General features: G+C 34.3%; 1 protein-coding gene across 1 annotated transcript; it reads right to left on the bottom strand.

Moving 5' to 3' along the window:
* Positions 1-13,031: 13,031 nt before the first annotated feature.
* On the bottom strand, positions 13,032-41,493 carry LOC124363118 (protein yellow-like). The gene is made up of 4 exons (XM_046818250.1): positions 41,343-41,493; positions 30,839-31,348; positions 18,476-18,661; positions 13,032-15,089 (listed from the first exon to the last, which is right to left on the bottom strand). Exons 1-4 carry the CDS (start codon positions 41,392-41,394, stop codon positions 14,245-14,247), a joined length of 1,593 nt encoding a protein of 530 aa, XP_046674206.1. The 5' UTR covers positions 41,395-41,493; the 3' UTR covers positions 13,032-14,244.
* Positions 41,494-69,996: the final 28,503 nt, after the last annotated feature.

The raw sequence follows: 69,996 nt of genomic DNA, 5'->3' as shown, positions 1-69,996 counted from the left end.
AAGATATTGGACATTATAAAAAACTTATATGCTGTTGTTTTATATTGCTCGTAGTTGTCTTATTCTCTTGAATGAATTTTTTAGTTCTATAGATTTGTATTGTATAAGCACACTACCTAGTTCAATTTTCTCTAAGAAAGAAGGTCATCAGGCCTAAAAGTTTTTTGTTAGTTTGAAATTACAGATAAGTTTAAAAATTTCAAACAATAATTTTCTCAAAAAAATTGTGTTTAGGTTGAGACACTTAAAACCAATTATGTAGCTATGGAGGGAAGGGTTGATTCAATATGAATATTGAGGTTAGCTCCAGCTCACCTTCTTTAGTGCAGCATCTGGAATCTGGCACTGTCACAGACTTGACTCCTGGAATCTGGAGTCATGTTCGTCTGGTGATAAAAAAATTAAAAAAAGTTTGTGATGAAGAAGATCAAAATGAGCTCTTTACATAGTTTTGACATCAGAGACACCTGGACTACAAAATATAGTGTAAACTAAGTGAAGAGGTATTTTTATTGTCTCATATGATCATCTGATAGGGGAATGCTTTTATCTATGATCTCACTGAGTGTAGAGTCATAATAAATGTATTAACTATATGTATTAAAGTTGCACAACTATTGCACTTAACATATTGACTGTGGCAGATGAGTAATGGCACAGAGGTATAGTGACTCAGTCTCATTCATTTTACATTCACAGTGAATGTGTTAATTGATAATTTCCAAATTTAGATACTATGATTATTAACTCTAGAGTAGACGGGCAAAAAAAATTACGTATCAGGACGGGCTGGGTCGGACAGACCCAAATAAAAACAATGAAAAAAATATGTTTTAACCAGTTTATTAATACAAATTTATATTTACATTAAAATACAGACATGACTGTATTAGTATTGGCTAGTTTTAATGTCGTAATTTAATGAAGAGCTTTTATAAAAAAAAATTGCTAAGTAGATCTTACAAATTTACTTAAAATATTAAATGTTTTCAAAAACACGTTATCCTTACCACGATGTGTACATAAAAATTAAACTATACATATTTTTGAAATAAGAAAAATCTAAATAATAAAATAAAAATGTAAAATCTTTCTGAAATAAAATGGATTTCTTATTATATAGGCATAAAAATTCTACTTTTGCAAATGTACATTCCCGTATGCAGAAAAGAAAAATGAAGACAAGTACTGTTCCTTACTCTACAAATAGATATTTACACAATAAAACTTATCATTTTATCACTATAACTAACTTAAGAAGGGGGAAAAAATACTAAATTACTTCCACACTCATAGATACAAGCTGTAGGTATCGGTTGTGTCCTTGTGTAAGATCTACTCAGCGCAATCCCGGCACAGCAGTTTTGCATCAGACAAGCACAGCCACGCTTTACACTGCTTACAAAAATACTTGGTTTTGCTGTCTTTGCACAAAGAGCACCTGCCTCATTTTCCTGGTTCAGGGTTTTCTTTTGCAGGCATAGTAGTTTCCAAATATTTTGCAGTTAAGGCTCGAATTTCCCTAGGTAAGTTGCCTTGTTGTGCCCGAAGTGACATGTAAGGTTGTAAGAGTGACCGTCCTAAGTCCTTGATAAAGTAAAGTTATGTCTCACAATGTTGTTTTGATTCCCTTTTAGGACCACATAAGCGTTCAATGCTGCTATGTTCATAAAGAAATAAAATAAACATAGTAGAGTATACCAACGTCGTGTACCTCTTGCAACTGTATACTCAGCACACATAGCATCTACAACATCTATACCACTTTTGGTGGAATTGTAGTATGTTATTATCAAAGGTTTTTTCTGGTCACCAGTTGATGGATCTATTTCATTGCTGTGTTGCATCGTTGACAAGATCATGACACATTTGTTACGTTTTGGTATGTAAGAGACCAAGGTCATATGGTCTTGAAATCCGAAAATGCTGGAGTATTGTTCTCTTCCCCTTTTTTCCACAAAGCATGGGGGTATCTGGGGTTTGTTTTTTTTTTTTTAAAGTCCCAACAATTGTTAGTTTTTGGTTTTTTAAAGCTCATTGGCAGACTCATACGAGGTGGACCAGTTGTCTAAGGTAACGTTCCGATTACTTCCCTTGATAGGTCCAACCATCCTATCAATAACATCCTTGACTTTGTTACTTACTGCATAGAGGCCATCCGGTTGTTTTGCACAATAAACCTTCAGGTGTTTTACGTAGTAAGTTATCGAGCATGCCAGCGTAAATACCTTTACACCATATTTTTTTGGCTTACTTGGAATTTACATCCTAAATTTACAGCATCCCCTGAAAGGAACAAGAGACTCGTCTAGTGTTGCACATTCCGAAATTGAATAATATTTTCTGCAGTTCAAAACAAACATATCACACAATTCTCTGAGTGGCGCTAAATTGTCTTGGCTTTTTCTGAGCCCCCTTGTTTCAATATCGTCAAAGCGAATACATCTAGTCAGGAACCTAAATCCTCTCAAGGACATTCCCGCCCTGAATATTTCCACTCCGGTTCCATCAGTACTCCAAAACTGTTCAATGCCCATTTTACTTCAATGTGAAACCCCACTAATGTACAAAATCCCAAAGTAAGCTTTTATTTCTTCAGTTGTAGTAAGTCTTGCTACATTTGGATCATGAACATAATTTTCTTTTACAGTATTTATAAATATATTTGTTAACCCCACAACCAAATCAATTAGTGGTTCGTTGAAAAACAAAGACCATGCTTCGATGGGATTTTGTAGGTACTGTAATTGCCTCTAGTATGCTTCCCGGTAAATGAAGAGTAGCAATATTGTGAGCTCTTGTTCTCACATTTTGATTGGGTGGATTTTTTAGCCATTTTGTTTTTTATCTTTCTCCATAAATTTTGGTTCCCTTCGTCGTCGTACTGGATCAGAATTACGCGCTGTAGAAGGACCTGGTAAATTTATATTGACATCTCTACTTTCTTCACTTACCTGATCGTCAGTATTGTCTTCTCTTTGCTGTCCAGCTTCGTTGTCACTTTCCTCTTCATGTTGTCCTGCTTCACAAACTTCATCTAAATCGAATTCACTTTCTGTATCATGGTCACTGTATATTTCAAAATTTGGATCAGCGTCATCAGATTCACTCTCACTGTCTCGTAACAATAGCCTGTCAATTTCACTGCTTCAATCAATATGTCTATGAGCCATATTTATTTAAATGGTCTAAAACTTCATTACAATAAAAAACAATCGTATATAAACACTTCAACGATGTAAAATAGGCGATGAAATAAAATAAGAACAATTCGAAATATCTGTAAAAACGTGATGCCAATGGACGGGCTGGGCCTACCAGACCCAAAACGTAATCAATCACTTACTACGCAAAGACTGAGACGTAGGAAACAAAAACAATGACGGCAGAGCACCCTGTGGAGTGTTTTGGAAAGCTACACGGAGTCTCGCCACCGTGAGTCACTTTGACCTTGAAGCTCTGAACAAAACAAAACCAAAACCTACCATTCACAACTAAATTGAATTTCAAAAAGAAGACAAACAAAATCTAAATAATTTAATATAATAATATTTAAATATTAACTCTACAGGTGGCATGCAAAGAATTTTTGTTGCCAAAAGTCTATCTGATTGGGTAACGACGAATATTCATCGCCAGAGTAGACATTATACAGTTATTTAAATTTTAGACATTTATGATCATATAAATGATGTAGTTTCATTTATTCTGGCAGTGTATTATCTATATTACCAATTTATTGTTCTTCGATTATCATCTTCCTTGTTTACTGTTAAAAAAAATCGTTATCTGTGGACAGCTGACGTGAATGTAAAACGCATCAGCCATGTTATTGTGAAACTTTAAAAACAAGTGCTTTGTTTTGTGTTTGGAGTTACGAATCCAATTGTATTTGTGGAAAAATGTATTTTGTAATGTTTTAGTGCTTTTGTTAATGTTGTTTAGCTTTCTAGGTTATAGTTTTAGTTGTTCATTATGGGTAAAAACTTTAGAGACTAATCAAGTGATTTTAGAGAACACTTTTTGTATACATTGTTCATATGTAAATTTAGTAGGATTTAATTGTGGTATTTTATTTTATTTTTGTTTTAACCTTTTAACTGCTGCATTCTTGGATTTGCAGCAATATCTGAGTGCTGGGTTTAGTTACATACTATGACCACCCAGCACAGACTATTTTTCCTATTTTTAGGAGTTCTTGACATAATATGTTATTTTAAGTTTAATAAATATAGCAAACCGTTAACAATGTTTACAAACTTTTCAAAAAATGTCAATCTGTCAAATAATTACAACATATTACTACTATAACACAATTATCTTCCAATAAATGTCGGAAAACTCCTCGTAAAATACGTAACCATTCCCAAACTCATGCACGATACAAAGCACGTGGCGTCCAAGTAGCTTGAGTAATGTCCACAAGATTGCACCACTAACTGGGCAGCTATCTTCTAGACATTCATAACATAATAGAGCACAAAGTAACACAATATAACAGCTGATACAACAAAAATAAAACAGCTGGTAATATGAAAGCAAGCATACATGGCAGTTGTTAAAAAAATTAGAGGTGCATGATATTGTTGCGGTGGTTAAAGGGTTAATTGTCATACTTATATAAGTATAAATGGAGTCATAAGATTATGTTTACCCAAGAAACATATTTCTTTTGAGATCAACCTATTATCAAAAAAGTAACTGCGCTTTTTCATACAGAGCCATGTAAAAAATTAATTTTTGATGCAAAAGTTAGGATAACTATATATTTTTGGAATCAGCACAAAATTCAGAATAAGTAATACATTTACAGTTTTGATGTAAAACTTATTGCTAACTAGTTGCACAATGAAATATTTACAAAAATAATTTTTGAAAAATATTTCTATAAATTTTGTTAAAAAAATATTTATATGGAAGAAATAGGTTATTGTTATAATGCTCTCCAAATACTTGTGAATAAATTGACATATAATTGTTTACATTTGGACAAACAGTTATGAAATGGGATACATTCAAAAACATGACGTGTGGTTGGTGAAATAGACGTGCCAGTAAAGTGTGATACCATTTCCAGTTCTAGGGTTAAGGCCCTACAGGGCGTTGTTAAAATCATGTTGCTGTTTGTGTGTCTATGCAATAACTCTTGATAGAAAGATCATAGACTTGAAACTTGATCCAAGGAAGAACGCTATTGCTTTTAAAGTTAAAAGAACAATAAAATTCTTGAAGAAAAGAAAAAGAGGACGGTTACTAAATCAAGGACCAATTTAAATCAAATATAACTCGGAGCCAAGAGAATCAGTGACATATTTTACACTTTATCATTTAAATAACCAGAAAAATGAAAAATTGATATTGGTTTCATTTAAAGAAAGAATTTTTGGGGCAATCATACTTGAAATTTAGCAAAAGAATTACTTTTACTGCAATAAAAACTGATAATATGAATGTAAATATACAAACTTTTTTATAGACATCACCTATATGGATAACCAAATCCCAAATAAGGAAAGTTATTATTTTTAACTCTTTGAACAAATTTAAATTGTGGGAAAAATTTTGAGTATAAACTTTTTGTGTAGCGTTAGTTAAAAATGGATTATGGCCAAACTAGAGGTTGTAGCTAAAGTCTAATTGAAAATTTCATGTAGATATGATATAATATACAATCAAGTTAAAAGAAAATTGCGCAATATCTGTTGAATTTTTTCTTTTCTGCGTTTTACAAAACTGTTTGTATTTATTTTGCGACAAAAAACACTTTATTTTATGCATTTCTTAACAGTTTAGCATCAAGTTGGTCTTACCGAAATTCAGTAATAGATTTTATTGTACGTCATATTACAAATCTGTTGATATCAATTAGCCGATTGTAGGTAGACTAGCTAAAACTTGACATGCAACAAAATCTTGTCATTCCATGAAATTTGGCGTTGGTGAACACTCTTTTGCATTGGTCTTATGGGTAACCATAATAACAACGATAAAAATCAGAATAAACAAATTTGGAAACACACTAAATACAATTATATGGGATTTTTAATATGACATTAACACATTTGATTAATACCGAAACAAAAATAACGGTGTGGAAAACGAATATTAAGAGTCTGTGATAAGATTTGATTTCAGCACAATCCTCCATTGCAGTACCCTCCCTATCTCATCAAAACTTGTATTATTGAAACACTGCAATGAAACCTAACCTAATGAACAGAAATGTGAATTTATCTTGTTGCAAGATATCTTGAAAAAGATTTCATCTATTCACTTTAAATGTTGCATGAATCTTCATTTCTACATAGACAATGATGAGTTTTATGTTGATACATGTACAACTATGGAATTAGGTTGAGCGTCATCACTAAGTACGCCAAAAAATTGGTCTTTGTTCGCAGAATATCTTAAAAATGAGATGAGCTATAGACTGGAAATATTGCATGCAATTCCAGCAATGTCTGTTATGTAACACGGGATACTCAAACTTTGTATGCTATGAGTATTATTGCTAATTTCACTAGGCTGGCAAGTTTTATCAACTGTTTGGTGGATGTAAAATTTCTTTTCTGTCTGACTGTCTGCCTATTCACAGGACATTTTGAGAATGAAAAGAGCTACATACTTAAAATTGTGCATTCAACTTCAGCGAAGCTTGTTATGTGATTTTTGGTGTGGATTATTCATACCTTGTGTACAGACACCAATTGGAAATATTGATCTTTGCTGCATAATGCAGTACAATCATGTAAATGTACATACAGGATCACATGAAATGGAAGGTAGTTAATTTCACTATGAATATGACACTCACATTGATTGACAATACTATTATTGTAATCCTTTATAACAAGTGATTACCATTAACAGTTAATGTCATGCAATTACAGTAATTGTACTTATAATTGCACATTTTGTGTGTGAATGGGTGCTTGTTAATGATGTGGCACGCACAGGCAGTTGAGCAGACATTCTTGTGTTATTTATGTTCCTTGTTAACCGTTACCCTGTAACAGCTGTATGCACTTCAATAATTTAGCTAATCTGTGTTAGGATATCAAGAGGGATTTGAAGTTACTAACTTCTGTTATTATATTATAGACTGTGGCAATTTGAGAGTTTTATATCACATACCAAGTGGTAAAATGTTCAAATTAAATCATTCTTCTTTAATATTTTTCTTGACGTAGTTCTTTCTGAGCTAATAACTACTTGAATGCTAACACTAAATATTTTAAAAGTAAAACGATCAAAAACCATTTGTAAGGTTTATAGGTCACCTTTCCAGGAGAATTTCTAAAAGGATGTTTAAATATTAACTGGAATTTTCTATGCAAGACACCATAGATGAAGTGAGTGGTGCAACGTCTTTATCTATGTTGGGTTGAAAAATCTAGAGAAGGGGTCAATGTGGCTCCAAAAGATTCTTTGAAAATCGGACATTCCTTCTATACAATTATGTGGTAGAATTTTGGTAGTGGAGTAGTAGATTGAAGTTTTATCATCATTGTGTTAGTGCTAAATATTTGGAAGTATATTTTTTGGGTAAACATGTTCAAATAAAATCTCCTGTTTGTGGATTCTTAAGTCCTCAGATATATAGTTTTAGTGCGGTAATAGAAGAGAAAACCAATTATAGGAAGTCTGCTGGTACTCTAAGTACTGACCAATTCTAATTCCTCCAAATGCTACATATTGGAATAAATGAACAGAATGGATGATAGGGCATCTGAATTTATCGAAAGAAGAGATAACAGCAGTGCAAAAACTGATGGTACTCACAGTACTGACAACGTATAATTCATCCAATTGCAACATGTTGGGATGAGTGGACAGAATAGATGAAAGGGTGGCTCCCACAGCTCTGGTGACCATGTTATTCTAAGATTGTGATGAGAAAATAAATAAAAAAATACTGTATTGGTTCTTAAATCTTTGGGACAATATTCAAAGGTCACAAGTTTGATATTTTTTATAAATTTGATTTCATCTTCTGTTTCAATTCTTATACTTACGAGGGAAACTCAATAAAAATCACGAAATATTTCAGCCTTGTTGCAACACTATTTCAGAGAGCCATGTTCTTGACAGCGAAGTTGAAATATTTTAAGATGTGAATTCTGTTCGCAATTTTTCTACACAGCTCGAACTGGGAAACCTTCATGATAGTTATTAAGAAACTACTGTGGCAGGAGGTGGTGGTTAAATTGCTATTTGATTAAGCGATTTATAAGTTTTTTTTGTAATTTGTTTTAGTTGGAGTGAAAGATATTTCATCTTCATTTCTGCTTCCACGAAATAAGGCAGTATGTAAATCTTTGGGTGCTATTAAAAGAATGGCCTGAAAAATAAATGAACTCAGGTTCTAGATCTGTAATTTTGGTAGTTATTAGGGAAACCACTTTAAGAATCGGATTCAAACCAACAAACTTTTACATTTGGTCTACAATAATTGTGATGGATTATGAATGAACAAAATTTTCAGATGAAATTATAGAAAGATAACAGAAGTGATGGTTCACTGACCTGATTGCTTGGTAAGGCAAAGCAGGGAACACCATTTTGAAAGCTGATCAATAATAAACTACAATGTAGTAGGTCAGCTTAGTTACTTAGCTTTGTAGGTCACCTGACATATCTACTCGTACAAACTTGTAACTCATTCTGGAACCTTTGCTTGAACTCTTATGATTGGTTCATGACTTGAATGACATTACCAACTGGAAGTTTGTGAAGAATTGAAGTCTGGCCACACTGAGTAATTCAAGAGTTTCAGGGGTCACCAAAATACTGGGTTAAATTGAAGTTCCATTTAGTACTTAGTAGTAAAATATTAAGTTAATTTATTCATAAATTACCTATATTTTGCGGAACTTATATAAGAACTTAGATACCTATAATTACTTAGATTAAGAACAATCGTATTGGCTTGGTGTTTCAGTGTGTTACATATAAAATATTTAGATTTTATCATTGTGCAGCATTAAAAGAACGGTAAATTGTATATTAACGAGGCTTGATATATGTTTATTAAGTATCGTTGCATCCTAATACTAATAATATTTAAATGCAGCAGTGCCTTTCATTTTGTCTTCATGTATAAACTAATCAACCGACTACTGTAATCTTACATGGATATTCTTAACGTCCCTGGGATGAATGTAGGATTATTCTTTTTCGAAAAAATCCCTCCGGGCTATGCCCCACTGGTCTCTAAAGCAGCAAAAAATCACATCTTGGTCTCTGCAGTCATGAAATATTAATTGAAAGAGTCTGTCAAAAGTATCAACTGTTCTGTGTAAACATTGTTTTATGACAGTACAACCATATATTTAATTGATGTAACCAATAATTTCAATTTGTTTATGTTTATAACGTGTAAATTCTACTCATCTACCTTAAAGAATGTCTTTAAACATGGTGGTCAGAATTTGACTCCGACAAAGTAGTCGGCAAGAACTATGCTAGATGAAAGTTCGCTGGATTGTGCTTTTGAACTAATGTACCACTTCCAGCTCTAAATATTATTAAGTTTATAAAAAAACAAATGTTTAAATAGTGTCATTGTTAATGTACTATTAACTGTAATTTAGTTTACACATATTAAGTCTTATATATAAAAGACAAAGTTACTATCTAACTTTTACTATAAATTTAAAGTTCCAAATAAAACGCATCCTAGTTGTCTTTTGGCAGAAGATCGCTGTCTGATCTGTGACATGTATTGTCTTGATCGGAAAACAAGGCAAAATAAACTACGGAACAAATAATACTAAGACCGAAGTAATTACAATGGCCATAAATATACACATTTTTACAGATATTTTTGATCGTAGCAACAGAGCAAATTCAACATTGATGTCATAAATATAGTTCACTAGTACCAGCAGTGGTCATGCACGTGCAATATCCACTAAATTGCGTGCAAAGCAGTGTGTAAATGCTAGCAGTGCAAATATCCATATTAGTTGTCTTTCCATAGAAGTAGGCCTCATAAAGCTGTGTATATATGTATATATTTTTTTTCTTTAATCGTTAAAAGGGCAAAATCAACTATAGAACAAAAAATACTAAGACTGGAGTAAATTATATTGGACATAAATATACACTTTTTTAATGCATTTTCTTGATTGTGGCAAGAAGGTAAACTCAACATTAGCGTCAGAACTATAGTTCACTCGAACCAGCCAGACATGCTCATACAGGTGCAAAACCTATGAAACTGCGTGCAAAGCCATGGGCAACTGCTAATATAATATATAAAAAGACTGTTAAAATGTTTGTAATAATTAAAATTTTGTTATGAAAACCCACACTTATTCATATTTTTCTACATAATTGCCGTCAATATTTAGACACTTATTGCATATAACATCCTTTTGTATACCGTTGTATGTTTGTTTGCCTTGTGATTTAACAGCGACTGCAACATATTGTTTTGACGCTATTGTCGTCATCTTGAAACTCACCTTAAAGATGGATCTTCAGTTGCAAAATCACATGGCGGCAAGGACGTAGCCATCGAGGGTTCCAAGGGGTCTGGATCCCCCCAAAATTTTAAAACTTTCAATTACTTTTTTGCTAAATGCTTATTATTTAAAGAATTCAGTATTACTGACATGTACTGCTGATAGATCATTCTCAATAAAGAAACGGGTCAAGGAGGACTTTCTGTCCACTAAGGGAAAATATCAGTTGTCTTGACCTCCCCTTTATATTCCTGGCTACGTTCCTTCATGGTGGTTACTGGTCACAAAATTGTGGCTGTATGGTGGTTTATCAAATTGTTCCACCATTATTTACATCAAAATTATTAGACAGGTATATTCTATTTGGGCTGATCCAGTGCGGCGTGTCAGGGTCGATCCAGTTCTGAGTAGTGATGCGCAGATCATGAGCGAACCGGCTCTGATCCAGGTCATGAAATGATCTGTGATTCGTCAGATCATGTGATGAAATGAGCCGGATCATTTGGTGAATCGATTCCTGATTGAACGAACCAACCCGTGAGCTGAGAGTCGCCAGCAAGATTAACATTCTTCAGTTCTCGTAGTTCTTTATGATATGAATGATCTGCTAGACATAGAAGAAAACGTTTAAAATCTGAATTTATTATGGACGAACAGTTACACCTTGTTGAAAACTATTTTATTTCACGTAGAAAGCCTTTGAACCATTAAAATTTATTTTACTGTACAAATAATATTAACAATGATTTTTTAGTTACATTTCATAGTACACAGAACGAAACACAATGAAATTAATTTTCTACATTATATTTGTAATAATAAAAAAATGGTTATTTTAAATTAAATGATATAATTGATTTCATCAAGATAAAATAATTTACTAAATTAATTATTTATTTTAAATTGGTTTATTCCATGATCCAATCGAGGAGACGGAGTGAGTGAAGTCAGTGATGAGACGGTTTATTTCAGTGATCTGATCCAAATGAGCCGGATCATTCCAAAAACCCGTTCTTTCCATCACTAGTTCTGAGCAAGTACAAGACGGACCAAACGGTCTGTGCGCGCGGCGAAGTTGTAGTAGCCATTCACAAAACATTCACCTCACTTACACGTTTTCATTCAGTGATAGATTTAAAGGTAGTGAACTACCAGAATACCTTTTATTTTAATTTAACTTTACTTGTGACAAAAACAGACTATTATTATTGATATTGTTCTTGGAATTTTATTCTTGAATGTTCTTGTAAAAGACGGACCCTCCCCTTCCACCAATCAGGTGGCCGGCCACCAGGTACTTGATTTTGCTTGGCGCATCTGTACGACATTTCAGAAAACATATAAATGTTATGTTTTAAGCAAAAAACATTTTGAGTATAAACAAAAAGCTTGCTCTTCTTGAAGTAAACGCAAGCAGGACTTGGTAATGTGACTCTGAAATAAGATTCTCAAAATAGGAGTGAAGTTCTAATTTAATGTAAATTAATTTTAATAATTACAGTATGAATAATTTCGCTGTAGTAAAAATAGTAATATTTATGTTTAGCTATAATGGTTACTCCATTGGTTTCTAACTTTTATTTTAATACATAGATGGCAGTTATACAAATTGTGGGACATCATATCAGTTTTCACATCGCATTTATTTGCCGGGAGAAAACCGGTGCTTGTTTGGAATAAATTAACAAAGTTACAGATGAGTTTTAGTTCAAGTCAGAATAAGCAAACAAACTTTCAGATGATACAATTACGAGAAGTTCTCACAGATAAGGACATTAAAACGCCTTATTTGCTTTCATCCAATCTCAACTTTCATTTTGTATTACAGTTTATGGCGCCGCTTTAAAAACTATTACAATCTCGTATTTGTACTTTTGATCGGTTTAATAAGACAGACTCAGCTTTGAGGTAGGAAATGTAATTAATTTGAACAAATAATACTTCTACTCGAGCGAAACATGTTATCGAGTCAGGTTAAACTGAGGCAGTAAAACATTTGTTAAATGATATACGTCGAAAAGCAGCTATCGTGGGAAAAGATGGTTCAATGTGAATGTTGAGTTTAGCTCCTCTCACCTTCCACCAATATTGTGCTCTAGACGAGACGATAAGAATATCTCTTCATCTAGATTACACTTGACTTTGTAATCTAGGTGTCTCTGCAGAGTTCGTTTTGAGCTTCTTCGTTGCCATCTTCTTTTATCTCCAGATGGACGTCGACTCCAGATTCCAGGAATCAAGTCTGCGACAGCGTCTTATTTTAGATGCTGCACTAAGCACAGTATATACTCGTATAATCGTCATTCCACAATAACATGGTTAATAAAGCATGGACAACGATGCTATAGTATATACTTACTGAGAGGTTTTTTATCGTTGAAGTTTATGCATTTTCGTAGTATGTAAATACAAACAATTGAAGTTGTAACTGAACGATTATTAAGTTACTAATTCTGAATCTAGTGAAATTTAGGGGAATAAATTGAATTTAAAATGCACTTGTCCATACTACCAATTTGGAGCTTATACTTTACTGCAAGGTAAATTAAAAATATACACAGATACTATAAAAAAATCATTTATTTTTCTCACATTTCTCATATAAAATTTGCTACAAGAATTTTTACAAAATTAAGCTAGTGGTAACTTAACAGGTAACAATTTTCACATGACTGGAATACACTAAAACTACTACTTTAACTTAGTTCACAGCAATTTAAAAATTATATGTTAATTTGGTATTTTACTAATCCAAAGCGTTTTCTTATTGTAAAGGTTTCATAAACTAAATCTTCAACTTTGATAGTAACATATAGCTTAAACAAGGAACAAATTTAATACAAATTAAATTATATTATCCGATTAATATATCACAAATTTGCTCCATTTTCCAGATTCAGGTAAGACCTTTGATTGTTTTCGTTACACAGGAGATAAATCATTCATATAAACGAGTTGTGCTGAGGTCCCGGGGTAGTTCAGTTGGTTCTGAGGTCCGGCGCTAGGCTGCGCCACGACCACTGCGTGCACACATTTGGTCTCCTTCCATGATATTGACAAGGTTTCAAGAAAAACGACCGCCCTCTCTGTTAATAATTAATGCGAGGTCCTGCAGAGAGACTGCGCTAGAGTCGCGAGCGCTCCTTTCATCCTTTTCCATCGTCAGCAGCGCTTCACTTGGAAAGCGACTAGAGTTGCGATCCTAGTGATTAGATCCGACAGAGTCATCAACACTAATCACTTGCTACGTCATCATCGGAGCGAGTGAGAGAGACGATAAGTTCACTTCAGGGCCGCCTGAGCGCACCACAGTACCGCCTCTCACACAACATAAAGTATTCCAGTGTCTGAGCGCTCACTTTTGCCTTAGCATTGGAAGGGTTATCTCTTATGTAACTGCTACAATCAAAGGCCATAGCAAAGAGAAATGGATGAAAAACACTTATTCAATATAAATCTTTAGAGCGTCGATAGAAGTCACAATGGAAAAGTAACACAGTTGTGGTAAGTAGTGGATTGGTAAGTAATGGTAAAGTGGATATATGAGTGTGATCAGTTACTATGATGTAAGAAAGTAACGAATAAAATGAAGTTATAAATCTAAGAAGGTGAAAGTGGAGAAAGGAGAGTGCGATGAGTATGAAAACATTGTGATTGACAATTGCTTTGGTAAAAATGCGTAACTTCTACAATATAGTACATTTGCGTCATCTAGGTTGACACGGTTATATCATCAGGGTGGCACTTTTTACAAATATTACTTACACACTGTGGCTTATTTGTAGTAAAGGTATTGTGAAATATCCTTGACTTCGTTGACCGCAGGTACTGAGTCACAAACGGTTCCGGCTATCAGGTCTCGGACAGGCGAAAAGAATATTCTGAAGTTGACATCCCTGAAGTCCAGTGAAGCCTCCAAATGGATGGGCATCCTGTCCGAGATGACCCACAGGGTGCTGGTGCGGTCGACACGCACATCGCTCGGGAAGATCAGTCCTACATCATCCCTCGCGACTACCTGCAGATTCTCCTTCGAGTAGGGCTTTTTGGAGTCCCAGCATCCGACTGCGTTCTGGTCAACCAAGTTATAGAAAAGAACCCCGTTGGAATCAAAGGTCTGTGAAGTAACGTGACCCCCAGGGCCTCTGGAGGGCAAGACAACAAAATCGTGGTAGTTGTCATCTTTCTTCGCCTTGTTTCTCAGAATCTCTGTTGATACTGAGAACTCTCTGTTGCTCGCAAGAGCGTGGAAGAATAAGGTCTTGAAGCCGTTGCCGAGAGGTGCGGACAAGCTCATTCCGAAAATTCCTTCCTCGCTCCACTGGAAGTTGATTCCGCCAACGTTGAAATCTCCAGCCAGAGGGTCCGGCTGGAAGAATCCGTGCTCCAGACGCCACGAGTCGTTCTCCAGCCAGTTGTAGACGATGAGTCCGTAGCCCAGTTCGTCCGAAGCGTACACGAACGTGTCATCACAGGTCTTGCCCACATCTACAGCGATGTTGGCGATGAAAGTGTCTGCGTTGATGTCATCATCCTTCAACTGGTACTTGCGGATTCTCTTGTTGGTGCGCAAGTCAAATACGTGGTACGCATACGGACACACTTGCTGAGTAGTGTTGCCTGGAACAGAGAATTAATCCGCCTTTACAAACACTTCAAGTAAAGTTTGTAAAGAACCGTAAAATATTTTGTAACAAGCAAAATAGTTCTTTTAATTTAGAATTATGACAACATCTGTAAAAATATGAAAAGATAAAAAATGTTAGTTTGTGTAAAATAAATCTTTTTACATTGGACTTTCTATGGGACAATTAAGTTAATACGAGTATTTGTTGTACAGCCAGAAAACTCCTTAAAACATACAAATTATTTTGACAAACAGATAGTAAAATTTTGGCGAAAAATAGTGGAACAGTTTTCTGTGTAAATGTTGGAAAATAGTGGAAATATTTTCTACCGATGCATCGCGATACCTGTAGAAAATATAATTATTTTAGGATCATGGATACGGTGACAGAAAACAATATATTATATTGTCAATAAGCAGGGCAATATATAACGCGCTGCACAATATGTTAAAAGTCATCTGTCCATTGTTATAAAAGAGCAATCCATCATCTTGTAAAACTCGAGCGAACATCATGCATTAAACATTACACATCAGGATCTGTACGTCTGTGTTTACAACTACTGCATTTTAATTTCCTGTAAAGCTTTCGAACAATGAAATGAATCTATGTAAAAGAATATTTTTTAAATGAAAGAATTTAAGATAGCAATAATATTAAACTTTGAATTTGTGTTGTATTGTAATAACAATTCTAATGGTATAGCATAAACAGTTTTGAAAAATTTCTGTTTAAACATAAATATTGCTTTAAAAGATTACAATTAAATTAAATTTGTATTTCTGGGACCTCTTACACATATTTTTTGACGTGACAACGTCTTAAATTAGGTTGCGGCTCGGAGTCACTCATGAAAAAGTGTAACGCCCGGTAACGTTACGATGCCCGTCCAGTGGGTCCGCCGCACGGGATAAAGCAGATAACTATGTTTATTCATGAAAATGTGGAGTGCTTAGATTCGTCATTTACAACAACTACAACAATAAAGGTAAATAATTGTACACTGATATTTCATTATCGTAAACTATGATTGATTGATTTGTTAGATTGACACAAAAGTTGAGAAACTGAGTTTATAGGTTATGTCATACTATTGACAAATGTTGATAGTGTTAAGTAAATTATTAGTTTAAATCACTCTGCAATCAATCGTAATTCAGTCGATTGAGAAGAAACAGCGCGTATTGCTAGTCAAACATTTAAAATAACAAATTATAACCTCTAACCTGTCATAACAGTGCGACCAAACAAACGAACTAAACCGACCAATCACCACGCGCGGAGTTAGAATTTAACTGTGTTTAGCAAGAATTTCAAATTCCAATTTTAGTAAATGTTTTATTCAACTTTACCATTTACAATAACAAATTTTAATTAATTTCAAATTATGTACAATGTTTTCAATCAATCAAATCAAAATCAAAATCCTTTATTGCTCAAAATAACATTTTCATGCATTAGCAACGTCATTAAAGTATACACACAGGGCTAGCTTAACTAACTTATACAGTGTTACATGTTATGCTAAGTATACATCAAAGAAAAAAAACAAAACTATATTTAGTCTACTATTTACAATTTATGCAAAAAATCCTGGACACTGTAAAAGGAACCGTCGATGAGGAACTGTTTTAAGTTATTTTTGAACAAGGTTAAAGAACAATCCACCTTTAAAGCATCTGGAAGTGAGTTGAAAAGTTTAATGCAGTTGTAAGTTACGTGTTTTTGAAAAAAAGAAGTAGAATGTTTTGGAACTGGAATGTTAAGCCGGGTTCTAAGTGAATAATCTGAATTTGTGTTAGCTAGTGTCATAAAGTATTCATTCTTTTTAAAAAAAACCAAAGATTCATAAATAAATATGCATGGGAAAGTAAGAATGTTGTTGTTTTTAAATACATTTCTACAAGATTGATGCCTACTTAGCCCAAAAATAATCCGCAAAGCTTGCTTCTGCAATTTAAAAATGAAATTGGTTCTGCAGTTCCTTCCCCAAATGGGAACTGCGTAAACAAGATGAGAATAAAAACAGCCATAGTACAAAGTTAGTAGTAGTTGTGAATTAGCGAAAGAAGCCAATTTTCTCAATGCAAACAAACACGAACTTAGTTTTTTTACTATTTTATTGATATGCAATTCAAATGTCAGGTTGCAGTCAAGTTGAAGACCTAAGAAGCTCACTGAGTCCACACAGTAAACAAAATATATTTCTATAGTTAAAATTTGTGCAATTCTTATTTTCATTCAATTCCTTGTTCCTATTGTGCAATTTAATAATATTCATATCAATAAATATTCTACCGAGAAAAAGACGTTGTCACGTAAAATCTTCGCCCGTAAAACCGACTTTACAGGCAACCATAATTTTTTTATTAAACATAGGTTCTTATTATCGTTATTAGCACTAAATATCTACTCAGCTCTTGGTAGCCAGTATTTATTATATTATATTTGTTTATTTTAGTTACGTCTCTTTTTGAATTTTAATATTATATTATAATTATCTCTGTTTGTTGTACCTATTTGTGTACGTTTGCTTTGATGTTTAATTGTAAGAGTAATTAGCTGGTACATTATCGTGATTTGGTTTTTAACGTATTATGGTTGTCCGTTGATAAATAAATAAATTCTACACAATAAATGCTGTATGCCATGGGTTTAAAATGAGCATCAGTTCTATAATTTTATAAAGTTCTACATATAGTTTAAGTGTTTCTTTCAGAATAAATAGAGAAGGAAACGGCACAATTTATAACTAAAACTCAACACGTATAATCTAATAATCTTAATATCCTTGGAGAGTTTTTAATTGTAACACAATGCAGGTTGAAATTAGAAACTTAAAACAAGGATGTTTAAAACAGGTTGAGCACATGAAATGATCTGCAGATCAACATAAACAACGCAATTTAAAAGAATTGAGAGTGAACATAATATGAAAAAACGTTATTGTAATATAAAGCAAAAGAATTTTAAAATTTTAAAAAACGAGATAGTTTACAAATATTGGGTATAGTTTATTATTATGGCTCTCAGATTATGTGAACACGTTCTTAATAGGCTGTGTTCTAGTTTTCTGATTGAAATGCTTTTTTTTTCTCTAGTATATGACGATAAATAATTTTACAAAACCAAAAATACTGTATTTTATTGTTTTTAAAGCAGATTTTTTCAAAATGCCACTATTTTTTTCAACATTGCTAGAGAGCTGAAATTTTCACAGAATATTTTAAACCCCTATTTAATGAACTGTGTAGAGTTTGAAATTTTTCGGTGCGTAAATGGATAAGTAATATAAAATCAAAAGTTTAAACCTCTTCGTGGGACACTCTGTATATTTGTATTCTAAAACCTTCAAGGCACAGAAGATTATGGACTGACCTATGCCCACGGTTCCAGAGTCCAACACCCAGAGACGGTCGCACTCGTCCACGCGGATACGGTAAGTGGTGGTGAGGGCGTCACAGTCGTCTATACGGTTGGAGGCCCAGTCTGGGTATGGGATCAACTTGGGTTCTTCAACGGGGGCTTCGTCCAGGGGCAGATAGTTCAGTGTGGCGGGAACACCTGCGGGCAAAACTCAGTGTTAAACAGATAAAGTTTGGGAGACAACAGCATTTTACACACCAAAGGGCAAAATCCGGGTAAGGAAAAGGGACTAGGGAAGAAGTTAAGGATAGTGTTTAATAATTTTAGCTTGCGCTTATTGAAACAAAATCTCAACCATAAACTAACCATGATGTTGACCGTTTCCCTGAATTTAAATAAATTACACGAACCTAACCTAACCTAACATAACCTAACCTAACCTAACATAATCTAACCTAACTTAACCTAACACAACCTAACCTAAACTAACCTAACCTAACCTTTGCATGAAGTGTTAAATATGATCTAATCCCCAATATTGACTGTACATCTTTGCATAATCAGTTTAAGATATTGTTATTTTGTACTAATGGCAGACATAGCCTATGTTCTACGGTTATACTTTAAAAAATAAAAGTTGTAATGATCAATAAATGGTAGCGACCAACTTCTTTAATGGCAAGTAAAGTAGTGTAAAAAAACCAAAAAGTCATATTAAATAAGAAAATATATTTTTGTGTAAAACGATTAATAACCAAATATTTAAAGTAGCCGACGCCTTTGTCTAAAATATTAAACAAGAGAAGAACGTCACATGACATCGTGACAATTTTATTTATTTATCAAATTAAATACAGGCGCTGTTCAAAAGTTTTTAATTGGTGGATCATAACACAGTATTTTACAATAGATAATTAAACAATCAAGCTCAGATCACGTGAGCGCTCTGTGTGCGTAGGATTGCTTAATTCTAAGAATATATGAGCTGGATTCCTTTCGCCTAAACGGGTTAATTGTGCGGTTTCTTTGCAGTAACCTTTTTTCGCGACACCTGTTAACTGATGAAGTTTAGGTGACAAGAGGAGCATTTTAAACACTATAGGAAAATATCCGGAAAGGGAAAGGGAGCATCCAGGAAGTTAAGAAGTATGTAATACATCCCAAGATAACGAGAAATTCATAATTTTTAGGCTGGCAACAACCTTTCCAGTAGAATTTACCTGGGAGGTAATGCATTTAAATTAGCAAAATATGATCAGTTGATGAATTTGTATGAATAGCCGATTTCTAATTTTCAAAGAGATTTGTAAACATGAATTTTGAGAATTATCTCCTCTTATTGGTAAAAGTCATAACATTAATTGTGTATATTGAAATAGTATTATTATTGTCCGTATAAGAATGTAATGTTTATTTTAAATAACCGTTATGTTGATTTTGAACAGTTTGGATTAATGCACTAAAATTTAATCGCCGTAAATTGTAATTTAAAGTTAATAACGTGTTTGTATTATGCTGAAAACCAATGTATGAATACTGATGTAAGTACCATTGAAATTCAAAAATACAGTTTAAAATTTGTTTGATTTGCAAAAACAAAGATAAATAATATGTACATACATTCTGCAACACCGTTAAGGAATCGTAACCAATTTGTTCAACAGTTTACGATTTTGTAATAGAGTTCATAAGTCAGCCTGGATATCTACTGTAATTAAAATAAAATATATGGCTGGATACTCTTTAAACCTCTTTATTTCATAAAAATATTTCATTAAATACTACATTAGTAAGGAGAGCTTAGAGAATAATAACAGTAACTACTAATATACAGCAAACATAACACAGATATACAACACAAGATGGGATGAAGATTAATTAACGTTTTAACAAAAGAGCATTTTGAAGCGGTTGCTGTTAGCGCCTGCAATGAGGCGATGCAATTCTCATACACATACGTTGGAGACATTGCAGTATCTATCTGCAGGCTCTTCCTTAATCACATCTTATTATGGAATGTTTACCGAGACTATAGTTTCTCATACTAAAAAAATCAAAACAGAACTAATGAATTATCATTAAAAAATAGGGTGGCGGTTCAACTTAAATTTACATAAAAAAGATTATAACCACAAAGGAAAAATATAAAAATAAAGAAAAGAATGGGAGACTTTATTCGAACATGCGACGATATGTTCAGAAATAGTAATACTTATGTACAATTCGTACATTACCTCTTGCAATAAATACTTATAGATTTTGGTCTTTTCCAATTCTGTTTACTTTATTATAGATTATATTTACGACTCATGCCCAAACACAGGCTGCGCTTGATGAAAACTCAAATGACAGGATTGACACTTGAAAACAACTGAATTGTGCGTGCACATGCTTCTCGAAACGGCCTAACATCACATCCAAGATCGTTCAACGTGATCTGACGTCGGAAAAATGGACGATCTTGGACGTGATCTGAGGTCGGAAAAATGAACGATCTTGGACGTGATCCGAGGTCGGAAAAATGGACGATGTTGGACGTGATCTGAGGTCGGAAAAATGAACGATCTTGGACGTGATCTGAGGTCGGAAAAATGGACGATCTTGGACGTGATCTGAGGTCGGAAAAATGAACGATCTTGGACGTGATCTGAGGTCGGAAAAATGGACGATGTTGGACGTGATCTGAGGTCGGAAAAATGGACGATGTTGGACGTGATCTGAGGTCGGAAAAATGAACGATCTTGGACGTGATCTGAGGTCGGAAAAATGAACGATCTTGGACGTGATCTGAGGTCGGAAAAATGAACGATCTTGGACGTGATCTGAGGTCGGAAAAAATGGACGATGTTGGACGTGATCTGAGGTCGGAAAAGTACCGGTCGGAAATGCTTCTGGCCATCAGTGTGAACTTTTGTGGTCACTTTCTGGCGAAAAAAGAAGAACATCCCTCGAGATAGTACCCAAATTCAAGCTCATATCACGTGGGTGCTCGTAAAGGGCAACTTTAAATCTAGTACTTCTTGTAACTTATTTATGATAACCTAATATAAACCTACTTTTATAGCGTGATAACAAGTAGTAGATAGGGACAGAGTGGCCACCGCATAATACCACAGTACCGAGAATTCAAATCCCAGTGCCACAGCTCTGGTTGAAAGGGGCGAATAGATTGATTATATCAATCGGGTCTCGCTGCTAATTCAATCAACATCTGCGAATCCATTTGTTTCCGAAACGCGACTTGCCTACTACTGCCAAATTAATCTTCTAAAATGAATTCTGCTGTAAGGATAGTAGTGATATTAACTTCGCCTGGTAAAATAAGACATCTTTACTTTTACTTTTTCATACATTTCAGGATTCTTTCAGACACAATCGCAGATTGACCAGCACTTGCAGATATCCAGTGGGTCAACATGAATTATAAATGGATACCGAACGCGCTTTTAAATCGATTTTGGCTGTTGCAATCTTTTACCCTCAGGCAGCATAGTGATTAGTCTGACATCAATCTGTGTGCAGGCGTTGAGATACTGTCAGCCTATAGTATCGAGTTCGAAAGTTGTCCCGCCTCTGGTCTCGTATTGGATAAAATCCTCGCCACGAATTATGACTGAACAGTCATCTAAAGCATGTAGAGGTGGGGAAATGTCAGCAATTCCAACTCCCTCAGAGATTCTTTAGAAGACTCTCTGCAGGGAAGTATAGATCGCGTTTAAATCTAAGAATTGTTAGTGCAGTTGGAATTCAACATTTTTCTAGAATGTTTATTTTTAAAAATGCATCAGAATAATTGCAGAACTGCAACAAGTCGTGCAGAATAGCATTCAGAAATCTGAGACTATTGACATTACCCTGGCTATATATTTTGGAAACTTTTTTCAAGACAAAGTGCAATCCTATAAGAGGTAACGACATACATTCTTATGAAACTTGAGTCAGGGATACCTAGAGAACGGTAGCTTACGAACGTTAACGTTCTCAGTCAGGAGTTCGTCAATCCTGCCCAATTCAGTCAAAAGTGCTGCGATGCCTAAGGCAGTTAAAACTCGTCGATAATCAGCGTTGATTTCAAAAGCATTCTATAGAACAGATGAGTTTGTTTGGAAGACCACATGATCGGCTGACTGACATTGGGTCAAGAGTGGGAAAAATGTAAAAATTGTATGTATATAAAAGATTAAAATTTAGTGATAAATGGTAAATTTAGTGAAAGAATGCAAAATTTAGTATGCATTCACTTAGACAGTTGCGATAACATGTCAGTGTTTATACGCAATAACAGTGACATGTGGAGTTTCACTTTTCAAACCCATCCACACTACAACATGTGCCTTGTTTAGTTTGTTAATTACCCACGTAATAGGTTTGATCAGCTCAGGTCTCGAAGAGAGACAGGTCTGGTTACATACCATTTCTCGGTACGGGTAGTTAAGTGCAAGATCAAGTCTGCTTGTCGGTCATTGGAGAAAGTAGCGGCCGACCTAGGATTAGTTTATTATTGGCTGCACTGACTTGTTGGGTTTCCGATAACAGGGGCTGAGCGGTCGGCTCGGCATGCACGCAATCCTTACGCAAGTCCTTGACCAGCGCACTAGGATAGCCATCAGCATTCTTCGGCCAGGACACCACTCAGGAGGCAATTACTGGAAGCAGGCTGTCGGCTACGAGCACATGCACAGAGGAAACTCCAAAACCCGTCCTGACGCAATGCGACTCAGTTTCTCTGATTGAGCCGACCTTCTCATTCCGAAGCATTCCTAGTCGGCGATTCTGCAAGCCCATAACTACAGCGTTATGTCACCTTCCTGTCGGCAGTTAACCGGCCATGATTTGTCATGTTGATGGAATTTATTGTTCAGACCACCGTAAAGCTCACACACATGTTGAATCCCACATGGTTGATTGCGTAACTCCTCAGCTAACGAACTCGCTTTAGAGATTTTATGGTGCAGAGTCTTGCAAATGGTCACTGTAGAGCTGCAATTACTTTGACCTCCCTTCGACGGTTGCGATCCTGCAGCATTTTGTGGAATTGTCACAAGGTAATCATACTGCACATCTGCAAATACGATGATGACAATTTATAATTCCTTACCGCACAGGGTGAAAATTTCTGGAAAAAAACAACATTCCGAGAAAAAAAGGCTCAAACTTGCCTCAAGAGTCTGGAAAGTATTTCGTTTGGATGAGTTGTATTGCTGAATTGGTCTTTGGGTATTTATTGTGTAACATAGAGTAAAAAATAAAAACTATTGTGTAGGAAAATAAAATTTCCAAAATCAGTGATGTAAATATATTCTGCTCACTTTTAATATTTGTTAAAGTCATTATACTCATATCTAATTATTGTTACTTAAAATTTATTGATTGTTGGTACTGCATGTGCATTTTTATAATCTAAGAGGTATATGTCAAAGAAAAACAATTGTCACTGACCTTATACTTATAGATTTTATATATATTCTCATTACTTTATATATATATATATATATATATATATATATATATATATATATATATATATATATATATATATATATAGTAATGAGAATATATATAAAAATCTATAAGTGTAAGGTCAGTGACTTTACACACTTTATATATATATATATATATACAGTATATATAGTAATGAGAATATATATAAAATCTATAAGTGTAAGGTCAGTGACTTTACACACTTTATAAGACCCCATTTAGAATAGATTAAGGCTTATTATAATTGTTATTATTATTCATTGTATTGTGACAAGTTGCATTGCTATAAAACTCTGCGAATTAGTGATTTGATTTAATAACCCAAAGGATAACCAAATAATTTTTAATATCAGTCCAATAGTAGATTCAATAGAAATACCACAACTTCTATCTTACAGCTTTGCTGCCGTCGGCAATGGTCTACGTAAATAGGGGTTTGACCTTGACATAAACCAAAAACATGTCTTTATTTTACATATAAAAGCAGTTGTATTTGTCTATACATGTTTCAGCACTTCAGTGCCATCACCAGTCAGATTAAAATGGAAACCGTGAAAATGCTTTAGCAATAACGACGTTAATTAATTATATCATTTCAACCGGTTCAAAAAACCACGATAAGTTTTTGCACACATTTACATATGGGCTTATAACGGACGGTTGAACGGGACATCGGATGTTCTCTCAGGACGGCTCGAGTTACCCGGACAATCTTCATTCCTCAGTCAAGGACCTCTTCTCAATATCAGCTGTTATTTTTGTAGACTGACGTAACGCATAATAAAGTTTAAAATACTGTGTAAACTGATATACATTTATTTCGCATTTTAAGGCACTATTCGCATGGAAATATGCAATATTTATATTCTCTCTCTCCGACATCGGATCAACCGACCGTTGGATTAACCGATCATTTCCAGGAAGACATGATTAGACGACTTTCACGGACCATAAAAAAACGGACAATGTTCACCAAATGGCTCTATATTGTTTAACTTGCTAGGCTTGTTACTGCCTTTTAGAAGTTGCTGTACAAGGATCAGTGAATGATGACGTCTGATGTGGATGATTAATTGATTATTATTACACTACTAGTTCGTTTATGAATATAAATGTAATAGTTGATAGTCCATATTTATATAATCAATAAACTTACTGCAGTGGTTTTACTTTTTTAGAAAGGTTGTTTTTACGATTTTTGGTTAACTGAATTTTATGTTATCCGGACTATGGACAGTTGCGTCTTGGTCGGTTGTGTGGATGGTTGGAGTGATATATGTGAAGACGCTTATAGTTGAAACAGTTTTAATTTTCCGGTTTTGTCTCCCGAAATATGTACAGGGTATAAGTGTAGCGAAGGCTATCGATAAGTGGTCTGAAAATGTATCATGTTTGTCTGTCAGTATGTCTCGAGAACAAATTGAGTTAAAGATTTGAAATTTTTAATGAATCTTAATTATTACATAGATAAAATTGTGGTCCACGATGGAGCACGTCCTTTCATGGAATATTCATAATCTATCCAGGATGCGGTCTAGGATACTTGCATGGCCTCTGAAAATCGGTGGTTTCTTGAGGGTTGGGTGTGTGTGTGTGTGTGTGTGTGTGTGGAGGGTGTTAGCACCTTGACACGATACAGTACACCTTTAAGTAAAGTTTGGTGGTTGTTAGGCCAAGACCTGGCATATCCCACCAGGATATCGCCGAGAAATCGCCCCTAAATTTTAGCTAACCCCCCCCCCCACGTGACGCTTGGCGTACTGCAGTCTTGTCTAGTGGGCCTGAATTTGATTTAAGGTAAGAAGCTATCTGTGGTAAAAATGATTCAAAAAGAGAAAAATAATTTGCATCTTAAATCTCTGCCCTTAGGAGTCCAATTGGGATGAACATTGAACTTGTGTTTTGTTATCACAAAAAATGCTTGTGACGGGGTTAGCAAAAATTAGACTATGCATTTACAGACTCACAAATAAACAGACAAGTATTTAAGATTTCTGCTGAATTCGTATTGACATAAAAATTTGTTTATCCGTAAATTTAGTTATAGGATGCAATCGTTCCATAAAACTACTGAGTCGGCTTATTGAAAAAAATTGTTTTCTACAACTTCACTCACGCTGTAAAAATTTAGATATGCTTATCTATTATAATATTACAGGGGAATTGAATCACCTCCACGAAAGGATTTGAAACCAGATGTCTTACACAGATTTTGTTGACAGGTGTACTCAAGTGATTAATATGAGGTCCATGCCGGCGCTGCTCGTAATGCGGACCAATCATATGAGTGTAATGAGGACCGGCTCTGAAACTCAAATACGCCGTAATTGGCGCAGAAAAAGTGATAGGCCTACATGCATATAAAGCATTCTAACAAATCAAGATGCATGTCATCGGATTGGTCGAGCGCGTATGTACTCCTGGTAAATTTACGATGGCGGATTATTTGTAAACACGTAAGGAGTCGGCCCAGGTTTTACGTAAGGGTTATGGAATCATTTAACTGGAATATTACGTTAGAGCTCCTTAACTGGCTCAAGGCAGAGATGTGGAAGTCTGGCACTGTTCAGAGGCTGGCGTAAGATTTTTAATTTGTTGCATAAGTAAAGCACAGGAGAATGTATATAATAAAGAAAATTATATGAATTTTTTAAAGTTTATCAGAACAAGATGAAATGTGGTAAATAAATTTTCTTCACTATACAATACTCCAACCTATACTCTACTAAAACCAAACTATACAGTACTCCGATACTTCGGTACTCCAACCCATACTCTACTCAAACCAAACTATACAGCACTCCGATATTCGGTACTCCAACCCATACTCTACTCCAACCAAACTATACAGTACTCCGATATTTCGGTACTCCAACCTATACTCTACTCCAACCAAACCATACAGTACCCCGATACTTCGGTACTCCAAACTATACTCTACTCAAACCCAACTATACAGTACTCCGACATTTCGGTACTCCAACCCATACTCTACTCAAACCAAACTATACAGTATTCCGATACTTCGGTACTCCAAACTATACTCTACTCAAACCAAACTATACAGTACTCCGATACTTCGGTACTCCAACCCATACTCTACTAAAACCAAACTATACAGTACTCCGATACTTCGTTACTCCAACCCATACTCTACTCAAACCAAACTATACAGCACTCCGATATTCGGTACTCCAACCCATACTCTACTCCAACCAAACTATACAGTACTCCGATATTTCGGTACTCCAACCTATACTCTACTCCAACCAAACCATACAGTACCCCGATACTTCGGTACTCCAAACTATACTCTACTCAAACCCAACTATACAGTACTCCGACATTTCGGTACTCCAACCCATACTCTACTCAAACCAAACTATACAGTATTCCGATACTTCGGTACTCCAAACTATACTCTACTCAAACCAAACTATACAGTACTCCGATACTTCGGTACTCCAACCCATACTCTACTAAAACCAAACTATACAGTACTCCGATACTTCGGTACTCCAACCCATACTCTACTCAAACCAAACTATACAGCACTCCGATATTCGGTACTCCAACCCATACTCTACTCCAACCAAACTATACAGTACTCCGATATTTCGGTACTCCAACCTATACTCTACTCCAACCAAACCATACAGTACCCCGATACTTCGGTACTCCAAACTATACTCTACTCAAACCCAACTATACAGTACTCCGACATTTCGGTACTCCAACCCATACTCTACTCAAACCAAACTATACAGTATTCCGATACTTCGGTACTCCAAACTATACTCTACTCAAACCCAACTATACAGTACTCCGACATTTCGGTACTCCAACCCATACTCTACTCAAACCAAACTATACAGTATTCCGATATTTCGGTACTCCAACCTATACTCTACTCCAACCAAACCATACAGTACCCCGATACTTCGGTACTCCAAACTATACTCTACTCAAACCCAACTATACAGTACTCCGATACTTCGGTACTCCAACCCATACTCTACTCAAACCAAACTATACAGTATTCCGATACTTCGGTACTCCAAACTATACTCTACTAAAACCAAACTATACAGTACTCCGATACCTCGGTACTCCAACCCATACTCTACTCAAACCAAACTATACAGCACTCCGATATTCGGTACTCCAACCCATACTCTACTCCAACCAAACTATACAGTACTCCGATATTTCGGTACTCCAACCTATACTCTACTCCAACCAAACCATACAGTACCCCGATACTTCGGTACTCCAAACTATACTCTACTCAAACCCAACTATACAGTACTCCGACATTTCGGTACTCCAACCCATACTCTACTCAAACCAAACTATACAGTATTCCGGTACTTCGGTACTCCAAACTATACTCTACTCAAACCAAACTATACAGCATTCCGATATTTCGGTACTCCAACCCATACTCTACTCAAACCAAACTATACAGCACTCCGATATTTCGGTACTCCAAACTATACTCTACTCAAACCAAACTATACAGTACTCCGATACTTCGGTACTCCAACCTATACTCTACTCAAACCAAACTATACAGTACTCCGATACTTCGACACTCCAACAGCTACCTCGACCAGCTTCAAATTTATTCTATTTAACATTGTGGTAAGCGTACTGTAGAATGCCTGCCTATGAGTCATCAGCCAGTTTAAAACTTCTGTTTAGCGCTTTTTTTGGCATGGCAGCGAGTAACTTTTTATTCGTTGTCAGCATGTCTTATCTCTTTTTGATAATAATATTGTGTTATTACTTGTTATTTGCTATTGCTTATTTTTTATTGATTTTTTATTCTGTCATTGATTCTTCTGATTGATATTGTTCTTTTATGCAGGTCGGATTGTTGTTGACATTATTAGTCATTGTTATTTTTATGCGTGTTATTTATATTGCTGTTGGTATTACGATTCGCTTGTTTTTTTTTCTGTTATTGCTTCATGTATCGTTACATTTTTATATAGTTTTATTATTGCTTCCATAAGTAGTTAGTTTGTTCTTATATGTCTACATAAGCCATCCTTATCCTTATTGTGGTTTCATTTAATGATTGTTTATTATTTTGTTTATACAGATGTTCATTTTTTGTATATCTTTTAAGTCTGCCATATTATGTACAAGTTGTAAATTGGATGATGTCCGTTGGAAATAAAGAAATCACCAACAGCTTCAACGCCATATCATTCACTGTTGAGACAAAGGTACGAGTTGTGTTGTGGCATATCTAAGATTTAATAAGCCCGGCCATCACAATGTTGACCGAGGACATTGCACCAGTTTCTTCCTTAATTAACCGTTGTGTAACCGGTAACACAGGTCGGCCCCATCCTGCATTTCCTTGCGGCAACTGCCAATTAAATTATTGCTGTGACGCTTGTTGGAGCAGGAACATAAAAACACGCAGGGAGCGCTCTTACCGAACTTATATGGTTCTTACCAACGGGGAACAACTTCTTTCCGCATTTTAATGACGTTGGTAGTAAAACAGACATGGCTGCTCTCGATGAGTTACTGTCGAACGAATATTTAGAACCATGCCTTGAAATATGACGTAAGGTATCTGTCAGCCTAACTCTGACCAGATTACATCACGTAATATCGCGTAATATTTCGAAATTTTGATTATTACACCATAACCAATTGAAATAAAAGTAAAGTAAAGATGTCTTATTTTACCAGATGAAGTTAGGGCTATAAAGGCCACTCTATCTCTTGCGATAACCATTGTACCCGCTACACTGTGCCACTGGGATTATTGTAAGTGTATAATTACTTCATTGTAATAACACTTTTCTTTTTAAGGAAGCTCTGTCGACGCTAGTGGCATGTTAGTTTTACGAAACGTATTAAGGGAATAAATGGTTCACACCCATTCGCAAATAATTTGAATATGTCTTTTCAGGAATCAAACTAGTCACTTCTCGATTACAAAGCCTCATCTTAAACAAAAACCACGGTAAAGGTCAGATAAGTTATTTATTGTACTAGGATCTATCGTATTATTAAGATAGTACAGAATAACCAAATACAGAAAAATTTTGTTTCAATGTGTAAAATTGTTCAATTCTATAAAAACCAAAGGGACGGAAAGAAGTGCTGTAAATAAAAATCGGCCAGAGATATAAGCAGTTTAATAATTAATTTACTATGACTTGGCAAACAATAATTGATCGATTATAATTTTGATATTTGATTAAAACATGGTAGGTATAGTACACTGTGATTTCATGACAGAAACATTGTGGGTGTGGTCGATTACTGGCTCCTAATATTATAAGGTTTAGGATTCAATTCTCGAGACAAAGAATTGAAATGAGCTCCTATGCAAAATCCCTAATGGATATGTATAATACATGTTATCTGTAACATATGCTATAGTACGTCATGTACTTTATTAGCAGTCAAGACCAGTACTACAGTACGTATCCTCTCCATATTATCGTGATCACAAGAAAACGCTCTTTAATATTAACATTTTTAACTGTTATTTACGTATTGAAGAAGAAGTGTGGTTTTGTGTAAAAATTAAGTTGTGAGTCATCGTCAGACCGGTCACGCGTTGCGAGCGGGACGGGATATCGAGCCTGCAGCGACAGTGTTGCCAAACTGTGCAAATCCCAAGTGAAAAGTTAGGACGCATAGAACGTAACTGATATAGCAGCAGTGAAAATTTTAAATTCAAACTTTTAATATTAATAGACAGTTAGTGTTAGGAACAACACGAGTTAAATGAATCCACGTCGAAAACACAACTGAGGGTTTTGCGGGAGGTAATGTGACAGGTGGAGTCAGAAGGGTACCGTTGGGTGGAGGTGGTAGGTGTTAGTAGTAATTTCACAAAGAGAATGAGTAGTATCTTACCTGCCGCCCAACGTGGGACTGACACAAACAGTTTGTTGTTCCAGATCTCTATGCCAACAGGTAGATTGTTCTCGGGGATGTAGAGTTGTTGGGCCATGGCTGCATAGCGCTCCTCCGCGCTGGGGAAGTCGTAGTCAATGAATCGCCAGCGGAAGCGTTCCACCAGGCTACCGGACTTGCTGGGGGCGCTGGAGAGCCCGGGGTAGTAGCCGGGGGCGGGAGTGGGGGCGGAAACATAGCTTGGGGCGGGAGCCGCAACGTAGCTAGGGGAGGGAGCGTACACAGACTTGCCGCCAAAACTGGGGGCGGGAGTGTACACTGACTTCCCACCGAAAATGGAAGCGGGAGCGTACACGGACTTCCCGCCGAAACTGGGGGCAGGAGCATACACGGACTTCCCGCCAAAACTGGGGGCGGGAGCGTACACAGACTTCCCGCCGAAACTAGGAGCAGAGGCGTACACAGACTTCCCGCCGAAACTTGGGTCTACTGAGAACCCATAGCTGCCCACTGTGAACACAAAAAATACAATTAAAAGGTATCATTCTGTACTTATGAAACAGAGCTTAAGAAATATAGTCTAACTTTATATAATCAGTATTTTAGTGTACCTGGTAAGAAATGGAGATCTAGTAACATCATCATTGTATACCTACTAAATTATAATGAATCCATGCAAGTATTTCCTTTTCCTAATATTCACTATTAAATTGAAAATGTTCGAATGCATCAAGTAATACTATTTCAAAAATTATTTATTTTAAGATTACTGATTTTCGACAACATTAGCATTTTGAGTTTCAGCATTAAACTTTACAAGCATCCTTAATGACTCTGGATGAGTGGACTTTTTTTACAAATATTTTTGCAACCTATTAAATAAGACTTCTTGAAGCTCGGTTTTCAAAGAAAATCGACGAAATTTAAAGTGTTAAATTTTACAAACGTTAGCGAATCTATGTTATAAACAATTTTGATCCAAAGACAAGATGCTGGAAGATTGACGTTCTTGAGGTTTAGATTTGAGAGGCAATTGAGAGCTATATCACAAATACCTAAAAAGATTTTAAAATAAGAAAAGAAACCAATTGACCTTGATATCTAATACATGATTTTAATTCAGGGTCCATGACCTAGGAAGCAACGTTTCTGAAAACATTTTAGCATTGTTATGAAGACTTCTTCACCATTTCCTTAGAATGACATGATCAATATAATCACGATTGCACAATAGTCCTCTTAGTACAGGACACCAGCACTAAAAAGTATTGAATGTCCTTTGGTATGAGAAATCTCACTAATAAGCCGTGTCTAAAAAATTTGAATTTAAACAGTTGAAACCGTTATTGAGCTAAGTGGACAAAGTAAATATATTGCGTTAATTTAGAACCGATAAAAAAACCTTATTTTCAATTTGAAAAGTTAATTTTGGGTACCACTGTTTTGCAAATAAATAAGCGGTGCATGCAGTGGTGAAACATGATCACAATCTGATTAACAAGGAGCAAAAAATATTGATTGTACAAGATAGCCAACATTGTGAAGTTCTCTTCTGTGATTACCGAAATTGACCTGCTTAGACGATGAGGTGTGACAGACTATATAATAACTAGCGCGTGTGGACCGCCGGCCGTAGTTTAACATATTTGCTTGGCCAGATTATATAAACCGGTCGGCAGTTGAGCAGATAAATTAGTGGGTAGCCAAGCAGCTCTAAAAGTGGTCGGTAATGAGTCAGGAATGTGTTTAATGACCGCTGGAACCTGATTTACGTAAATGTTAAGCGGAAACAAAACGTGTCAAGCCATGATAAAGCTTTTGTGATGTGTTAATCTATTCGTGAACAATTCTTACCGTATTTCAGTACGAGTCTTAATCGGATTATTTTGTGCCGGTTATACTCTCCAATCGTATTTTGTTTTTGGATGTTTCCTTAATCTGCCATTCTATTTCAAGAATGTGATGAACATTTGAGAAAATTTTCTAAATGGAAGTGCTCTTTTGAGGTCATGCCAATTTCGGAATTCATGGGAACAATTTTAGTTTGACGCAATTTTTTATATATTTTCCCAGCTAGGAATGTTCAGTAGATTAAATCTACACACTGCACTTTATTTTAATAATTTCCCTGCTAAAACAGCAATGGAAAATTATACAGGGGGTTGAAAATGCGTGGAACCACCATTTTATTTTCTGAGTGGTTAAAGAAAAAAATTGAGATTTTGTATACGGGTCTACTATGGTTTTACCTATCTTTTTGTGCCTCATGTAATTTTTTTTTACTGATAGGGGACGTCCTGAGGAGGATGCAGTAAAACGTTCTCATGGAAGCCTATGAGACCTCATATTTAACTAAAATGTTTCTACCGTCAGACTTATTTACACTATGTATGAGATCAGGGAAATATATAGTAACTAAATGCGTCTAATTAATATTAAATCTCTATAAGGATAAAAAAATTTGTACTACCTCGTTTACAGGGTGGTCTAGACCTACTATTAAAAGATTTTGAGTAATAAAACAACCTAAATATGGCTGAAATAAACAATTAAAAATATATATTTCATACAACCACTTAAACAAAATGTTTAGATAAAAGCTGTAGACTTACCCAAACATTTAGAACGTCTGGGTTACTTTTATACACCTCTCAAATTTCTAAATCTCATTCCTAAATTTCTCATGTCTCAAAATCAAATTTTACATTACATTTTAAGATGGTGCAATCGATTTTGAGTTTGGGAAATATCGTTTTCTGTTATCCAAAATTCTTATTCTTTAAGGATAACTTCCCTGAACAAAAAAAATAGAAAAAAGTTTATGATCACTCCACATTACAGGAATGTAAACTTGAAAGGTGATTTTGTAACTAGATCCAAATAAAAACGGCTGCAGATAAAAATGTGAACTTTTGTAGTACGTACTTGATAAGATTAGAGACGACGTTAAAAAATGTATTACCATACAAAATAAATTTTTTAATAATAGTTGTAAGAAAATTACACTTAAAATGTTTTTCATTAACGAAATTAAAACTACTATAGAAGGATGGATAGTTTTTGATGAGCTTGATGAATGTACAGAATATCAGTTGTGACTGATATTTATTAAATCTATTATAATTTTAAAGTTATTAATTTCTATAAAAAATTTAAAACGCGTTTATAAACACCATATTTTTTAATGCAAGGAAGTCGCAAATGATGTAATACAAATTGCTAAAAAATCATAGTTTTCAGTGTCTAAGAAACAAAATTTTATTTTTACCATTTGTTATGCGAATTCGAATAGTATAAAACTTAGCGTTTTTTATGTATATATTAAAAAATTTATAAATATTAATTGATACACATAAATGTATCATTTAACACATAGATTGGTGGTTTGGTGAAACTGAACAATGCAATCAGGGAATGGAGCAGTGGAGTTAAAGCAAGAAAAACTGGAGTTAATGTTATGGCAAAATGTAATGGAAGGTGGAAACTGAATACTTAAAATTAATTAGTTTCTATAAAACCAAATGTCCAGTTTCCACGCGTGACGCTGCGGTTTTGAATGGTCGTGATTGTTCGTTGTGTGTTTGCGTAGAGTCGTATTCAATATTTCGTTTACACGAGTGTACACAATTAATTTAAACAGATAGGTCATGTATTGGCTGATTTGGACATTAAAGTTTGAAACTATTTAAAGATGGGGTTAATTCAAAATTTGAACTTTTCTCGTGGTTTTTTAAACTCTTTCATTGTTACAAAACACACACGGTTGTACCACCACTGTTGTGTTATTCCTAATCACGTAAAATACTCAAAATGGAATGCATTCTATCAAACATATATTTTAGGATTATCTTATTTTTTAAATATATTTTTTTCTTTTTTCAGGCACAAAAATATTAAAGTGCTAAGCTAGTGATAGAAATCGGTTATTTGTGTGATATTGTTTTCAAATACTCTTGACATCCAAGCCATTTTCGAGGATGACGTCAACGCAAAATATTCCGGTGGCGTGATTTTGGACACCACGAACCTTTACCCGGACTATTGGGGTTCTATTGGCTCAGCCGGAAGAAGTATTTAGATTTTGTGAGAACTGAAAATGATAAATCTCATGCGATGTACATGTACTCAATATCTCGAAAACAGTTTTAATTACAATATGTTTTGGAAGTATTATTAGCATTCCAGAAAACATTTAGGTTTTTCTCTAGCTATATAAATAATGGAGTTGCTAATTCTTTTAGGTTTGTACTGTGATAATGAAAGGAAGTTGCTTACCAAGGTCAGAAATGTACTTACTTAGCCAGGACGTTTATTTATAAGATAAATCTTTTTACTAAGATTGAACTTGTTTTGGCGCTCATGTCATTAATTTTTGGCGTTTCAATTTGTTTAGGGATGTATATCGTTCCACAGGCCCCGTTTATATAATAATCTTAGTACCAAGGGGTGGTTTGAGTTCATGATTGGTGGAAAGTTTTCCTAAGTGCACGATGAGGACTATTGTAATAGGCTGACTTAAAATAGCCATCACTGGCTTGGATATTGCAGGTGACCGCTAATGTCTCTGTTGAAGGGGGACTACTTGGCTAGTAATGAAGCCACTTGTTTGTGGTTCTGGTTCAGAGGAATGATATAAGTAGCGGAGATGGTGATTGGTTCATAATGAGTAACTCAGGATGGTGGTATATCACTATCCACGTTTGGCTGATGATGTCCCCGCTAGAGGACACTTGCTTCCGGATATGGTGCAATGGAGTGAGATGCGGTGTGGAGATAGCTATTATTCGTAATAATTGTCAGGATGGTAGAAACATCCCGTTACCTAGTTAAAAGTGCCTGAGGATGTCCCTGCTAGAGGATAATTGCTTCCGATTCTGGTGATATGAATTGCGATGCAGTGCGGTGATAGGGATTGTAGCATTGACTGGCATGATGCCAGAAACATCCCGTCATCTAGTTAAAGGTGCCTGATGATGTCCCTGTCAGTGGTAACCTCCGGTTCTAGTGCAATGTAGTGGGATGTGGTGAGGGGATTGTGATTATTTGCAATAACTGTTATTATGATATAAACATCCCACCATCTAGTTACGATATCTGATGATGTCCCTGTTAGAGGACACATGTTTCCGGCTCTAGTGCAATGGAGTATGATGTGGCGAGAAGACGCAATGACTGCAGGATGCTAGGTACATGCCACCATCTAGTTAATGGTGCCTGATGATGTCCCTCTTAGAGGATACCTGTTTCCGGCTCTAGTGCAATGGAGTATGATGTGGTGAGAAGACGCAATGACTGCAGGATGATACATGCCACCATCTAGTTAATGGTGCCTGATGATGTCCCTCTTAGAGGACACATGTTTCCGGCTCTAGTGCAATGGAGTATGATGTGGTGAGAAGACGCAATGACTGCAGGATGCTAGAGACATCCCACCATCTAGGTAATGGTTATTGATGATGTCCCTGTTAGATGTAACTTCCGGTTCTGGTGCAATGAAGTGGGATGCGGTGAGGAGATTGTGATTATTTGCAATAACTGTTATTATGCTAGAAACCTACCACAATTTAGTTGAGATATCTGATGATGACCCGGTTAGAGGACACTTTCTTCCGGCAATTTTCATGCCGGTTAGCAGAGGTCATGGTCAGAGACCGCGTATTATCAAGGAATAGAAGTTAAGAATACACGAATGAGAGAATTAAGAGAGTTAAGTTCAGAATCAGCACAGGAGTCGGGATGACCCCGCGGAATAAGCTAGGTGGCTTTGTAGGGAATTGGTATAATCTTAAATATTTCAGACGTTAAAGTTTGGGTGTTTGATATTCATCATGTAATACACTATGTAATATTTAAGGTAAAAAGCATACTTGTATTATAATTGTATTTATTTTTCATATTTAATTACAGTTGCTCAGTAAATAAGGCCATGGACTCTTATAATTCTGGACAATTCTTATAATTCAGGTCAATTATAACTTATAACTCAATATTAATACAATTTTACAATTTTGATGATATTCAATTAAATAATATTATATTGTTCTTGAAATTGGATATATTATATTAGATTCATGGACACCGACAAAGAAACTGTTTCGCTCTTCGACTCTACCTACAGCTGTGATACACTATCCTTTAAAATTAAATATTAAATTATTGGTGAGGTGATACGGCGATAGGAAAATCTTGTAATGAATCTCACATACCTGTCAAACTATGCGACCTTTGTGCCTTAATAAGATTTTTTTACAATGTATTATATTTTAGAAATTTCTTGAGTTATGTGCAAAGCCGCTAGTAACAGCCTATTTGATGTTTCCCAGTGTTTTTATCGAACAAATACAATAGTCGAAAAATGTGTTTAAAATGTTTTGTATTATTTTAACCCATAATATACGACCAACAAAACGAAACATTTTATGTATATTTCTCTGGTAATTCCAATTCAATATGGTGGGTAAATGTAATTGAAATCGTAATGGAGATTGATTGTGAAGTTCTGGATGTTGGCGTGATTTCAATATCTCTAATGTACATATTATATCACTGTACATTTTTAACGCGTCTTTATATAAAAACAATTTATTTAAAATACACGTTATACAAGCTTAATCACTCATGACTTAATATAACAATTATTTCTACCCGATAAATAATATAAAACATTTCTGAATAATAATTGTCTTTAAAATGATTGGAATTTGATTTAATATAAAAATACAACTGATTTCATAAATAATGCAAAAGTATCAAATGCAATTGTTTAAGATGTATCACGTTGAAAATGTTTGTGACACATATTTTCTAACAATGTTTTATTATTTGTGGCTACAACAAACAATACAATTTAAGTATTTATTAATAAGATTGGCTTAATTATATATACTTTGGTTTTACAAAACATGTATTTAAATTTGAAAACCAAAACGTGATCAAGTGCAGCACAACATTAAACAACTTTGAACAACAGTTGCTACAGTTGCTGAACAAGTTTCTTCTCATCAATCGAACTCTTGAACAAATAATTCAATCTGCTTTAAAGACTTTTAACGTCATGTCATTTAATATTTGAGACATGAAAAAATAAACAAAAGAGAAAATAATCTTTACATATAGTTTCCTAACAGATTGTAATATAATAAAAAATAGTTTGAGGCAGTTTTTCTTTAAAATATGACGATATGTATACGTTAAAAAAGATTATTAAAACTGAAAGTAAAAAATACAACTTTTTTGAAACAGATAAATAATTTTATATATTTGAGCCTCTAATAATGAAAATATTTTATTTGTTAGGTTCTCAATAAGAACCTAATTTATTTTTAGATGTATAATAAATTTACCAAACTCATCAAACCACTATAAAAACTGCTTAGTTCTCGTAATTATCGAAAAAACATAATATTAACTTTATAATACTTTCTCTTGTGATTTAGGCACTATACTTTATAAGCATTATTATGTTGAATTCATCTTACTTTTTAAAAACATATTGTGTTATAAAGTAAATTCATAATATATAGGGTGATTGAAAAGTAAGTTGCACCATCCTTAAACTTTTTTGGTATTTTAGAGTGTGAAATATGTTTGCGATACTTACTAGATACAAAGGGCCACACTAATAATGATAATTTCTAAATCTTTGACCCTCAGGTAAAAGGGGGTGGGGGTGGGGCGTAAATCAAAATTTTAAATAGTACTTACAGCCTTGTAACATATCATTTTTAAAAGGTCTTAGTCAATAAAAAATACACTTAAATAATTGAAATCGGGCCACTCTACAAGAAATAACAGCTCCACACGTAACTGAGCTTTTTTAGCGATTTATGATATTCTCAATTGAAAACTTATATTTTAAATATCCAAGAAACTAAATTATTAAAAGTGTACACACTACTCTGAATAAAAACTGCAACTAAACTCACTACGCACTCAGTATTTGGTAAATGAATAAACCAGACCGTTCAAGCGAATTTTTAAGACATTTGTAAAACCCTTTCGATTTAAGTTTCATATTCTTTCAAAGAGATTAATTTATATTAAAAATATTCTGATATGGCCTTTTTTTACCTCTATGTCTTTTATTTACTGGCAAAGTGTTATTAGATGATTTTAAATTCAAATCTTAAGAGATCTTTTTTATGTAATCCTTTGACCTAAGTTTTATTTGCTAGCAAATCGTTATTAATTATACTATCGTTATTAATTTTGTCTAAGTACTCAATTTCTGGAAACTAAGAAACGAATACTATTCTAACAAAATTAATAATTTAAAATTACTTTTAATTTATTACTCGCGATACCTGAATTCATTTCATAATAAAATACGAAATTAAGATACTGTGATTGAAAAAAATGCAAAAAATTACCATAAACTATCACAGCTAATCATAATTAGTAAAATCCATATAGGTGAATTAAAGCTCTAATACAGGAGAAAAAAACGAAACTTTTTTGAATTCCAACACCATAGGGAAGAAGCTCTAAGGATTGGAGAACGCAACAGAATCTAAATACTATTGGAACGAAGCCCTAATACTGGAGTACAATAAATCCAATCAAAATTTTAAACGCCATAGGGGTGAATCGATTTTCTCAATTTGGAAAATATTGAGGAATTTCGAAATCAGATCTAAATTACTAGCAATACTACCACTTAATTAAAATTCTATTCTCAATTCGTGAGTGTGTCAAGAATCCTCGCACTTCGTAAAGTGGACTATTTAGACTGTCGCTAAAATTATGACATACCAATAAATAACACTACGTAATTAAACAAGTTACAACCAGTACTAAACGTCAATTAATTACTTCATGCAGCTAACGGAATGATAGCGGAGGGGACAAATTCATAAATCGATTGGGCGAAGCCCTAAGACCGAAGATTACAATACAATACGAATGTTTTAAAGTGATTAGATAAACGTTTGATAAGTGATTTATTAGATTGAATAGTATTCACTTAGACAAAATGAATAATTCAAAGCTATTTTTAATTTATCACTCGTGCTACGATACGAAATTAAAATACTGTGATTGAAAACAAATTAATACTAAAAAAACATTAGTTTTTTTTAAAATCCATAATTATTTAAATTTGAATTGAATCTAAGTGTCAAGAAACCACCAGAAATGGTGTGATCATTAAATTAATACATTTACAGTAACTGTACATATTTCAAGCTTCAAAAGAAATGTCAATGTCTGTTGAAAAACGTGTTCTGCAGCGTACTATTCAAAGTTAGTAAAGTCGATTTACATACAGGATGAATGGCACAAATATTTTTCACACAGCAAATGCTTCCAGTGGTTAAACACATTTAACAGTATATGCATAACTTTGATTTTAGCTAATTTCCTTTATAATTGATTAATACTTGAATACAATGTACAGATATTGTATTTTACATATATATATACTAGCTGTTTCCCGCGGCTTCGCACGCTTTTCGTAAGTTTTGCCCGCGTATGAGCATTTCTGGTTGAAGTAAATTATATTTCCAACCCCGATGTAGATTTTACCTTGATGTCACGATCAAGAAAATATGTCAAAAATGTATTGTACATGCATAATGTATTTTATTACAAAGTGGTCTACCACTCAACCTTTAAGTTCAACCAAAAATTTAGTTTAGACAATTATACATCATAACTTAGCGCCTTCAAATAGTGTTTCACTGTTTAATATACGTATCTATCTCGTAATTGCAGGTTATAATGTGCAGGCGCTTTGAAAACTTTTCTTCATTTTATTCGTTTATATTCACGACATAAGCGAATAATTCAGATAATAACTATCCTATCTTCTAAGTTAGACTAAATTACGGATACATGTGAAATTTGATTGAAATTGGTTCAGTCGTTTTTGGAGTTTATTGGCAACATACATCGTGACTCAAGATTTTTATATATATAAGATATATATATATATATATATATATATATATATATATATATATAAATTAATTATTTGAACAATTAAAGACTATTTAATGCCTGTTTTTTCTTACAAAAAATGTAAAATATTAGTTTTTAATTTTAAAATTGAAATAAACGAGTTGGGTTACGATAAAAGAATGTGGGAAACCCGGTTGATCCATTTAAAACCCGGAGGATATATTTTTAAAGGATTCATTTAGGCTCCTATAATCTAAAATGTACAAGTTTAATGTTGAAAAATAAATAAAAGTCTCGTCATGCGGTAAAATAGTACAGCGCACACTCTGAAATCAACAATATAACAAGTCTAAGAAATTAGGTATCCGATATATATATATGTTGTTTAGTAAACAACATTTAATCAATGAGGACATTATTTTCAAGTTTTCTTTTTTTGGATGTTTATAAAGAATTTATTAAAATGGTTTCCATCTGAATATTACTGAAACAGCGATCTAAAATGGATAAATTAAAATCACAAGTTTGAATTATATTGAGGTGGTAAACGAAACGACTAAGGAATGATTATTAGTAAATTAATGAACCTGCTTGGTAATTAGATTACCTGCTAGAGTGAGCACGAGCCAGAGCGGCGTACACAATCGTGAGATATCCATCACTGACTAACCGAACAGCGACTGCCCCGCCACTTATATACGGAGCTGTCTTCAGCTCGCTTCTACCAACTTGCTCTACGCCTCTGGAAAGGGGATTTACTTGGCAGTGGCCTAAACAGTGGCGTTCATTAGGTCAACCGAACAGCTTTAACGTGAATATCGTAGCGCACTAGTGCTTTTAAAGTAATTAAAGTAAGGAATTCTAGCAACAAAAACGTGCTTTGGTCAGGATCAAGGACATCTTAGGGAAAATTGGAAGGCACAGGCCAAGGTGGTGAGCAATATTCAGGTCACAGATGAAAGGTACTGTTACCAATAGAAAAATATGGTATAACGGGTTACCACCTTTTTATTTCCCTTTGAATACCCTTTCCAGGATTGAAATATCCTGAAACGCGAATTAAATAAACCGTAACCGTTGTAAATAAACAAAACAAACGATCTAAAACTTAAGTTGATTTAACAACTGCAAATGTTTGTTCCAGCAAGTGAATACACCTATTGAAGGACGTTTTAAAATTCCTAAAAATATATTTAGAAATTATAAATTTATATTTATCACACATGTAATGTTCCTTTCCAGCAGTAACACACTCGTTATGGGGCCTCTTTGGTACGTTTAGAGACACAAAAAATATACATACCGTGTTCATCTTTATATTATTCTAACCCAGTCGGTGTTTGTTCATTTAAATTTAAATTAAAAAAAATCTTTATTGCATTAGACAATTTGTTTTACAATTTTACTGTATAAGTCAGTAATGTAACTTTTATTAATACAACAATATACACTCCTCTGGAACTCAAGATCCATAAGACTATTTATTGAGTAAACTATATATGTATTATATTGTAAAATACGAGTATATTGAATCATTTCACAAAGCTAAACAATCTATTTAAACAAAGTTTTTTCAAAAACTTTAATGAGTGCAGGAAAGTTTGAAATTGGTCGATTGCTGGTTAGGTAAGGATCTTTCTGTTTCGAAGACTCTGCTTATAGACTTTTTGTATTTCTGATTCTCGGAATCTATCGTCTGGCCCCTTTTCGAGTTTTAGGGGGTTGATTGCTCAGAAAATTGTGTATTTATTGGTACTTTTCTTGATGTTTTTCCTTTGACTTCACCTGACTCCCGTCGCATATTTTATATATTCTTGTTTTCGACAATTACTTACTTTTTAATCATCACGTTGTATCAATTTCCTTTCATCGCTTTTTGCTTAGTTTCATTTTTATTAGTTTAGAGAATAATATTAGATTTTTATAGTTTATAGAATGATAATGTAATTATAGTAAAGTTGTCTGTGCAAGCATACTTTTTAGGGGCATCGTGTATTTAGGAGCTCTGGGAAGTGTTTTCTAAATTATCAGGTTGGTAACCTTCAGAGAGCAAGTATTGTGACATACTTCCTGTTTTGCGTATTCGGAGGGTTTCACTGTCCACTTACTCCAAATTAGAGGATCCAAAATCTTTTGAGTAAAAAATCTGTTCCAAGGCCAAATTACAAATTCACAGAAACAATGTCATCACTTAGAAAACTTGGCAGGCTTTCCCAAACAGCTCAGGTATTTCATGTGGACCTAGCGGTTTTTCCTTTTGTAGCATCCATTACATAACGTCCTCAGTGTCTGGCGCTCACGAGACGACATAATGACTTTCCAATGTCTGCATTTTAAGTGTAGGTTGGTTATACTGTTACATGGTTGGCTGCAACAAGATCCACATCATTATGTCTGGCTTGTGTAATTTTGTCCTCTTGGATTAGGGCAATTGAACTCTCCACGAAGGGATTGTTGAGTTCGGTTTCAGTGAGACGATTTTCTGAATCCAACCATTTGCGTTTTTTTCTGTAGATTCCTTTTGAGCACCTTTCAACAAAATGTTTAATTTTGCTTAGGAAGAATCAATCAAGCAGATTGAAAAGCTCTTGAGGGAATCCTAATTAAAATCATTAGCTGTAAATGAAAGATGACGAAGGGTTTTACAGAATTCCTAATATGTTTATTACAACTATGTAAAACCAGTAGACCAAGTTGACATATTCACCATCAAGGTAATATACCTAGTATTTGTCAGAAGTTCTTTAAACAGAACACAGAGTGAATTCTTTGTTTAAAGTTTGTTATTGATGACGGAAGGTTGAAAGGATAACATGATTTCGGACGTTTGTCATCGTCATAGGTTATAAAAGGTATAACACAACGTTTCGAAGATTGGAATCTATCCTCTTCGTCAGGTGAGGGAAGGTACACAAAACACACACACACACACACACACACACACACACACACACACACACACACACACACACACACACACACACACACACACACACACAAAAAGAATGAAGTAAACAAAGGAAAGAAAAGGGTTCAAACATAAACAAAAGCTGGTTGTAGTCCAATCCAGGCGTTGCCGCCACTGCACAGGATGCTAGTTCCGAGCATAAATCACAAGAGCGAGGACTAGTTAGGAGGATGTTTTTTTCCCAGTGATAATGAGCAATTATTTCTTTAAGTAAGGATTTAGACGCATATGCAATTATTTTGCTGGCTTTCTTGCTGTAAAAAGGCGTTTTCAGAGAGAAACCATTAGGCATTAAATTTTCATCTCTACATTTGTGTAAAACGGTCAGATGGTTGGAATGCTTATTTGATATGAGGAGCAAGTTTTCAAGTTCACTGATTTGTTTACTGGTTCCGGGTCCGTACCGAGAATTCCCCACCTGACGAAGAGGATAGATTCCAATCCTCGAAACGTTGTGTTAAACCTTTTATAAACTATAACAGAGTGAATGAAAAAATATGCTACAGTGCATAAGATATTCCATCTATGAATGCTTTTTGAAGGAGTGATGTCTTGGAAGATTCTTTACCGAATGTAAGATGAATATTTGCATTGTTGGCCCCTTCATCATTCCAACACCAACCCAATATTAATTAAGTGGACACTGTGAACTGTTGCTGTTCTTGTAACTCTATTAGTAATCTGAATCTCCACTCTAAAGGTTTTAAAGAACTGCCCTCGGTAAATTACCGGTCGTATTTACCACTCCAACTAGGTCTTGGTCTTGGAACACACGCAAATCTTGCTCGGACAAGAGATTCGTGGAGGGTCTCGTAATTATGTAAAGTGGTTACCCTGACTGCTGGCTTTTAAATTACTAAACATAACAACTCTATTTTCCTATTTTAGGTAGATGTATACAAAATTGGCCTGTTGCAATTATTATCATGTACTTGCTATTTTTGCACAATTTCAACCAACATGACATCAGAGCACAAAATCACTCCCAATTACAAACTTCCCACATACATGTAATAAACACATATTGCATTTTCTGTCTTATTTTTCCTGTTGATCTAATTAAGCATGAATTTTTAAACTTTTTGTTTGTGTATTATTGGCCTATTTTATATTATCATTTTCGGAATTAAATTCTATAAAAGCGTTTATTAAAAAGTTAGCGTGATTATTACATTTGATGAAATTAATGTACTTCAAATCTAAAAATAATATTTTTCAAAACCGAATTTTGCATATTTTGTCTAATATTTCAAATATGGGTGGTCTAACTGGTCGGGGGCGTATTTTATTCAATTTGTCAGCTCATTTTACATAAAATGCAATAAATTTAACAACTATAATTATTATGCCATAAAAACATCAGTTTCGTTTTATTTCCGTCCTTTCCTAGAAAATCAGGCGAAATCCTTCGCTAGCCGTAGTTCGCTAACAAAGCGTTTCCGGATATATGTTCCGGAAATATTAATTTTTTCTTTATTTTAATGAGAGGAAACCACCTGAGAAGTTTGTTGAGTTACTCGTGGGACACTCTGTATACGTATAGATGCGATAAGTAAATTTTTTATTCCGTAAACTGGTGGAAGAAGTATTACAAATTATTTATAAACAAAAAGAAAAAGTAAAATTTGCTTTGGAATCCGTATACAATTTCTTAAACATTTTGTTATAACCAATATTTTTGTATCTTAAACGGTATTCGACAAATCGATTACATGTACAATCGATAAGAATTATCCGATAGCAAAAACCGGCTAAGTTCATTTGCCAGTTTCGTTCACTATTCGTTCCAATATGATGGCGACCATTAAAATAAACATTCACATCTCCGTTTCTATGGCCCTACAGAAAAAATGAGTTTGTTCAAATGTAGTTAGTAACCTGCAGTTCTGAAATAAACCCTATATTAATATTTCAGCTGCCACAAAATCTACTTACTTCTTCTACTGAGTCGGAAGGGCTATTTATCCATCCTCTCTTTTTGATGAGAAGTTTTATTTTACTACAGACATCTTAAACTAGAAATTTTTAAACATATGTATTGTACGTTATGTATTGTTCCAAAATACTTGAAAGACATAGGTACTAACACCGTATGCTAATCGATTGTTGTAGAATCTGCTTTACAGATTCACGTTTAAGCACTGAGAATTGGCATGAACATAATCATTTTTTCAATGTCATCTAGATCTAATGGTTGTCTTCAAAGTCAAATATGTCTGTGTAGCTGTATGTAGTCTATTCTGATAAATGAAGTAAAACAAAAATTACTTTGTATAGTGTAAATAAACGTAGAAAACGTATTGCGTCAATTGAAGATTGAGTTGGTTCTTAAAATCTTCAATTCCATGGGTACATAATAGCCTCTGGTTTGCGGAGTCACGAACGGTCAGCTCAGAACGTTTCGGTAGACGGCTTGGTCGGAAAGGTCAATAATTTGCGGTTTGACACAAGCTGTGTTTAATTTCAAGTTTCCGGGACCAACAGGATGTATTATGTTTGTGTTGGTTTCTCCCGTGGGAAAATGTTATAATGCTAACTATTTAATTTTTATTTGACTGTACTACTTTTAAATTGAATATTCTAATAGGTCACTCGTTCCCTACCACGCGATACAAATAGGTTTAGATTACGTTATCATAATTATGTTACTAGTAGTACCAGAGTTAAAGTTTACCTTTACGAGCGCTCACTCACGTGATCTGAGCTTGAATTTTCGTACTATTTCGAGGAGTGTTTTTCTTTTTCCCGCCAAAAGTGCGTGACGTGAGCACCATCGACGTCACCCTGCACTTCTGGCGGGAAAAGATAAAAAACCCTCGAGTTAGTACCTAAATTCAAGCTCAAACCACGTGAACGCCCTTAAATTTTAACACGAACTTTTTATATTTATAATACGTGCGTATGTATGTACTTAGTTATATAGCCTAATAGTTAAAGTAGATAGGAACGGAGTGGCCTCCAGATAATACCAAAGTACCGTACTTTCAGGAAGATAAAGTACGGTATGGGAATCGTTTTAAAAGTATAGTACATTATAATTTATGTTTTAAAAATGTAAACCATTCAAAACATTACAAAAATTAATAAATATTGCAGTTTTTCTTGAAGTTGTCGGTTGTCGGATTAACTGATTTAAATGTGAAGTTATTTTTAAAATAACTTTAATACTATTATAATAGTAAATTGGAGTGTAAGGGTGCGTGTTTTGATGGCGCACGATTTCTTGAGCACAAAATCCAAATTTGAATTAGATCGGTTGATTGAGAAAAGCCCCAGCATTCACTACTTCAACCTCTCCTTCACATCTTCACCGTCTCTGTTATTTTTAATTGAAATCGGAGCTTCACCTTGGGATCGAAGGATAAAATCGCTGTGTCAGGTTTCTTTACGCTTCCTTCGATAACAAGGCTACCATCCCTCTCTATTTACAAAATAAAAATTTATGCAAATTGCAGCGAAAATCAAACTACATACGTGTTCTAGAGTGTTAAAATATAAAATTTTGAAAATTTCGCCATTAGGCTTCACGAGGATCCAGATTGTGAACCGCAGAATAGTAATTATTTATAAGAACCGCAATAAAAACAATATAATATAATTTTTATTCTAATACATTTAAATAAATAAAGATCACAACTGGGGAAAAAGTCCAGAATTATCAGTAGTTGTTAAAATGGTATGCATATTTTAATTTTCATTATTATTACAAATTATTAAACATTAAAATGTATTAGTATGAAAATAAAATTCCAAAAAAAGATAGTAAAGCTTTTGAGAATACGGCAATTTGAAATATAATAAGGAGTTACGGAATATTTGATGTATAGTTTTATATAAATCTTTATCCAACATTATATCCGGCTGGAGATTAAAACGGACTAGGGACGTAAAACTTAATTAACTAGTTTTGTCAAACCTCTCATAAATTGCATTTACTCTAATAGAAACCTTTCTCCAATCTACAGTATACCGCAATGTTATGTAAAAACTGTTTCAATTGCATTGAATTAATTATCCTGTAATTGTTTTATCGATGGTGTTGTTTTGTTTTTTATTTCATAGCCTTTTTACCGATGTACAATATACAGAAAGGATGGATAGTAACTGACAGTTTCTATTTTAATAAGGTGGCTACTGTGTAATTCTTATATCAATGGTGTTGTGTTGTGCCTTCTTTGATAGCCTTTGTCCCGATGTACAATGTACAGTAAGGATGGATAGTAACTGACAGTTTCTATTTAATAAGGTGGCTACTCTGTAATTCTTATATCAATGGTGTTGTGTTGTGCCTTCTTTGATAGCCTTTGTCCCGATGTACAATGTACAGTAAGGATGGATAGTAAGTGACAGTTTCTATTTAATAAGGTGGCTACTGTAATTCTTATATCAATGGTGTTGTGTTCTGCCTTCTTTGATAGCCTTTGTCCCGATGTACAATGTACAGTAAGGATGGATAGTAAGTTACAGTTTCTATTTAATAAGGTGGCCACTCTGTAATTCTTATATCAATGGTGTTGTGTTCTGCCTTCTTTGATAGCCTTTGTCCCGATGTGCAATGTACAGTAAGGATGGATAGTAACTGACAGTTTCTATTTTAATAAGGTGGCTACTCTGTAATTCTTATATCAATGGTGTTGTGTTGTGCCTTCTTTGATAGCCTTTGTCCCGATGTACAATGTACAGTAAGGATGGATAGTAACTGACAGTTTCTATTTAATAAGGTGGCTACTCTGTAATTCTTATATCAATGGTGTTGTGTTGTGCCTTCTTTGATAGCCTTTGTCCCGATGTACAATGTACAGTAAGGATGGATAGTAAGTGACAGTTTCTATTTAATAAGGTGGCCACTCTGTAATTCTTATATCAATGGTGTTGTGTTGTGCCTTCTTTGATAGCCTTGTCCCGATGTACAATGTACAGTAAGGATGGATAGTAACTGACAGTTTCTATTTTAATAAGGTGGCTACTCTGTAATTCTTATATCAATGGTGTTGTGTTGTGCCTTCTTTGATAGCCTTTGTCCCGATGTACAATGTACAGTAAGGATGGATAGTAAGTGACAGTTTCTATTTTAATAAGGTGGCTACTCTGTAATTCTTATATCAATGGTGTTGTATTGTGCATTCTTTGATAGCCTTTGTCCCGATGTACAATGTACAGTAAGGATGGATAGTAAGTGACAGTTTCTATTTTAATAAGGTGGCTACTCTGTAATTCTTATATCAATGGTGTTGTGTTGTGCCTTCTTTGATAGCCTTTGTCCCGATGTACAATGTACAGTAAGGATGGATAGTAACTGACAGTTTCTATTTTAATAAGGTGGATACTCTGTAATTCTTATATCGATGGTATTGTTTTGTGTCTTTATTAAGGCTCTTTTGCCGAGGATGGATAGTAACTGACAGTTTCAATTTTAATGAGGGTAGTTAATTTTTATATATCCATGGTTTTGTTTGTTGTCCTCACGCTGAATGAATAGTAGAAATAATTTCCAAATAACTTGCAACTAATACTAAACAGACTTCCTATTCATACCATGTAAACAGAAACCCGTCCACTGTACTATGACGTGTAACGAACTCTGAAGAAAGTGCATTGCGTGTGTGAGGAATGCGGTATTTTCTCATTTACTCCCCGAACTAAAAATGGTTGTTCTCTGAGCAAGTGCCTCCGTATTTTTTAACTGTTCTTGTTGTTATGCAATAAGTTGTTTAGAGTCGAGTAATAGTAAAAAATGAACAAATTATATTATCATGAATTTGTAATAAGGTACATAGTATATTGTAGTTGTACAATAATAAACTGGTACTATTGGCTTTGGTTGAGTTATTTTTAGTAAATTTCAACATCATATTCCTTTAAGACAATTTCCCTAAAAAATAGAAAATTTATTTTTGGTTACTTCAATAAATGTGTTTGATGTTGAAGGTAGTAAATTTGGACACCTTTGTAACCAGGCCCAAAGAAACATGGCCAATGTTATGAATATTAATTTATTTAATCGATACTCTTAAAATATTAAAATCCCAAAAAACATCTTTGGATATCTTTTCTTTTTACTTAATTTCTTTTTTTATAAATTATACTTTACGAGTTAAAAGGTTTTAAAATAAATAACGATCTAAGATAATGGTATCTTTACTATAAATTAATATTTGAAGATATGTTTTTAGGTATTAATTGAATAAATATGTCATTTACACTATTTACGTGTTATGTCCGTAGTGCATAATTTTACAGCTTAACACTAAGCTTCTTTTCTGTGGGCTTGATGTATTCTATTATCATTTTAAATATCGCGGAATGATAAAATATATATCTTTTCGTTTTTCCTGTCTCAATGGAAGAGGGCTGTAATTACAGAGTAAAAGAAATAATTAGACTTTTAATTGTAAAATATTTAAAGCATCTCGGTTTTTGAAGGGATTACAGCTATCCCAAAATTCCTAAGAATAAACACGTATATTATGAGACAATAGTACACTAAAAGCCTACCATCATCTGCATTCTTCTTTCACATAAGATGATTCAATTTATGCATTAAATTACATTTTGTCACGTTCAACATAACTATATTATTTGGGTGTAATTTATGTTATTTTAATACTTATGTTATTGTGAACGTTGCACATAGCGTAGAAAGTTGTGAACTTTATACGGAATATTAAATACGTTATATTAAATTCTTAATTAATTTAAGCCTATCACTTTATTTTCAATATTATAAACACTGTTTAAAAATTCTCCAAAATCTTGGTTCAATAATGCTTGTAATAAATATAATGGCATACAAAACACAACGTAGCTATGATGACGAAGGGATGATTAAAGTGAATGTTGAGTTTAGTTCCAGTTCACCTTCCTCTTAGTGCAGCGTCTGGAATCTGACGCTGTCACAGACTTGACTCCTAGAATCTGGAGAAACGTTCGTTTGTAGACACCCAAAAAAGTCGGCGGCGAAGAAGCTCGAAATAATCTCTTTACATAGTTTCCACATCAGAAACACCTAGACTACAGAATATTGTGTAATTTACTTGAAGAGGTGCTCTTAATGTTTCATCTTTACTAGAGATAACTAGATCACCTAGTTTGGTTCAAGTATTTTCTAGTTCAGAGAGTATAAGGAAAAATAGCATTAAAACAATAATAAGTGAATATAACAAATAGGTAGATTTTTGTTAAAGTTTGAATAAAATAAATGTTGCAGAAATAATCCTCCAATGATTAGTTAATTATTTAGATAACAAATTGCATTACATTTCTTTAGTTTAATTTTTAGCGGCTGGTAAGCCTTTAAATAGTAAATGAACACTAATGGTCAGGTCGGCAGTTAGGGATTTAGTTAAACTCCAGAGTTTATACTCGATCGTAATCGGTTTTAGATCAAGAACTGGGATAAGTCGGGGCGTTACAAAACTTTGGGATTTAACGAAAGTGTAGGGTTTACGAAGTTCTGGACTTTGGTTAGAGAAGTCAACACTGATTCGGCAGACGCGATTTCGAAACTCTCCGGTTTAAACTAAAGTCTGTTTTTTTATTCATTTTGAAAAATCTCTGTTTACGCTTAGTCTGATGGTCTAAGTGAGTGTTGCAAGATAGATAAAATTGTTTATTACGTATGTATAAAACTTTAATGGCTGAGCGTTAGCGAAGCAACCTTAGCGAAGCCTTTATAGACACGTAGTGAGGCGTACACCTCGAATTTGAAGATCGCTATGGATTTTTTGAATTATATCACCAGGGAATGTGAATGAACATGTTTGGAAGTCCTCTTAGAAAACAGCTTTATATGAGAATATTGCGTAAGAGAGATTGAGACCTTATAAAAATAAAGAAAATATTTGGTACAAATGAAATATTAATATTTAATCACCTATATATAAAAGGATTGCCTAAAAATTGATATACTATATAATTAAACTTATGTTTTAGCCCCTTAATTGCAATAAAAAGTATTTAAATAGGGTATTAAATACCTTCAGTCAGCAATCTAAAAACAATAGTGTGCGTTTTGATGTTACAACATCGTTGCCAAAGCAGTATTATAACCGTTAAAATATATCAGCACTGGGCGTCGTCAGAAATTAAAAACTACCAACGCGTGTACATGTGCAGAATATTGTTGAACAAAATAAAAAGAAGAGGAACAGGATCTAAGCTCAACATTAAAAATCGATAAACCCTTCTCGCCATAGCTCAGTTATGTGTAGAAGACTCGGTTGCTCCACCATGCTTTGGAATTGTCATCGTAGTACACTCAATTGTGCACCTGATGAGACAATGAGACTGCAACTTCACCTATTTGTAGGTGATTTTGATGTCAAAAGGATGTAAAGGTTCGTTTTGAGCTTCTTCGTCGCCGACTGTCTTTGGACCTTTTCAGACGAACCGGATTCCAGGACTATCTGACTGCGACAACGTCAGATACCGGACGGTGCAATAAAAGGAAGGTGAACTGGATCTAAACTCAACATTCAAACGATATTGTTGTTCATTGCTGACTAAAGGTATGTAAAAACCTATTTACATACTTTGCTATGTAAGCCACACCTGCATGCTATCCTAAGACGGAATATACTGGAATGCCTGCACGTGTACAGTGAGTATGCGAGGAGGCATTCCACGCGTTCGCAACTCCTTCTGAAGCCTGCACAGGTTAAAACTCTTGCATATTCCAGTTTTTAGCTTTTTCTAAAGATTGTCCAATCGGACGGATAATTTTATTTTTGGCTATGATAGGTTTTAGTAAAAAAATGTAAACGTATAACAAAGCTTTTATTATTCGTAAAGACAAATTTTCATAGTTGTTAGATTTTAAATCTACTCGTACATTTCTATTTCTATTTATACGTTTCTTGACAATCTCACTAAAAGTGGTGTAATAGGCTTTCTGTTGGGTTAATTTATACAGTGTTTAGTAAATTCTTTTCCTTAAGGAATTTTCGTAATATGCTTAATTATATTTTATTAAAATGTTATTTCCTTAGTTAATAATAAATAAACATAACATATGGGACTTGCTAAGTCCTCGTTTACTTCCAATTGACACCTTTAGGCAATTTTCTGGTTGCTCAAGATTCTTTAATTACTTTAAATTACGATGAATCCTCACTGACTGATCGTAAATACAATACTAAAAAAATCTCTATTTTTCTCGTTTCCAGGAAAGTTTTCTCAAAAAAAACTGCGAAAAAATCAGAACATTATTATAGTTACCTAAATAAAGCTGATTGTCAACCTTTAATACCTTACATTATGAGCTAGCTACCTGGAAACGTGCAAGAAGTCAAAAGTTTAGGTTTAATGTGAATTTTGAGTTTGCCCAAGTTCATCTTACCTTAGGGCAGCGCTTGGAATCTGAAGATGTCACAGACTTGAATCCTGGAACCTGGAATCATGATCGTCTACAGAGATTCATAAAAGAAGAAGCTAAAAATAAACTCGTTAAGTCGTTTCGCCATTAGAGACTTCTAGACTACAAAAATACTGTAATCTAGGAGAAGAGGCATTCCCATGCCTCATCAGGTGCACAATTGAACTGGAGCTAAACTCAACACCACTTTTGAACTCAACACCACTTTTGAACTCAACACCACTTTGAACTCAACACCACTTTGACACTCAACACCACATAGCTACATTAAGTTTAGGTTAGTGTAAAAAGCAAAATATTTTGGATCTTGTTTTTTAATATAAGAAGGACAAAATAAAGTGGTATTAACAAAAACATTTTAAAATTAAGGATCTCTAATGTGTTTATGCTAATTTTACCTTAGTGGTAAAACCATGCGTATAATTCTTGACCTACAATCGTATACTATTACATGTGTTTATTAGTGCATATATTACATACCATGCAAAGATAAAAGGCAATATAAAATCAGTTGAGCCTATGGCCCATGGAAAATTATGAGTAAACTCAATAATTATATACTAACAATTTGTTTTAAATATTATCGTATTTAAAGGTAAGAAACTCCAAATTTATAGTGAAGGTAGTTTAACCTATTAAATAACCAATTGTAAGTAAATTATGAATTGACATTTCATGAAGGAAGAGTATTAAATACAAGGCCAAGTCGGGGGTCAAAGGCATCTAGGAAATGCTTCCACATATTTTATGTCCAATGCCCGGATATGGAATCGCCAGGAGCTATTTCGAACAGGTTCCATACTGAATAACATGTTGATAACATTAAAGCGCTATGAATTCAGGTAGCTTGTTAATAATAGAGCTCACTAGTGCGAATTATATGCAGACAAATATTGCAATTTACCTCACAATTGTGAAAGCTGTGTATAATGAACTATACCAAGAACAAAATTGTAATTAAATACGTATTTTTAAAACTATACAATTAAAACAGTTAAAAATACTGAATTTGTAAAAGTCGATGCTTTGACAAGCTTGGGCTCAGCATCAAACATGAGAGGACCTGAACCATTCTGTGAATCCCCAGTCTTTAGGCATATCATGAAATGTATCAAACACTGACTAAAACACGAATAATTTTAACGGATTCGAAGACGAGAAAACTTATTCTTCATTAACCTTTCCAATAGGGCGCAGCTGACAATTTGTCTACAAGGAAATGTATATATTCTAGGATAGTGGCCTTATTCGTAAAGAAATAATTCCGAAGGAAATATGTTCCGTCCTGTGTTAGATAAGGAAGGGATTGTCATTTTTGGATTTTTTAATGAAGATGATGATTTTTGTTAATTGAATAATGCAGACGATTTTAACGCATTCTGATGTATTACGGTTGTTTTCAGGAGTGGTTGGGTTTTGATTAAAAAAGTGTTTTTTTTAATAAACCGATAAAATGGAGGTTCGAGTGACCCGACAGAGGATAAAGAAAGTCTTACCAACAGATCAAACAAAATAATTTCATAAAATTTATTTATACCTTAGAGCGAAAAAAAGTAATGTCTTATACTAATAACAATAACTACGTACCTTCGTCGGTCAAGTTCCGTTATTTCACCCATGTTTTTAAATCGCTACTATAGCCACGGAATTGATTGTTTGAGGTGAACTAATGCCTAACCTAACCTAACCTAACCTTTATTGTGGAGGCCAGTAGGCGGCGATGTCACGAAGGATCGCTTGGAACGGGTTGTCCATACGTTGTAATGATTTCCTCCACATGAACTCACATAAGTAACTGTCCAACAACTTTTGGAAAATGTTGCTACGTACGTCCATATTACAGTGGCAAGTATGGAGAACTGATAGCTTGAGCGACAGAGGAAACCGATGAGCAAGCGATAACAGCGCCAGTCTGGGCATGCCTGATGCTGATAAGATAAGACGTCGTCAAGGAAAACAAACAGTGTCTATCTAGTTTAGTACCTCCGTACTCATCTATGATCATAAACAGTTAAAACAATCAATTCCGTGGCTAAAGTAGCGATTTAAAAACATGGGGTGAAATAACGGAACCTGACCCCTTCGTCAAACAGTTTAAACTGTAGTCATACACTGCTGAACACAATATTGATTGACACCGACACCAGAAGATGACTTATTAAAAGTCGAAACTATAGTCGTGTATGACTACATTTCGAACTGTTTGACGAAGGTATGTAGTTATTGTTATTAGTCAACCCACAGTTCAGGGCTGTATAATATTGAAATGAATGTCTTATTTTACAAGACACATTTAGGGCTAACAGGTCCTCTCTAACACTTAACCTGGGGACCAACGGCTTAAAGGTGACTTCCGAACCACCACCAATGGCCGGGCAGGCGGGCTGCTTGCAAGGACAGGATCGCTCAGTACTCACCCATCCAAGCAGCAGCCACGCTCGACGTAGCTTGATTCGGTCATCTCGCGATAACCGCCGTACCCGCTACATTGCGCCATTGGCAAAACTCAATGAAAAATATCAAATGATCGTACCTCGTTCGTTTTAAAATTTGCTCATTCTGCGTTTTTATTTCATTTCCATCGTGGTTACACATAAGACAAATATAATAATGTTGGAATTTTTTTTATTTAATTTTTATCTTATTTCCCATTTTGGACCAAGAGGAATGTAAGTGTGAAGTTTTAAGTGTTTATGACCTTCATCAAGAGTTATCGTATGTACGGACAGACGGACAGACAATAACACTATTTCCAACACCAATTAGACATTACGATGTAAATATGAAAGGCTTTACAATTATAATATAACGATTAATTAATATTCATATAGGAAAGCTACCCAGAAGTTCAATTGTTTTAGTACAGTTAAAAAGTAAATAATTGATTCATTAGCATTTAACGTACTTTCTTTTGAAGACTATAAAAACCTCATGTTTTTCTAATGCAAATAAACACTGCATTATTAATGAGTAAAACAATGTTATGCAGAAAATTTTAATTAACTTCAAAAAAGAATGTATAGCATCGTTACGCGTGAGAGAAATTTTCTTAGCTTGTCTCTTTTATTGCCCGCGGCCATAATATTCCACAGTTTTCCAATATGGTGGAAAGCGAGTGATGTCAACATAACAACAGTACCTCTGTGATTATGTAATAAAATGAGAGAAGAACGTGTAATTATTACAGCTAACTTACATTTATAAACGTATTCGGAAGAAAGCTGATTTATATTGTGAACTCACCGAGATTAAACTTACAAGAATGACAACAGCTGCCTTCTAGAAATTTGTTATAAAATGAGGACGGTTAACGAACTTATTCAAGTCGTTTGCAAGAAATATGGCCCAAGTTTGGTTACAATCAGCTGGAAATGATGGTCGTTATAGTGTTCCAGTGTATTTTAGAAGTGTAAAATATACTATAACGTGTCTTTTCAAACATTTGAGCTCTTGTCATATTGATAATTAACCAGTTTAGTCTGATAATTACGAAAGAAAAGAACCCACATAAGAATGATGTCATTAACTTAAGATCTCTAAATAATTTTATATTTGGTTCGAACCTATCCTTCCGAACCTTTGAGCATTCCAAATATATGGCAAGATAAAGGTTGTTTTAACTTCATGGTTTTAATATTATTAAATTGGTCTGTATCTATAAGCATAAAAAAGCCGAGTTAGTTACAACATTTATAACCCACGAAAGGCTGTATTTATATTAATGATCTCTGATGTGCTGGATTCGTCTCCGCCCTGAATAGCAAAATAGCTTAAAATATCGAAAATAAGTTCACAGAAAAATCATATAAATAGAAAAATGAATTTTTTTAATAATAGTAGAGATTGAAAAAACCTGTTGTTGAAAACATATTGTGTGTAAATATTGTTTTATGACAGTACAACAACATGTTTAGTAATATAACCAGTATAACCACTATTTTCAATTTGTTTACATTGGGTCTTGAGAGCATAGAGTAAGCTTTATAGTAACAACACTTCTTATTTCAACATTTTCTGCAACAACTGTTGAGCACAGAGTAAGAAAATATCCTCATAAGAAAATCCAGTTTTAGTAAAAATATCCTTTTATGTGTACATTTTAGTAAATAATAAGATACTGTGCTTGGTTAGTACTGTAATGCAGATATCAAAGACAAACTTATCCAACTTTTAATATAAAGCCCATCTTAGTTGTCTTTTTACAGAAGTAAGCTCCTCAGACGGGTGTGTATATATTTCCTTAATCGGGGAAACAAAACAAAATGAACTATGGTACAAAAAATACTAAGACTGGAATAAATTAAAATGGACATAAATATATGGATGGCATCAAGGCAAACTCAACAATGGCGTCGGAAATATAATTCATCCGAACCAAAAGTGGTCATATGCGTGCAAAGCTTACGTAAATTGCGCCCAAAGCCGGAGGTAACTACTAATTCTATGATAACTGCAATTAAATATAATATTTTTTAACGATTTCCAAGAACAACTGGTTTGAATCTTCATGAGATATGTAAAAACTGAGATTTAAGGCCACAAGTGAAAGAAATGGCGTTTTTTCTAATTTTCAAATAAACAAAGTTTTTTTTTGATTTTGAAGAGTAAGATTTTTCAATTATATACACTTGACACGTTCTTAAGATGTATTGGAACGTTTCGAAAATGTTTTAAAATTGTATATTATTACTAAAAATGTAGCCTATACATTGTAAGATAACCAAGATAAGCTGTACCAATACAGAAGTCTGCAGGTAGAAAAGTTCATTGGATAAGACTGGTCTACAACACTTTTAAGATCTGTATTAGTACGCCGTATTATTCCCAAACCTAGTATGGTCTGAGACAATAGCATACGTCTTATTCAAAAGCACACACCCAACGATGACAAAGTTTAATCATTCTAAAACATCAAGTAAGATTTATAATTTATTTAACCATGACACAGGCTAATAAATTATTCTATTTTGTTAACGATTTCCAGGAATCAGTTTTAGGGTGCGGCGTTATCAGTGAGACTATCCGGGTCAACGTCTTATCGCTGTAAAGATAAACGGGTTTGCAATTGGTCAGCTGGCCTTGAACTGTGCACACTCGCCGTTACTGAGTCATAAGCGTCTACATGATTTGCATAATCCCTGTCATAAATTAACTATTTATGATATATAGCAACAGATCACGTGGACACTTCTGAGTTGAAAACGTTTTACTCACACATCTCCATAAAGTTGTACGAAATACAAAAGCATTGTTAATGACAAAAGTTAGGAAGTTTTATAAGCATTCTAGAACAATTTTGGTTTTCTTTAGGTCCATAAATAACGGAGTTTTTAAAGTTTGAACAGCCGCCATATTGAAACGAACAGACATAGGTACCAAAGTGGACAACGAACTTAGCTGATATATTTTATTAGATACATTTTGTAACAAAATTAATCTTTTTTTGGGTTCAGGAAGTCAGTTTTACACTGACTTTGACAACCTTATGATTCACCTTATGATTCGAGTTAACATTAAAACCCATCTAAAATAGATCGTAGTGTAACCAGCTACTTCATAGTCGACCATTAGGAGTCGTAACTAATCCCAAATTCTTTGCATAATTTTCCAATATAAAATTCATACACACCTTATAACATTTGCTTGCATTGATGGACCAACAAGAAGAGAAAAACATACATAAACTCGTTTACTCAGCAGATTAGTAGAATGTCAGAAGCATGTTTAATATCCGACACCCGTAAAAATCAAATCTAAAAAATCGTTGAAACAATTGCGTGTTCGGAATTATTTCAATTAAGTTAGTAAAATATTTTTTGTTTCATTACTTATTTTGTACTTTAAAGTATGTTTTACCTGTCATAGATGCCTCTATGTTTTTTGTTCTCTTAGGACAAGAAGCTGAGAAATTATATTTAGTCCTAAAGGAACCCTTGCGCTGCTTCAGGAGTGACAGAGTATTCTGGATGGGTAAGGTTGGGTTAGGAGTCGAGGTTCACGTGGGAGGATCTAAGGATCTTAGTCATGTCTCCTTAGAAGAAGGGGAGGCCAGATCTGTACCAGCCTCTCCAGTAAAGAGCCTAGTAAAGCTCTTTCTGGCAGGTTGTGGCATGTCTAGGCTAGCAACAGCCCTTAACACTTCGGGAGCCCCACCTATTCCAACGGACATCCTCCACAACTAGACCTGTCGATTTACCCTAGCACCGCAATATCTCGACATTTACGGTCAGTAATGTGCCGCTCCTGGACATCCATAAGGTTGTCAAAATTTAAGTGACACATCTGTTTTTGCTGTGCCCAGTATGGGTTCCACTGGAAGGTATAAACCAGCCAAAAGTAAGCCCTCCTGGTGGTTGCCATATGTTACTCTACATTACGCAATGAAGTGGACGAGAAATTTTCGTGAATGCTACTCTATGATATATGCGTTTTCAGACTACAAGGCGAGCCGCAACAAGGTTGCAAAAGTTGCAAGGGGGGAGGGGCAAGTGTGGTCCAACCGCTTTTCAACTGTGTGACAAGAGCCAGGCGGTATCTTACGGCTATACATAACCTGGTCCACAATTCTTTTGAGTGTACTAAATCTGTCTCATGGTTCACAAATAATCTGCACCAGAATACAAGACATTGATTTCTTCTGCCTGAATCATTCAAAAGGACGAGTTCTCATTGGTGGTGTGGGCAGTAAGAAGAAAATGATCAAAGAATGTTTTGGCAAAAGATGGCGTAATAAATACTTAATAAATTAAAAAAAATCTTGTATGTGTTTTTTTTTCAGGTTCAGTAGGTTAATATTATTCTTAGAGTGTATATTATTAATTTTTACATGGTTAACACATATTAAATGTTTGGAGATACGTGGATGTACATCGGTTGTAGCAAGGCTTGGATATATTTTTAGCCACCTTGAATTTGCTCGAATGTAAATTAGGCTTAATATTGTTAAGAAAATTAAATTAATGGATAACTAACGAAAGCTGAATGACGAAAAGAGTACTAATATATTCCGTAGTAAAGTAAGCGAAAACATAAAAAGTAGAGCATTTAGATGTACTTTACATAACTACACATGAACCTCTGTATTTTGTCCATAAGGAAATTATATAGTCTACTGAGTGCACTGTGATGTTGTGACAGTTTATATTACAACTTAGTATTGGCACAATTCCATATACGGTGGACTCAGAATATTGATATGTAAATATACTGAAGTATACTATATTAAAGTTCAAAATTCAAGGTCCCATTCTTTTACGTTTTTATGTCAGTTAGTATGTACATATTGAAGTTTTTTTTTATGTAGACTTACAATCTTAAAATAACAATACATAATTCGTCTTCATCATTCGTATCATCTGTGCGTCAGTCAGAACCAAAGTCAATTACGGTTTTGTTGTGTTATCTGGCTTTTGCCGTAGTAAAACCATACTAAAATGTCACAAATCTAAAAAGCCATTTGGTACGCGTTTATGTGTCCATAAAAACCTGGAATTTTGGACATTTCAACGGGAAAGAGCAGACGGGTTAACGTTTCCTTATAGCATAAATAACTAGCTTTTCATGCCAAGTTTGTTCGACGAAATGGCTCCCAGTGTCACTAAGGTAATTCGTATTCTTATCTCTGTACTGAACTTGTCCCAAGGCCCCGAAACCAGTTTTGTGCGTATCCAAGGAAATGGCCATTGCATTTAAGAGAAACCCAACAAACATCTTTCCAATCTTCACCGTTTCGCTGTCCAGAACGGGTTTCGCACATCCTTCAATACGCGGGATCATCGGAACTCTGACATGCTCGGAGAAATTTTCCCTGATGTGAAAGCAAGTCATGGTAATTTGAAGAAATCTCAATAGCAGCACTCTTCCTGGTAGCACATTCCAAGGTATATTCCACATCGCCCCCTATAGAGATATCTCGAAACCTAACAGAAACTGGAACAGTTTTCCTAGGTCATGGTCACAAGTAACTCCACAAATCACCTCCTTTTTACCCTATCCTATATTAGTATTCCAGAATGGAATACGTTGCATTCTGCAGAGGCATTATCTGAAACTCATAATTCATGGTGACACATTCAAGATTGCCATTAAAGCTTACAAGGATAAATAACATGTGTATGCCATAGGATGTCACCTTACAAATTCATGTCTTCTACTTTTAAATTCTCTAGAGTAAATGTGATTTGATAACACCTAATGACAATGGTTAAATTGCTATCATCGGTAACCATATTTTTAAATATAAAAGCAAAGAATGAACCAATTAGTAAACAGATTTGTGACAACCATGCGATATTTCCAGTAATGTGCGATGAAATTAATTCGTTGGATTGGTTGGTTTCATACAAATCCTAAACATTTTAGTCTTCATGCAATCGACTTTCCTCTTCATGCAGACTACTGTTGATTATTGACTAATAGTGATGAACAATGTGGTGGACGGGATATCATGTATGGAATCAAACTTATACCAGACTTATTTGTTTGTTTATAAGTACAGATTATTTTAGTGATTTCTAAATACCTTGGAGAAGACGTAGGGTTTTGAAATTTGGAACGTATCTCACAATTGGAAACCAGTGTTACAATATCTAACTTATTATACAATCGGACGTAAATAATTATACGAATATTTGCATATGCCTAAAATAGTGTATTTAAAGCAGAGGGAATATCTTCATCTGAATGTCAATAGACGTTTCTCACTAGACAGTGCAGTATTTATTAATTTGAATTGTTTTGCAGATGAAAGTGAACTCGATTTGTGTCTACTTGTATATAGATGACACAGGAATGTTGCGATAACTTTATTAATTATAAAACCTAGGGTTGTGCTCTTAAAGTGTATTCCTATATTTAAATCAGGCACTTTGAGGTTTAATTTACTAAGCGTTTAGAGGAATCTCTACCATCAGTCGATAACAAAGCAGGTCTTTATGCGTGTCCGTCTAACTTTCTGGTGAGTTAATTTAGAAAGTTTATATTTGATGTGAAATTCCACCTCTTCTACCTCTACTCAAAAATTCTATTATATCAAAATTCTCTCCACGCTGACCAGAAGTCTGGCGCACGTATGGCATTGTTTCAATAATGCTCAATATATATCTAATTCCATTAAGTTAGAACTACGGCCAATAATTAGGTCTCGTGATTCACTTTGCAGGAATTGTCTACAGTTCTTTTGGTCATTTTAACGCCATTGGTAGGTAGAAAAAACAGACTCTTATAAAAAATTCTGAATTTGACTAGAATTAATAGGCTAGTAAGTGTTGGTGTTGAAATTATATTAAAAAATGTACCAGAAAGTCTCAGATGAATTGAAATCGCGTCTAAAAGAAGACCAAACATTAAATTAAAGGACTAAACTTTCCATACCAGTAAGTTTTGAACTGGTATAACTACTCACTCAATGTAATCAACTATTTTGAGTCAGAGAGCCAAAAATACCGTCCAGATGAGTGGTAATGAGTTCTCTTTTGGTTTCTATTTTCGCCAGTATTTTTATGGAGGAATTTGATCAAAAAGTCTTGGCTTAGCTCATTTCAAACCGAAGATTTTGGTGCAGGTATGCGAATAACACCTTTGTTATTTTTCCTCATGGACAAACTAAATTGAAGGAGGTTTTGGATCACATTGATATTATTCTGATTTTTGAATGCAGACTAAATTTAGATATCCACCACGGAAAAATTATCCAATATGCGGAAGTCAACACAAAATCTTGAAATTTCATCTTTCTTAAAATTCAGTTCATGCAATCAGTATTTCACTGAAATGTAACTAAAAACAAATCAGTCGAAATCTAATGTCGTAATTCAGTCTTCGACCTCACGAAGATATACTGCGGTCTGCTGTGTTTGTGGATGTTTAAGACTTTACAAAGTTTCTTAGAACGTTCCTTGATAAAGAACTGCACTGAAATGGTATGATATGTTTATTTCAACCTAGTTTGTAGTTATACGTAGTAGTTAATTATCAACCCGAGGGAAAGATCTGATTGCATATCTCGAAACATAGTGTTAAATATTTCTTGAATTAATGAATGAATTTCTGAATTGAATTCTTGATAAAAGTAGTAAGGTCATTGAAAATATGTTTTTAAATCCAAAAATCAATATAAAAGTTTTGCTGGTTACAGCAGGTAAAATAAAATTGGTATAGTCCGAATTCTAATAAATTATACAAGTAGAATGTGGGAAAAATTGGTTTATATTTAATAAATTTTGATTGGATTTATTCGAATTTACTACTGTTAGAAAAATGTCATTGAAATTTAGAGAGAAATTTCTTTAAAACCCGTCACACGTGCACTTCCAATTTGGTTTCATTTGGTCCATAAGGATTCTTTAACAGTACATTGATGATTCAAAATGTCATGACTTTTTTATAGCATGTCCTACTATATTAAATTTTCAGAGTTTTTATATGTAAATACGTTCTTTTATTTTCGTTGGTACAGGTCTACAAAATTATTCACCTAAATAATCTTTGCCTAAACGATGGCAAATATCGTGAAAAAATCCTGTTTCCTTCATCAAGTTTTAACACATCTCTACGGCTTGGATCCAGAGTCATGAAGTTTTTCCTATCCTTTGAGCTGAAATTGACAGCTTTTGATAATTAAATATATATACGTTGTATTTTAGACGTTCTAAAACAAATGATTTAGCAATATATTCTAACACGTTAAAGTCAATTACTTAGGCTAATTAAATGAAAATTAGATAGTTTTGCGGTAATGATGTTCTTCAATATTCAAATTTCTTTAGCAATTTTTTAGCCGCCAGGAAACCTTCCGAAGCTAATTGTAATAAACTAATTACGTGAAGGTGACATTGACATAGGAGCTGAAATATGTTAATAAGAATGCAAGCAGAAATGATATTGCTTGCAGAAGCTCAGGCACCCATATCATTGCTATAGAAAAAAATCCTATTACGAAACTGTCTTATGGTAAAAACAAAAACTAGAGTAGTCGTTAACATCTGCAGCAGACCGTTATTATCCGCTTGGACTATTAATTATGCTAAGTATCCAACCTGAAACAGCACTCGTTGAACTAGCCGGCTGCTCGTTTACTTATATCACACGTCATTATCACGTTATATATCACGTCGCTGGTTGTTTATTGTTTCCGTTAAAATCCTTCATTTACTGCCATCGTTTCACTATCTGATTATCCAAAAATGTAAGAGTTACAGCAACTTTTTATCTTGAAGTAGGCTGCTTTCGTATCAGAAAGAATCTGCCCATTCTGTTTATGCTTCAAAGATTCTAGGAGATATTAAATAATGATTTTATCACAAGCATACTCTATTGATCTCTTTTCCTGTTTTAAGTTCTCTCTTCACCAGTGGTCCTTTTTTAATTTACTGTACTATACATTTTAAAGGGAAATGGTCCAAAACCATTTGCAAATCTTTATTAACTTCCAGGTATCGAACAGTGAACTCTTGGCTAAAAACTTGTGGTCTTACCATTACGCTACACAGTCTAGGATAATCCAAGTTTATAGTGTTATTACGCGTAATGTCACGCAATATTTAGCACTATATAAAACGCATTGGCGTAATTTTTTTGCTCTCTTAGGAAAGAAGTTGGGAAAATCCACTTAGACCTAAACGGATCTTTGCGCTGCTTCCGGAGTGAGAGGATATTCTGGATGGGTACGGTTGGGGGTACTGTCAAGATCCAAGAGGAAGGATTTTTGGCATTAATCTCTATAATGACTCTGGAAGAGGGGAGACTAGCTCTGTACCAACCTTTCCAGTGTAATCAGGCAGGGGTTGCTACGCACTTATGTCCAAGCTAGGAACATCCCTTATCACTAAGGGAGTTCCACCAACTCCAACAGTCATCCGCCGCAGCAGTCTAGACCTATCGATCCACCCTTGCAACCCAATATCTCGACATTTGTGGTTAGTGATGTTCCGCTCCTGGATATTTTTAAGGTTGCTCAGATTTAAGTTACACATCGGATTTCCTGTACCCATTGTGGATTTTACTGGAGTGAATATAAACCAGCCTGAAGTGGACCCTCCTGTGGGGATAATGCATTGCCGTTATTATTCAATTGAAATCAAGGCACGAAATTTAAATGGCCGTAAGTGCCAAACATAAAAATAATAAACTTTTACATTAAGTAATTGTGCCCTCTGCAATACTGTAAAAAAGGTTCTAAATGCCTAACATAACAAAGTTAGTTACCAAAACAGGAGGAAAATAGCAGAGCTGTGCAAGAGCCCATGAGAATACCATAGAGAAAATAGAAAGTGCGAAATACATTACGTAAGTGTCATTGTTAGTGTTTATTGTTACTAAAAAACAGTGTCAATAAGTCGGTATATAGTTTCGATTTTGCAGTGTTATGTACGTTTTTATAAAAGGAATAAATACATAATTTAAACTAGTATCGTTAAAACAGATAAATCATTATTATTAATTACAACACTCATATTTCCTAAGTGGTTCATCAGACATATTTTTTTCTTGATTATGAAAATTGAAAACACGTTTTATTGAAGAAAAAGAATAAACACGTAAATTATTTAACCTTTGTCTTTGTTGAAAATGGTAAACAATATACTCATTTCCCCAGCCCTTTCACCATATGTTTTGGATTTACATCCCTTCACAAATTTACACGTGTACTTTATATTTGCGAGCGAAACACAAGTAAATAAATGTTATATCATATAGTACATACTATATACATTTTGAACTTTTTCTTAGCAAAACAAAAATTATTAATTATTATAATTAATTAATATATTTTATTAAATTCCAAATATCTTTAGATTCAGCATTTTTAGCTGTTTAAATTTCCTGCCTCAATTGATAAGCAAGGTCTTAATGGTTCTCTACGTTGTTTACAACAGTTTTCTGCTGTTCGCAACCATTGTCTTACGTCTTTATGTAGCCTGTAAAAGGTTTACTTTGGAGTACAATCCTAGTCGATGCTACGTATCAAAGTAGTATTGACATAACGTATTAGTAAACCTGTCACACACCAAGAAGTGGCGATGTTTGTTGTGATATGCAAATTGAAGGCCAAGATCGTACTTGTCACTCAGCTTATCCTCTCCCACACCACCAGGAAACACAAACACTCATGCATTCTTGGTTTTCTCTCTGTAGGTTTTAAACACATTTTACGCTAGGAAATTGAGTTAAACACCAACAATATCTTTACTAAGTCATACCCAAACCATTGTAATTCGCTGAGCATTGGGGAAGCTTATCACTTGAGGGAGTGAACAAAAGTTTTGTAGGTCTGTCTGTCTGCACAATATTTAAAAAAACGTACTAAACCGCGAAGCAACATCGAGTTCTATGGTGGCTCTCCATGGATTTTGGGTTGAGCATAAGCGAACATTTTACATTGACCTTATGGGTAGCCAAGAAGGCAACGAGAAAACCGCAGAATAAATATATATGTAAACAAACTAAGTGCAATAATATGACATTTTAATATTCATGAGGGGAACTGGGATTGTTTATCACAGTTCGTCTGGGGCATCCTCCTGGAAAAGAAACCCGATCTGGACCGCGAAGTGGCCCAGATCCCTTGACCGAGCGGCTGGATAAGGAGTGAGCCTAAAAAAAAAAATCATTGATTCACCTACACCCTGGGTGGAAAAAGATGGGAACGCCTACAAAGGTTTATGACGCTGTAAGAATTGTTTATGACGCTACTTAAGAATGAAATTCGTATAGAAACATGTCCCACTTTTTAAGGGCATTAGTGACATTTCTACTTTTCAAGAGCACAGGGAATTTTCAACCATGCAAGCCCGTTAGGAGTCGGTCGAAACTCTTCAATTTAATCAAAGGTCAAGTTCGGTATCAAACGAAATGTCGATCTAAGTGAAATTAAATGCACAGACCAAACCTCATAAGATCAATGCTGTGCATCTTAGGGGCATTATCATATATTCATAATCTGTCACTCTGTTTTAACGCCATTGACTCAAAGGTATCATAGAAATGATTATTTAATTGTTATTAGAATTTGTGAAGTGACTACTGGCAGACTATGGATGTATGTTTTTATGTTACGTCACGCTGTTCGATTTCAGTGACTATCCAGGCGTGCTAGAGAGAGGTTATTGGGACAAAACTGACATTTCAAAAACAAATTGTTCTTTAATGTTTTTGTAAAAAATGCATATTTATTGATATACAGGGTTGCGGGAAACTATATTCTTCGGATAATCTAAAATATTCTACATCGCTTACTAATCAAAAGGTTAGTTTGGTATGTGTGAATAACTATAGTTAATAGTTTAGGTACTCAAATGTTATACCAGTATTAATTCTGCTCTTTAAAAGAATAAATAAATGCTATTACAAATATAAGAGTGAAAAAGTAACTGTTAGTTTAAAACTAACTGTTATTATTGTACCTGACATGCAACATAAAACAAATACTCAGGTCTTATAATAATGCTCTTAAATATTTGAAAACAGTCATATACAATGCACATTGTGGAGTTTATAATGCTGTGTATAAAGGGCACGGTTTAGAAATAAAAAGGCTTTTAACTATCAAACTGCAGAGGGGATCTGACACTAGTTTGTCAAGTCTATTGGCACGTCCGTATAAGACTTTTCCTTCCTTCACCTGTAATAGGCAAGTTGCTTTAGACCATCTTCTTTTCCTGGACTGTTAACTGACCGGAAGCTGGAGGTGTGATGCGAGTTGTCTAGGCTCCTAATGCGTTTAGCTGCCGCCGATCAGATTTATTAGGTCCAATTAGATCGTGGTTGCCGACGGTTGGCAGGCGTTAGCGATTAACTAGCCTCACGAAGCCAACCCTTATCAGTGACATTGGAGAAGCGTATAAACGTTCTCTCGCCCAGGCCGGAGATTATACAACCCGTATAACCAGTGTTATGTGAGCGGCGAGATGCGTCAGCCTTTTACTCGATCAGCAACCTACTTCCGACCACGGCAATAGATTTCACGTGGCTCTTTATTTTTGGCAAACATTAAATACTAGCACTTACCCGCGGCTTCGCTCGCACTTTCTACGCAATATTCCGTGTATTTGATTAAATAGATCCCATGGTTTCGGTTACAGTTGAATTATTTTAAACCAATGTAGAAGTCGATGTTCATAGCTTTCTTAGCGAAAGCACTTGTGATGTAATACCATAAGAACATATGACATGAGATCTTGGAGCAAGTACATTAGTGGGGCTTGGTCCGGGGTCGGGTGGATGACGCGTACTGTTTGGGGACCCTCAGCTATCGCGTACCGAACTTTAACAGCAGAAACAAGTTTTTGTTTAATTTACCTCACTCACGCACAGTGATGCGATGGTCTTTTCCTCTGTTGCGGATGATGAGGGGTTATAACGTAATGCTTTTGGGTGGATCCGACATTGATGTTCACTTTGACAGTTTGAATATCTTTAAAGAGAAATGCATTAAATTAATTTTGTATACCAGTCCTTCATAGTTTTTTTTTCCTTTTACAATTTCTTAAATTCAAGCTATATTTATTAAATGTTGATTTATTATTAATTTATTAATTAAAATTTCATTAATTTATTAAACTAATTTCCTGATATAGTCATTACCATATACTGTATTTGTTATTTATCTGAATGTGTATTATTTATTGTTTGTTTATTTATAATAGTGCCTATGTAACGTTTAGAATAATATTATGTATTTATAGTTATTTTGCTTATACATATTCCAGTGGTACAATGGATATGGGACTTGGACTCAAACCACTTATTTAACATTTTTATTTGTTTGTACTGCTATAATGTAATTGGGTGTATTTCCTGTTTTATAGCATGAAAATGAAATAAAATAAATAAATAAATGACACTTTATCTATTAAGTCATAAATACTAGTATATATCATACATCAGGTATCCATTTTCAGTGTTCATGGTAACAGAGGAGCAGAAGTTAAGCAAAATTGCAAATAATTTTTATTTCAGACTTGCACTTTTAGTTAAAATGAATATGCCAAACGCAATATTGCAATTTTATATGTTGGCCCGATAAACAATATATATAAATATATACCTATATATACATTTTTAATGAGATTGGATTCAAAACAGTTCAGTATCCTAAATTGTAAAGATATAGACATTGTTATTTAAAATGAAAAAATTAAATCACCATCAATAATACTAAAAAGTTTCAATACTTTTATTTTGACAGTTACCATCCATATGAAAGGATTATGCGTGATACAGTAAAGTATATACTTTTGTTTCCCAACCCATGCTCGCTACATCATACTACTTCCTTCGCCCAGTCTAAGAATTATATCAGTTTTTATATACCTCAGTATCAGTATCAGTATCAGAATGGGTATCAGTATTGAATATCTCGTCAGTGAGAAATGGATTCGACGTTCCCTCTACGTTTTTCTGTCATGTAAATTGCATCTAGAATCTTATCTAATGCTTTATAATTCCATTTGCTATAATCACGGATTCGCTCATGATTTGTACACAAAAAAGTAGTTAATCATCGCTATGCATTTGGTTGGTTGGTTTATTCGCTGCACAGGTTAAGAAACCAATGGGAGAACTACCAGTTGCGTTTTTGTCTGTTTGTATGTTTTTATACTATATAGTATTGAATTTAGATGAGATACAGATTTAAAAATATCAAACTATTTTCGAAATGTGAATAGTTGACCATTTTTAACAACAAATCTTAAAAACTGAAAAAAAATTTTTCATTAAACAATCTTACCAAATTTAAACGCCTATTTATATTTTTCAAATTAAATAATCCATCTAGACAACTAGTAATATTACTAAGGTCTCAATGCTCCTATCGTTGACATAGTGTTCCAACGTATTTCACTCTTCTTAAAATTTAAATATGCTTTTCAAGTTGGTTTACTGACAGTTGAATCCAAATTGTAGTAGTTTTCTCGTATC

This window comes from Homalodisca vitripennis, chromosome 5, assembly GCF_021130785.1.
Source record: "Homalodisca vitripennis isolate AUS2020 chromosome 5, UT_GWSS_2.1, whole genome shotgun sequence".
NCBI lineage: Eukaryota > Metazoa > Arthropoda > Insecta > Hemiptera > Cicadellidae > Homalodisca > Homalodisca vitripennis.
The sequence above is the reverse complement of the archived record's forward strand: the minus strand, read 5'-3'. Positions and strand labels throughout refer to the sequence as shown.

Bases quoted from the DNA above. Each gene is read 5' to 3' on its own strand.
- LOC124363118 (XM_046818250.1), bottom strand. From the start codon at position 41,394: ATGGATATCTCACGATTGTGTACGCCGCTCTGGCTCGTGCTCACTCTA. The intron at 31,349-41,342 runs GTAATCTAATTA...TTGTGTTCACAG, and splicing joins GCTCGTGCTCACTCTAGCAG to TGGGCAGCTATGGGTTCTCA. The intron at 18,662-30,838 runs GTAAGATACTAC...TTTTGCCCGCAG, and splicing joins AGTCCCACGTTGGGCGGCAG to GTGTTCCCGCCACACTGAAC.